Below are 72,089 nucleotides of genomic sequence, written 5' to 3'. Positions count from 1 at the left end.
ACACAGTCGTAGAGTTTCTATAACCAGAGCTATATTTTAACTATACTACATAATATTCGTGAAGTTCGTCATCCAATTTTTGTATATATAAAATAACAAACTTTAAGGATTAATTAACCTTCACTGTTATACTGCTACAGGCATACCCCGCATTAACGTACGCAAAGGGACAGGAGCATGTATGTAAAGCGGAAATGTACTTAAAGTAAAGAACGACCTTTTTTCCACTTATTGATGCATGTACTGTAATCGTCATATACTGTACGTGCATAACTGATGTAAATAACGCATTTGTAATAGGCTCTATGGTCTCCCCTCTTGCGCACAGCTTCAGTACAGGTAGGGAGCCGGTATTGCTGTTCAGGACGTGGTGAAAGGTGCTTGCACGAGCTGCCGTTTGCCTTTTGGGCCATATGTCCTTACTCACGAGTGTACTTAAAGTGAGTGTCCTTAAACCGGGGTATGCCTGTAGCTTCTTTAATTTTTTTAATTTGGACTATATAAAACGAATATACTGGAGTCAACACGCCAGAGGACATCTTCTCTTCTCATACACCATAATATATAGGCTCAATGTACAATAACAAAAATTAACATTATTTTGACTGTATTTTGTTACATTAGAAATAATTATTATTTTAGCAATGTTTGAATTGAATAATTAGTTCTTACACACGGACCAATATATAATGTAAATATAAATACAATTTTTCTGTGACCATTTGATACTCACTGATTTCACTGCCACCTCTCTGTTACATCCAAGATGTTGCTTAAGATGATCTAAAACATCCGGCACGGTTGCTGTAGGAAAATTTAATATATTTGATATTCCCTTACAATAAAATACGATATTCCCTTACAATAAGCATATAAATAAACTGTACAAGCAGTGACATTTCGTCAAATGGAAGTGACCCTGGGCCTAAATTGTGCCGTGTACTGTTGCACATGCGCGATCTGAGCTTTCCATTTGTGCATGCACAGTTAGTTGGTCAAGCAGCTCAGGCCTGCGCGCTCGCCAATGTCGGAGACACAAATGCGAGACAGCGCCCGTCCAATAGCACGGACTCCCGAAAATACCGGCATGTAGCGATGCCACTGTAGTAAATGTATTCAAGTTGTGAGAGTTATAGTGGTCAAACAATACCTGTGACTGTCTGTGCCTGTGTTCATGAGCATATCAGAAATTGAGTTGCATTTCCTTCGCGGTCAACAAGAAGACCTGCATTTGTTATTGGCAATGAAATAAAAAAATATTAATTTACAGTAATTGATACTGTATACTAAATCGACCTACACATAAAACAAAACATTTTTTATGGAAAGAGTGAGTAAAAAGTAGTACTAAGATGGTACAATAGTTTTATGTACTTGACTTGTGTAATATTATGCAGCTGTCATCTATATCACATACATTTCATGCATACACAACAAAACTACATGAATGTCCCTTTTAACATGCACAACATTGACCACTCATGCACACATGATTTATTTTTATGGCATGGTTATAACAAAGGTGTTTGAACTTCACATACCATAGACAGGTGGCCACGTACACACAGCATAGGTTGTATACCCAATATGTGTACAGGCTGCATTTTCCTATGATGAGAAAATATTATTACATTGAAATCAAATAAACAGGAAGTGCAGTATACATTTATTAAACAAATTATAAAACATTAATTGCAGCTTACCTGAGAAATAGTGGGAATGACATTCCGCTGTGTCACCACCCCACTGGCTGTCTGCTCCATATCCCCTGCAGCACGGACATAAGTGTCCTCCTCGAGACCCTCCTATATGTTGCCTGGAAGATTGTGACAGTGCAATATTGTGCAAAATGCAGCAACACATTACTATGTCACAAACCTTTTGAAGCTTGAACTGTAGTGCACCACCAGATCTATCCAGACATCTGAACCAACTTTTCAACAGTCCAAACGTTCGCTCAATAACCGCTTAAGTGGATATGTGTGCCGCATTATAACGCTCCTCTGCAGGGGTTTGAGGGTTAGCCAGTGGCTTAGGAGCAACAGTCGGATCCCATATCCTGAATCACCTATAATACTGTACATCGAGAGAAAATATTTATTCACATTTTGCAATGTAGTTATGTACAGAAATATGTATTGTTATTGGCCTCCAACATTCAATAGTTTAACAAGAACAATGTAGTATCAGATTTGACGTGTTTTGAAATATATGAGAGGTTCATCCAACATGCATGTTTGATTCAATAATTCTGAATGTAAGTGTGGCAAATTACATAGCAATAGTATAGGAATTAATAATGGGCAAGATTTAATGTTATCTATGGTGAATCCAACTATGCATAATATTCTGTACGATTACAGCTGCATTCTGTAATAAAGGTGTGTGTGTGTGTGTGTGTGTGTGTGTGTGTGTGTGTGTGTGTGTGTGTGTGTGTGTGTGTGTGTGTGTGTGTGTGTGTGTGTGTGTGTGTGTGTGTGTGTGTCTCTGTATATGTGATAAACTGTATTGACATGAACATTTGTATGAGAAATACAATTTTAAACATGAGAACATGTAGCTTATCCGATGTGTAACAATAGATCTGAGAGCAATCGGTATATATTTCCAAGTTATATTACTATAATGTATAAAAGCCATATACTGTAGTGCCGACGATTATTCTAAAACAAATCAGGGGCAATCACCAAAAAGACCCAGGTACATGCTGGGTACATGTTGGGTATATGTTGAGTACATGCTGCAACATTTCACACATTTCTGCAGACAGACTAATGGTCCATCGGATTAACAGAGGGGGTCCCTGGCAGTCCCATTGAAATTGAATGGGACTGCCAGGAACCCCTGCTGTGTTATTCCGACGGGCCATTAGTCTCTGCAGAAATGTGTGAAATGTTGCAGCATGTACCCAGCATGTTCCTGGGTCTTGTTGGTGATAAACCAACATTTTCCAAGACAAGTTTAAGGCAAGTGTTAGAATACTCGTTGCCGCACCTGTACATCAAACAAACGTGATATTCCCGATTATATGTAATCCCTCACCAGCCAACCATGTCCAAAATAACCCGCCACAAATGCATGGAGCACTGATGATTTTCTCAGGATAGAGGAATCGTGGTTGGAACCCGAGAATTTGGCTACCACATTCAGAATTTTCATGTTGGCATCGCAAACGACCTGCACATTGATGGAGTGAAAGTGTTTCCTGTTATGATACACATGCTCCTTTTCACTAGGTGGGGTCAGCGCAACATGTGTGCAATCTATTGCATGCATGGTTGCCGGCTATGTTATAAAAGCCATTCCTGAGTTCCAACCACTCTATCTCTCTCTAGGAAAAGATATATAATTCCTAGCACGTCTAGTCAGTGCACATACAAACTGGCTAAGGGCTCACGAGAATGCCGACTGTGAGACCCCACCTACTATGCCAACATTGCCTGAAAAGAGACAGAAGCAAGAAAATGTAATGAGCTCAGCATTTTAACTAGGCGAGGGACTGCATGAACTCTGCTTGTTACGCAATCTGAATCTTCTCTTAACTCTCCATTAAGAGCAAAGATTGCTGCTGAACTTAAGCGACATTGGATGATTATTTTGTCCTCAGTCAGCCCCTCCAAATGTGTTCGTTTACGGTATAAGCGTGGGTGGGTAACCACCTCTGTCCTCTGTCCTCGCCTCTCCCTCTTTTCCCAACTCTCTCCCCTTTCCCCTCCTCTCCATCTCCTCTCCCCTCCTCTCCCCACTGTCTCTCTTTCAAAGCCAGGATTCTCCTCATCAAGACTCTCAACACTCTCTCCACCTCTGCATCCGCCATCACTACCATGAAGTAAGTGTAAGCTGCTTGGTTTAAGTAGGTATGTAATGAAGCCACCTGACTTTAAATAATGACAGCTGTTAATAAAAATAATTAGAAACAATATCCTCCATGTGTGTTTTGAACCAATGAATATCAGTCATGTAGGATGCCCTAATCGTTATAGCGTGATATTTATTGAAGATTTGATGTACCTATTCATAAACCTTGGTTAGACAATGAAAAACAGATGTTTCTAATGCCATGATTTGTCACATACCCAACAGTAAACAATGTGTGTGGCAATTAACGGTTACTGATAATTGTTAGTAAATCTTCAAAGCATGTTGACATAAAATTCTCCCCCCCCCCAAAAAAAATACACTTAACATGTAAAAGGATTAACAAAGAGTGAAGGATTAATTGAAAGGGCAAGCCAGTCATTGTATTGACCATAGGAATACTGCAATTGTTGATCGATGACAGAATAAAACAGGTATTGAATAGGTTACCCATGATTGTAAAATATTTAAACGTATGTCACCAATGAGGCCATATGTCACCACTATCACAACGATTAGCTTTATATGTTAAAGCTGCAGTTCAAGCTGTCATTTTTATTTTAAGAAAAGTATTTTTTTTCATTGAATATGTGCATCAATACAATCTACACACTGACAAGTTATAAGGTAAACTGCAGATCTATCCGCTGTCCTGTAATCGATCACTTTGGTCGGGGTTATTTAATTAAAGATACAGTTCAAGCAATATCCTATACAGTATGTGCGTTATTTTTAATAAATCCGTTTGGTACAATGAGAAAATACTTGTAGCATTAAAATCAATAATTAAACTTTTTAAAGCCATTTTTAATGTTTTTATTGTACATAGCATTTTTTCTCTATAGAAACCATTAAGAAAGTTCTAACCCCTTACCCTTCTGATAGCGTCTGGTTCTTGAGCCCCGCCCTCTCTCTAGCAGTACTAGACCAGGCAGTTTCTAGATATCATATAATTGGTGCACTGCTAGAGGGCAGGCCTCAAGAACCAGAGCCTGTGAGAAGGGGAAGGGTGAGGGACTTTACAATTTTTTTTATCTACAAACAAAAATGCATGTTAAATGAGAATAAATAATTAATGTACTTTAATATATTTTTTTAGTAATAATTTTATTGTTAAATACTACAAGTATTTTGTCATAGTACAGAACTGATTACTTTGAAAAAACAAACACACACATGTAGGCTATTGTTTGAACTGTGCCTCTAAGACCTCCAGATAGGACTATCCAATGACCCTTCTGAACGGAAACCTTCATGTACCCCCTATAAAACCCTAAAATCGACAAGTGATATTTAACACCTTCATAACGTAATCAGTGACACAATAAGGTCTGAAAGATGAACACATATTTATTAGAACTTCTACCTTCACGCCACCTTTTTCTGGTGGGAGGATTTTGAGAGGAAATTCCCATTCAGAGCCTCGATTAGCCCAGATAACCTACTCGAGGCTACTAGAATTGCACAAATGTGAAAAACTGCAATAAATGGCTTATCGTCGCTCGTTTGGCGATTTTTTTTCTCACCAACAAAAAATGCTGAAAAGTACTTTATCGGTGAATTATCGGGGATTACTGAATATCTGTAGCCATTTTTGGTGAAAATGCCTCGATAAGAGGCTTATCTGCGCTTATAGTATATTCCCCTGTGTATTACATATTGCCCCTTGTTAGATGAATACATGAACCAGTGGATTTTTCTTATGTTCTTTTAAACTTACAGTACAGTATGTCAATATACAATTCTTATATCCGGGATTCGGTGTTACACTTTTTATGGCAGATTTTTTATATATTCAGAATATATATATATATATATATATATATATATATGTGTGTGTAATTTTGTAATTTTGAAAAAGGAGAATAAACCATTTTATCTTTAGCTGCAGGCATATTCAGACTCCAAAATATTCACCAGTTTAGTTGCCTACAGTATGTTTCAGCTAAGATCCAGGAAATCCGGATGGCGTCCAAGTCCCATGGATACAGCGTGCCAATAGGAAGCCTCAACGTCAGCGGGGGCCATTTTTGAAAATCCAGGAAGGTACACTGGCAACTAAACCAGTAGTATCAATGGATCCTGGAGGAGAGGGGCCCAGCATGAAAAAGAACTGTTCCACTCCGGACCATCCCCCATATGAATTTAGTAAAAAAAAAAATAGGTAAGGTGGCAGGGATTGCTGTTTAAAAAAGGTACGTTTGTGTTATCACTTCTATAGTCGTGCTTGTGCTCACGTTTGACGTCTGCTGTGTATTGTTATTGAGTTAGCCCCACAATATACTTGCACATTGTACTGTTTTATTTGAAAGTGGCTGTATTTTGTATACATTCCAGATCATTGTCATGTACAGTACTGTAAATGCCACAACATTTTCATGGTATGCAAACTGTGCCAAAAACAATTAAAATTATTTCATTCTATCGCAAAACAGGATTTGGCTGTTCTGATGTTTGCAGATTCCAAAGATATCTTGATACTCTGTCATGCCCTGAAGCGGAGGTAGAGCTCTGAATATTCTATGAACTCTATATTAGCCAGTTAATTGATGTATCATAAGACTTTTTATTATATATAAACTCACATAATTCAGTGTACTGGATTAGGAAAATCCACGAGGAGAATAGAATCTCCCTTGTGAAAATAGGTCATTTGGTCTGTGTGGTGTTGGCATAAGAATGAACCCATGGGAAACGCACCAACATTCTGCCGCTTCCCCCAGTAAACCCATTGCCACCTACTGGGCAGGCAACACTAAGTCTGGCAGTCCAGAGGGTGCTCCCTCCCCCAAAGCAGGTCTCTGTTCTCTGAACTCAGTACTCCGCCCTGCCCCGGCCACTTAGCACCCCGACACCTCTCAACATCCCGTCTCTTCTTTGAACTATGCAGATATGCAGGCACCTTAAGCAGATAATAATAATAATAATAATTTGTTCTTGTATAGCACTGCTAGTTTTACGTAGCACTTTTAAAAAGACATTTTACAGACAGGAATTGTAAACCTCCCATTATGTGCCTTTAGGAATACACTGGATAGTATTGGAGTAAACTACTGTAACTTCACACATGTACATAGACATTCAGAGATGCACAGTGAAAATACCGCTGCACCAAGTTTACTCTAGAATTGTCGTTCGGCTTCCTCTCCTATATTCTTAGCTAAACGAACCTGCGGGCAGTTGGGCACCAAAATATAATTCCACTTAGTGCATCCAAAAATGAAGCATCGTCGTGGCTTGTACTTATTCCATATAGATTCATTCAATAAGGAGGTATATGTCAGAGTTACGCTAGTATTCCATTATATCACGCGTTAGCTTGCCAAATTAGTATAAGAATTTACAACCTAATTTGAAAGTTTCTATTTAACTGTACCAAAATGTAAACACTCTTACTTAAATCTTGGCATGCCTTCATACATGATAATTACTGCTGTTGGTGCACAGATTATGATTTAATTGGTTGTGTGTAAGCCAATAATTAAGCATCACCATCATTTAGCGTACAGGTTCCCTGTAGAAATCAACTCTGCTTTGCTTTAAATGCATTTCCAAGCTTTTGCATATACAGTATAAGTATACTGTTTGTTTGTGTGTGTGTATGTGTGTGCGTGGGTGGTATGTATGTATATATGTATCGTATATATATATATATATATATATATATATATATATTACCCTCAAGAGTTAATTCATTAGACCCCCTTTTTCTTTTTGGTGTTCTTATATTGTGTTTTGGGTCGTCAGCGCCGCCAGAGGGTAATTTTAACCCTTATATCGGGCTTAGTGATTTACTTGACTTATTGGGAGTGAATTTGATTGCGGCATCATTTTCGTGTGTTTATATATATATATATATATATATATATACCACTGTCATTAAGTTTATGGTGGGTAAAAAAAGTGACAAAAACCCTCCACAGGTCTGCAACCCTATCTTTGGGTGACAATGGGGAAAGACAGGGTTGCAGACCTGTCTAAGACATGCAAATGAGCATACAGTAATATTTACAGTTGCTATACATATATATATACATCTCAAGCCTGTTATAACGCGATTGGTTACAACGCGAATCCGCTGATAACGCGATGTAAGCGTGGATCCCAATTTTCCTATTTATGAATACTTAGTTTACAACACGGTTATTGGTATCTTAAATACTTTATTGTACAATGCATACAATTGTACATTATTTCTAACGCGATCCGCTTATAACGCGATGTGATTCTTTGGACCCCAAGCACAGCGTTATAAGGGGTTGAGCTGTACAGATGCAGCAGCCATTATTCGAACATATCACTTCGCCGTTTTCTTGTGCACTGCTGTACTCTACGCGGCCAATCACGCGGCTGATTTGTTTGAATTTCATGGATTCCGATTTCTTCGGGTGTAATTTCTTTGCGTTTCCGTGGCAGAAATTAATGAATTGTAATGTGTACAGTACTGTGTCAATTTGCAGATGTTAAAAAACCAGAAACTAAAATGCCATTTTCTGCACTCGATAAAACACGAGTCAACACGCGGTAATGATGCGCCATAACATGGGTTTTCCGAGGTATACAACAGGCGGTAATGACATGACATGGGTATTCCGAGGTATACAACACGCGGTAATGATGCGCCATAACATGGGTATTCCGAGGTATACAACACGCGGTAATGATGCACTCTGACATGGGTATTCCGAGGTATACAACACGCGGTAATGATGCGCTCTGACATGGGTATTCCGAGGTATACAACACGCGGTAATGACGCGCCCTGACATCGGTATTCCGAGGTATACAACACGCGGTAATGATGCGCTCTGACATGGGTATTCCGAGGTATACAACACGCGGTAATGACGCGCCCTGACATGGGTATTCCGAGGTATACAACATGCAGTAATGACGCGCCCTGACATGGGTATCCTGAGGTACACAACACGCGGTAATGACGCGCCCTGACATGGGTATTCCGAGGTATACAACATGCAGTAATGACGCGCCCTAACATGGGTATCCTGAGGTACACAACACGCGGTAATGACGCGCCATGACATGGGTTTTCCGAGGTATACAACGTGTGATATGCTTGAATAACGGCCGCTGCATCTGTGTATATAACAAAGTAGGGAAAGGCCACACTCATACATGTAGTTCATGTAAAAGGATTCCGTGAACATTAAATTTAGTCTTAAATAATGTGTTCTAAAATCTCTTTAGAAGTCCTGATACAAGCTGTGGACACTGAAATAAGTGAAGTCATTGTTTAATATTCCATAATATGTACAGTAATATTAACGTGTCATTTTTTCACTATTTAATTGTTCATTGCTGGTATCATGACTTCTAAGGAGATTAGTATATATATTTAAAATATATATAAATATATGTAAGGGGGTCACTCCCGGTTCCCCTGATTTTCCTTTGCCCCCTGCCTTACCCCTGTGACAGTGGGGGAAGGGGACGGCAACTTCTCCCGGTGGGCACCGCCATCTGGGCCGGCGCCATCGTGGTCCTGATGCTCACGCATGCACGAAGGTTTGCAAATACGCAGATAGCCGTGGCGGCCATGTTGTGGGTGGTGCAAGGTTCGCGCAATGCGCAGAGGTTGGCAAGGGTAGCAGCGGCCATTGCAGTTTCGCACAGGCGCAGGAGAGATCGTGCACGCGGCCCCCATAGGAAAGAGGTCCTGCGTGGACTACATCTCCCAGCAGCCTCTGGGGAATGCCCTATGATCCCTGTCACCTGCAGCCAGCCAGCCAGCCACTGAGACTTGCAGATACTGCAGCAGGGGATTTGATACAATGTTGTGTGCAGAGTCAGGAAGCAGACTGTGAAGCACATGAGCAGTCAGGCTTAGGATACAGAGGGGGAAAGAAGGGGGGCAGAGAGCTGCAAGCTTCTGCCCTAGGCCAGGAATCCCCAGGCTAGAATTGCGGCCCTGACTTCCCACTAGTGAGGATGGGTGGTCACAGGGACAGGCCCTAGGATAGGGACCTGTCACATTAGAGAAGGAGAAGGAGCTCTGCGTGTGGGGAGGCAAGTAGCCCCTACAATAGGCCCTATACCCCAGGCCCATTTAGGCCCTGAGTCATTGAAAGGTTGGAGCTGCTACAGGGACATGCCCTAGATAGGGAACGGATCCCCTCAGCAGTCAGGTGTGTTATAAAATAGTCAGGGGCACAGCTGTGTGCACGTGGCCTGGCAAGTTTGGTCTGGGAACAAACCTCTTCGGGAAAGAGACAGTCTTCACGGTGGGAGCGTCTGGCGGGATATCACCCCACGCGGAGGCAGGTTTCATCGCAGGATCAGAGGATCCTTTGTGAAGATTCCTCATACCAAGTGTGGACACACTCGGCAGGTACAGTCACCAAGTGCACCACCATTACCGGTACCACACAGGCACTGATCACGCCTAAGGGGTGGGTTGCATAACTCTTGGGACACTTAGGACTCAGGGAATAAGGTGTGGGGTACAAGGCCCTGCGAGGAGTGTGGCTAGTTGTGTCTTCAGTGGGTGGAGTGATAAGATATTATCATAGAGTTATAAGTCAGTACATTAGAGCGTTAAGAGATATGTTATGTTCAGTAAAGCCCTTTGCTATTTCACATCCAATGTATGTGTTCATTTGTATGTGTTCTGCGAGGAACAACTCCCGCTCTGCTGGGAGCCATCGCAGGTGGAGGCGCTGCACCATATAGTAGGAGTAAGAGTAATTCACCCCAGGCTTCCAGCTGCGAAGGCTTAGGCTCCTGCGAGCCAAACAGGTAAAGGGGCAGCACTGGTAGCTATTTACAGTCACCCCCCCATATCTCACTTAGGGGTGGGGGAAACAGGGCTACATATATATATGTGTGTATATATATATATATATATATATATATATATATATATATAGCTGTATGCTCATCTGCATGTCTTAGGCAGGTCTGCAACCCCGCCTTTCCCCATTATCACCCAGCATACAGCACTTCCACTGCAGCAAGGGATTCTGGGAAATGACATGCAAATGAGCACACAGTGTCACTTTTTGCCTCAATAACCATTTTTAACATGGTTCCCTATAGGCTTAAGCTTGCTATATATATATATATATATATATATATATATATATATATATATATATATATATATATATATATATATACAGAAGAGTGACCTAGGCGCAAATCAAACAGGGAAAGAAGAAACACAAAAAGGAATCATAGGGCAGTATATCAAGTATTACACAGACTATATGATGGTAAGAGATGCGCTTACACAGGTAAGTTGGTTTAAAGCCTGTAATCCTCTATGGGACTCACGAACACAGCTACTGCAGCTCTTCTTCTTGGCCTCTGGATCTCAGGAAATTCTTCCACAGGAACTCAGCAGCTGGCTACAGTAGTCACAAGTGGTCTCTGGAAGCAGCTCGTCTCTATGGATGGATCTCACAAGGGGTTTAGGTAATAAAGGGAGGGACAGTATATGTGTAAAACCTTTTAATCTAAAAAAAACACTGTAAAAACAAGTAATCAACTCACATTTGGTGAGTAGATATCAGGCAGTAGAGAGTGATTAGCGAGTCTCTCACACTCGTGTACAGAGGCGCCAGTTACCAGTCCTCTTCACGTTCACGATCACTTCCGTGTCACGTGATGTGACGCGGTATGACACGGCTCGGCTCTCGCGGGAGTTCGTATCCTTCAATGCAGGGAATCACCGCCGCAGCTCCTTGAGAATCCCTCTCTGCTTGGAGGCTCGGCGTGTCTCTCTTACTGCTGTAAAAAACGCTGGCCCTACGCGTTTCTCCACTCAGGGCTTCGTCAGGGGCTGCTAATGGTTAACGAATCCCTACCAGGGTATTTATATGTACCTCACCAGAGTGATTGGCTAAAGCATAATTGAATAACTACACTGCTCTAAAACTAAATAAAGCGTGTTCTGGACATTATACATGTAGTAGACATAAAAGAGAAATCATACAAATATATTATTCCATTAGGAAAGCTAACTGACTTCTCAGCTCCAACGCTTACTAACCCGGCTGCCAGCTAAGCCAGTTGTCAGCCCAAAACATGCCCTAGCATAAGCAAGAAGGTAACAGCAGCCTTTGTAAACAATAGAAAGGGTTGTGCTTATCTGTAAGTCCAGCCGGCGATGTCACTGCTTCAGCACAGCTCTCTCAGCAGTGTCTCTCAGACTTCTTTAGCCAGCTCCTGGTAGCTGATGAGCTCCTCTGTCTCTCCCCCTTCTCTGGGGAAAACTGTCTCTCTGTGCCTTGCAGCTTCCAGCCTTTTAAAGCACTTCCTGACTATTCAGAACAGGTTGATTAGCTTCATTAGTTTATTTATTTATTTATAAAATATTTTACAAGGAAGTAATACATTGAGAGTTACCTCTCGTTTTCAAGTATGTCCTGGGCACAGAGTAAAACATAATAATACATGGTTACAAATACAGTTACATAAATGAACAAGGTATACATTATATACAAGACATTGCATGCACAGTTAAAGAAAATATATATTATGAGCGTATGAAACAGTTACAGACCAGATTAAAGTGTGAGACAGTTATCACCTGAATAGCCTTTCCATGGAGGATTAAATTAACTTTGTGGTGAAAAAGTCCAATAGCTGCCCCATTCAGCCCCTAGAAGACAGTGATGGCACCACAATATATATATATATCTATATATATATATATATATATATATATAGATATATATATATATATATATATATATATATATATATATATATATATATATATATATATATATATATATATATATATATATATATATATATATATATATATATATATATATATATATATATATATATATATATATATATCTATATATATATATATATATATATATATCCTCCAGCACAGTGGGGACTCAGGATGCTCAGATGCAAAGAAAGATTGTGGTGGTAGGGGACTCCATTATTAGGAAGGTAGATAGGGCAATCTGTTGCCAGGACAGCATGAACCGAACAGTTTGTTGTCTCCCGGGTGCTCGTGTTTGGCACATTGCGGATCGGGTGGACAGATTGTTGGGGGGGGCTGGGATTGACCCGGCTGTCTTGGTACATGTTGGCACCAATGACAAAGTTAGAGAAAGATGGAGGGTCCTAAAAATGATTACAGGGATCCAGGCCAAAAGCTTAAGGCAAGGACCTCTAAGGTAGTATTTTCTGAAATATTACCAGTGCCATGCGCTACCGCAGGGAGACAGTCAGAGATCAGGGAGGTTAATGCATGGCTAAGAAAGTGGTGTAGGAAGGAGGGGTTTGGGTTTTTAGAGCACTGCGACTCCTTTTCTGAGAGGTGCCATCTATATTCTAGGGACGGATTGCACCTCAATGAAGAGGGATCTTCTGTGCTAGGGGGAAGAATGCTAAAAAGGTTGGAGGAGATTTTAAACTAGGATGGAGAGGGGAGGGGGATAAAACAGATAATGAACTAAATGGAAGAGATGAGGATACAAGGTGGTATGGAGGTAGAATGGGGGCAAGTGTAAGTTTGACAAGCAGTGAGATACTCATAGTAAATAGAGATAATACTAGAAAACTTCTAAAGACTAAACCAAGTGGGAGCAGAAAGGAAGGAGCAGATAAAATAATAGTACAGGCTGAAAAAAAAATTAAATGCATGCTTGCTAATGCAAGAAGCCTGACAGATAAAATGGGGGAGCTTGAATTAATAGCTACAAGGGAGCAGTATGATATCATAGGCATTACTGAAACATGGTGGGATGAAACTCATGACTGGACAGTTAATTTAAAGGGGTATTCTCTTTTTCGGAAGGATCGAACAAATAGAAGGGGAGGTGGAGTATGTCTATATGTTAAACCAGATCTAAAACCTATTATAAGGGATTATGTCTATGAAGGGAATGATGAAAATGTAGAGACCTTGTGGATAGAAATTAGCAGTGGAGCTAAAAGTATAAAGAAAATGTTTGTGGGAATATGCTATAAACCACCAAATATCTGTGAGATTGAGGAAGCTAAAATACATTTGCAAATGGAGAAGGCATCAAAACTGGGTCATGTTTGCATAATGGGGGATTTTAATTATCCAGACATAGACTGGGGCAATGAGATTAGCGTTACAACAAAAGGAAAAAGGTTTTTGAGGGTGCTTAAAGATAATTATATGACCCAAATTATTGAGGAACCAACCGGGAGAGGGGCAATTCTGGATTTGGTCATATCAAACAATGTAGAAGTAATAACAAATATTCAAGTCCTGGAACATTTGGGTAACAGTGATCATAACATGGTCTCATTTGAAATAAATGATCAAAAAACAGATTACTTGTTTTCAACAAAGACTTTAAACTTTAGAAAGGCAGATTTGAATAAACTGAGGTTTAATCTAGTAGTAATACAATGGGATGATGTTTTTGCAGGGAAAAATGTTGAAGATAAATGGGCAGTCTTTAAAACATTGTTTGAAAAGCACACTTATCAGTGTATACCCTTGGGTAATAAGTATAAAAGAAATAAGTCAAAACCAATGTGGCTAAATAAACAGGTAGGGGAGGAAATGGACAAGAAGAGGAAGGCGTTTAGATTCTTTAAGTCAGAAGGGACAGAGACATTGTATCAGAATTATAAGGAATGTAACAAAAATTGCAAAAGGGTAATTAAATTAGCAAAGATGGATAATGAAAAAAGGATTGCAATAGAAAGTTAGGTCAACCCTAAAAAGTTCTTTAAGTACCTTAATAACAAAAAAATGAGAAAAGAAAATATAGGACCATTTCAGTGTGAGAAGGGTAGGCAGATTATTGGAGATAAGGAAAAAGCAGAGGTATTAAACAAATTCTTTGCCTATGTGTTTACCAGGGAAGAATCAAGTTCAATAGTAGTGCCACAGGAGGAAGCCACAACCTCCATATTAATGACCAATTGGTTAACTGAGGAAGAAGTTCATAAGCGACTTGAAAAAATTAAAGTAAATAAGGCACCTGGCCCCGATGGCATACATCCAAGAGTTCTCAAGGAGTTAAGCTCAGTAATAGCAAAACCATTATATTTAATATTCAAGGACTCCATTTCCACAGGCTAAGTACCACACGATTGGCGTAAAGCAGATGTGGTGCCTATATTTAAAAAGGGAGCTAGATCACAACCGGGGAATTACAGACCTGTAAGCCTGACTTCAATAGTAGGGAAACTACTTGAAGGTTTAATACGGGATAATATTCAGGAATACCTAATGGAAAACAAAATTATTAGTAATAGTCAGCATGGATTTATGAAGGATAGATCTTGCCAAACTAACCTTATTTGTTTCTTTGAGGAGGTAAGTAGGAATTTAGACCAGGGTAATGCAGTTGATGTGGTCTACTTAGATTTTGCAAAGGCTTTTGATACGGTTTCACCGAAGAGGTTGGTGTACAAAATAAAGAAAATTGGACTCAGTAATAATATATGCACCTGGATTGAAAACTGGTTAAAGGACAGACAACAGAGGGTTGTCATAAATGGAACTTTTTCAGGTTGGGCTACAGTCGTGAGTGGAGTACCTCAAGGATCGGTACTGGGACCCCTGCTTTTTAACTTGTCTATTAATGACCTTGAGGCTGGGACCGAGAGCAAAGTCTCCATCTTTGCTGATGATACTAAATTGTGTAAGGTAATAGAATCAGAGCAGGATGTAATTTCTCTTCAGAAGGACTTGGAGAGACTGGAAACGTGGGCAGGTAAATGGCAAATGAGGTTTAATACAGATAAATTCAAGGTTATGCATTTGGGATGCAAGAATAAAAAGGCGACTTACAAATTAAATGGAGATATATTGCGAGAATCCTTGATGGAGAAGGATTTAGGAGTGCTTGTAGACAGCAGGCTTAGCAATAGTGCCCAATGTCATGCAGTAGCGGCAAAGGCAAACAAGATCTTACCTTGCATCAAACGGTCAATGGATTGAAGGGAAGTAAACATAATTATGCCCCTTTACAAAGCATTAGTAAGACCACACCTTGAATATGGAGTACAATTTTGGGCACCAATCCTAAGAAAAGACATTATGGAAATAGAGAGAGTGCAGAGAAGAGCCACCAAATTAATAAAGGGGATGGACATTCTAACTTATGAGAGGCTAGCTAAATTAGATTTATTTACATTAGAAAAGAGGCGTCTAAGAGGGGATATGATAACTATATACAAATATATTCATGGACAATACAAGGAGCTTTCAAAAGAACTATTCATCCCACGGGCAGTACAAAGGACTCGGGGCCTGGTTGGAGGAATGGAAATTTCACCAGCAACAAAGGATAGGGTTATTTACAGTAAGGGCAGTTAAAATGTGGAATTCATTACCCATGGTGACTGTGATGGCAGATACAATAGATTTGTTCAAAAAAAGGTTGGACATATTTTTAGATGGGAAAGGTATACAGGGATATACCAAATAAGCAGTGTTCGACAAACCTATACATTTGCTCGCCCCGGGCGAGTGGATTTAACATCGTGGCGAGCTCCTATTGGCCCAAGCAGCACACGTTTGGTACTAGGTGGCGAGTAGATTTTTTTGTGTGGCGAGTAGATTTTTTGGTGATTTGTCGACCACTGCAAATAAGTATACATGGGAAGGTTGTTGATCCAGGGATTAATCCGATTGCCAATTCTTGGAGTCAGGAAGGAATTAATGTTTCCCCTTAATGGGGTTTTTTGTTTGCCTTCCTCTGGATCAATAAGTAAGTATAGATATAGAATAAAGTATCTGTTGTCTAAATTTAGCATAGGTTGAACTTGATGGACGTACGTCTTTTTTCAACCTCATCTACTATGTAACTATGTAAGTGGAACACCTTGCTGGTAGATTGCCGATGAGATCTAGTAGTCCTCGAACCCGCCGTCCCTCAATACCTGCAGCTTCCCAACTCCCCGCCCGGTGGAAGACCCTTTGTCTACCCACTCCGAGATGACCCCCCTTTGGAGGGACTGGGTGACGACTGCCCTACCCTCACTTCCGCTCCCTACCCAGCTAGTGAAGCGGGCAGCTGTCAGTCCGGATTTAGCTATCCAGGGTCTGGCGTGTCAGAAGCAGCGGGTTTGCATAGTGACATGTTGCAGAAACTCATCAATAAAGTAGGCCAGCTAACCACCCCACCCAGTCTACCTCCGCTAGTAGAAGCTCTCACTCTGGCCACGAATTCCCAGAATTACCGTAAACTGAAGGCTTTCTCTGGGACTCTGCCCGTACCCACGGGGGAAGATGGGATAGACCCCTGGAAGGAGCACACTCGGGGGGTGATGGCCGAATGGTCATGTACGGACGTCGTGAAACGTCAACGCCTCATGGAGTGCTTGAGACCCCCGGCGTCCACCCTAATCAGTATTCACCGAGAGCAGTATCCCGATCTAACCTCTCGGATGATGATCAAGTTCCTAGTCGAGGCCTACAGCGCCACCGAGGATGATGGGGCCTTGTGGGCCAAATACTATGCCATCAACCAAAAAGATGGAGAAGACTTATCTGCCTACATCTACCGCATGCAAATCTCATTAGGTCCCTTGCTACACCATAAGTAAGTAACAGCCTCACAGATGAACGAATACCTCCGCAAACAATATCTACGGGGATCCAGTCCTAGTCACTCTATCGCGAACATGATCCGCGATAACCTCACTCGAGGCCCTTTGCCCTTATTTATCAAACAATTACAGCAAGTCAAAGAACACGAAACGCACCTAATGCTCCACTCCCCTCAGAAAGCTAAAGCCACCAGCAGCTCCAAACTCAAAGGGGGTACTGAGAAAAAGGAAGATCCCCCGGATAAACCCAGCCCCGAGAGGCCGAAGTACGCTGGGCGAACCTCACCTCTGTATAATCGCCGCACTCCACCAAGGGATATGTCCTGTTTCAAGTGCGGGAAGAAGGGGCATATCGCCTATGCTTGCCGAGTGGGGGAGTTCCGCCATCGGAGCCCTTCACCCAAGAAGTTCACGCCTAATACCATGGTGTGCAGTGTCTACGCGGCCAGCGGAGAAAACCCCGTCCCCAACCAAAGTGGCGAAGGATCCGGGGACGAGAATAACCGCGTGGGACCGGTAGCTCTCATACAGGTGATAGTAGACGGTATCTATTCCTCCATGCTACTGGACACCGAATCTCAAGTGACCATCATATATCAAGGGTTCTATGATCGACACCTCCAGAAGCGGCCACTGAGGTCGGCCGAACATATCAAAGTAAGAGGGCTAAGCAATGAAGACTACCCCATCGAAGGCATAGTGACTGTGGCCCTGGAAATACAGCAGCTCAATACCGGAAAATCTCACCCCATGAATGTGGACGCTCTGCTGTGTCCGGAACCCAAAGACCCACCTAAGTACCCAATCATCCTAGGCACTAATGCAGACATTGTACAAGCCGTCATCCGGGCCTACCTACAAGAAACCAATGAGTTGCCATTCCAGTCTCCAACTGCAGCTTGTTCAGACGAATCCGGACCGCTCTCCGACAACCTCGGAGGACTATGGACTGCTGTTCAGCGGGTGAGCCGGTCTGACCAGACTCCTGCCAGGGGAGATACAGAGGATGCCCGCCTGGTGCGCCTATGCTGAACGAGCGGTTGCGGAGCAGCTCTTCTCCCTAGAAAGCACGCCAGAAGAAGACGTCAGCCGAGGATACCGGCTGGTACCTGAATTCCGGGATTGGCCGGCCGCCATTCCCCGTCAGATTTATGTGATGGTCCAGAATCTGTCTCCCTTCCCCATGGCCATTGACGCGGGACAAAAGATAGGGAGAATTTATCCCGTCAGCTCAGTAGACGAGGCCGTGCAAGGTAATGCTGCTCGAGTGGAATGCCCCGGCACGAAGCTGGACTTCAACTTCGGCTCATCCGGATTACCAGCGACATGGAAGGAGAGACTGCGAGTTCAGCTGGAAGAGAGATGAGAAGTATTCTCTACCGGAGAGAAGGATGTGGGATGCAGCCGCAGTGCCCAACACACTTTTCGGATGAGTGATACAAAACCGTTCAGGGAACGTTCCCGCCGGCTCGCTCCTAGAGACGTAGATGATGTGCGGACCGTCCTTCAAGATATGGAGGAAGCCGGAATCATCACGGAGCCCTTACGCTTCCCCCATAGTAGTGGTGAGAAAGAAGAATGGAACCGTGAGGCTATGTGTAGATTACTGGACACTGAACAATCGGACGGTGCCGGACCAGTATAATCTTCCCCGCATAGAGGAAATCCTGAACGCCCTCCCTGGGAGTAAATGGTTCAGTGTCCTGGACCTCGGGTCTGGCTACTACCCATGCTACTGGCTACTACCCATGAGCCCCGAAGACCAAGAGAAAGCGGCGTTCATTTGTCCACTGGGGTTCTACCAATTCACCCGCATGCCCCAATGTATATGTGGTGCTCCGCCTCCTTCCAGCGGCTAATAGAGAAGACCTTAGGTGGTTTGAACCCTCGAGAGTGCTTAGTATATTTGGAAGACATCATAGTCTTCGGGCAAACCCTAGAGGAACACAAAGCCCAGCTCCTGAAGGTGCTAGACCGATTAGCTCAAGAAGGACTCAAGCTCTCTCTGGATTAGTGCCGATTCTGTAGGACATCTGTAACTTACGTGGGACACATAGTGTCCGCGGAAGGGATTGCCACTGATCCCGCCAAAATAGAAGCCGTCGTCAATTGGCCCCGACCTGACAATGTGGTGGAGTTGCGTTCATTCCCTGGATTCTGCGGGTACTACCGCCGGTTTGTGGAGGGGTATTCCCGACGGGCCAAAGCCCTCAACGGTCTTCTCAAGATATACCCTGAAGACACAGGCCGGAAGGCCACGCCGGCCCGACAACCCTTCGGGGACAAATGGACGGCAGAGTGCGAGCAAGCCTTTGTGGAACTGAAGCAGAGTTTGACCGCGGCCCCCATGTTAGCCAATGCCGACCCCGAACAGCTGTATATATTACTTGTGGATGCTAGCCTAGGCGGATTAGGGGCGGTGTTACATCAAAAGTATCCAGAAGGGTTACGACCCGTGGCCTATATCAGTCGCAGCCTTACAATCAGTGAGCAGAATTACCCAGTTCAAAGGAATCGTCCAAGTGGGGACGTTGGAATCCACAGGTGGGAGGATGTAGCCAGCTCCCCTCACCCGCATTTGTTGTTGTCGGGTGGAAGGGTTGCAGCGGGGCAGGGAACGCTCCGGTATATTGGAGGTTCCGCGTTATCAGGGCGCCGCCATGTTGAGAGTTGGCGCAGGCGTAGTAGGTGTGGAGCAGGAGGTCACGCATGCGCGGGGATAGCAGCAAAGCCCGCGAAGGAGGAGTAGCTCCCATAGGGGGGAGCATAGAGACACCGAGTCCCAGCAGCCCCCGCGGGACCAGGTGACACCAGGGAACCAATCGGGTGGTTAGAAGGAAGGAAGGAGGATATAGGAGTCAGAGGGCGCGCACGTTGCGCAGTGCTAGCGGGAGGAGGAAGGAGACGGAGCTCCAGGTATAGGGAGGCACTCAGCCCCTACCTAGGCCTTATACCCCAGGCCCAGTTAGGCCCTGAGTCACTGTAGTGTGGAGCAGAGATAGGGACTGGCCCTAGACAGGTTCCAGTTCCCTTATTGTGCCGTTCAGTGATCGCTTAAAGAGACAGTGTGTATCTAGCAGGAGGTCTGGGATCAGACCCTGCTGCCGTGCTGCCGCACGTCTGGGTGGGATCGCCCCGGACATCTACTGCCGACGTCACCTCGGCCCCACTGATCCTTTGTGAAGACCCTTGCAGGCCCGGGTACTGGAGTGCCCGGCAGGTAAACCACAAGTGCACCAACGATATCACCTCTTATTCAGGACATAGTGGCTGCGCAGTCACATATATATATATATATATATATATATATATATATATATATATATATATATATATATATATATATACTCAGTATCTCACTTGAGGGTGGGGGTATATATATATATATATTGGACTGGGGGAAATTGGACACGGGGTGGGATCACCCGGTGAAGGAGGGAAGTTAATGTCCTGCGAGACGCCGTAGATAGTGCCCCTCTAGGGCGGGACACATGTTAATACGTGAGAGACACGCAAACCCTTTCGTGCTAGTAAAGTATTTGGTTGGTTATATCGCTGTGTGTGTGTTGATGTACATAAGTTGTCCTGCGAAGCACCACTCATCCTCTGGCGGGAGCTGTCGCAGGTGGAGGCGCTGCACCAAGTATCAGGTATTAGCTATTATATTGCATGCTCCAGGCTCTCCGTGGCGGAGGCTCAGGCCCTGTGAGCCTGCAGGTCATACAGCATATGGTAGCAGTCTGTGTTTACTTGGAAACAGGGCTACATATGTATGTATGTATGTATGTATGTATGTATGTATGTATGTTCAGTACAGTGAAAGAGTAATTCATGTTTATGCAAAGTATGGCTTTGTGCACAGTATAACCTATATCTGTATTTAAAGCATTAGACAAAGGTTTAAATTTGATATACATACAGTAAATAGTTTTTTCCCTTCAGCAAATATGATGCCATGTAAGAATCACACAGATTGCTCCAATACATAAAGATGCATTTTTCAGCATATATTTTCATTGTAGACTAAACTTTTAGTAAAAAATAGCATGTTATAACACAACATATACTGTACATCACAAAGCATCTTAAAATATATATTTTTTTAAATTGTTATTGCTTTAAACAACAAGCATTACAATTTAAGGAGAGGGGCATTACTGAATTTGGTCATTTCAACCAATGTACAAGGAATAGCAAATATTCAAGTCTGGGAACATTTGGGAAACAGTTGAAATAACATGGTCTCATTTGAAATAAATGATCAAATCCCATATTATATGGGTTCAACAAAGACCTTACATTTCATAAAGGCAGATTTAATAATACTGAGGAATAATCTACAAACACACACACAATCCCTGCAAGCTCAGGACACAAACACGCCATAATATATATATCAATATATAGGTTCCTTGGCAAATGTATTTTTTAAGCCTGTAAGGGAAGATATAACGTGGCATGGTTACAGACTTAAAAATACTTTGGCCAAACAATTTGACTAAATGACCCTTACTTACTGTATAAGTGTAGCACCCTGCTATATTTCCCTAGCCTGACAATGTCCTGGTAATAGCAGGCTGTTCTAGGGTTAATAAGTCACAAGCTTGTGAGATCACATCCCCTCATGTCTCCATATTGTAGCAACGTAAAGGCTCATGTCTGGGCCTGTAAGCTGCTGGGACCATATGACAGGATGAAGGCCTTGATTCTGCCCAGTTCCTTGGATAGAATAGCTTGACCCCTCCTCATGTATAAAGATGTGGGTTCCTCCAAATTTGTTCAGTTCTGCTGCTTAAGGAGTGTGAGTTCTGCCTCACCCCTTAGGGGTGAGTGAGTTGGGCTTGGGAACTTTTCGTGCCTTACCCCTTGGGTGAGGGGATTACCAGTCTTCCTCAATGGGGGAAGACACAGTATACAGTTCCAGACAGGGAGCTGATCAGACCAGGCTGGCTGAACAATGAACATCCCCCTGGCTTTGATAACAGACTGGAATCTCACTCTGAGATGTGGGGGCTAGGAACTAGAAACCACTAGAAGACCACTCTTGTGGGGGAGGTTGGTGTACCAGGCTTCCCTGTTCAATGCAAGGCTTGAGGTGGACTAGAGGCTAAAGCCTGCATGGATCTCCTTTCTGGAGGGGGAGAGGTTACTCTGGCGTAAGGCCCTGTTCACTTGAAAGCCTGTCCTGATGATGGAAAGATGGGGTACCTCAATAAAGTATCCTGTTTGAAAAGTTCCTGGCACCCTATCTACTTTATTACTCCTCACACAGCTTTGGCCTGAATCCACATGTAAAGAGACCCTGAGAAGATAAAGGTAAAATCCACTGAGCTACAGTAATTCTCTGTGAGCAGGTCTAAACCCTGCCAGGGATAGTATATAGGGATTGCATAAAGACTATTAGAGACTGTTACTCCTACCCCCAACCCAAATTACCCCAGTAACACCCTAAGGCTACGGCCCCACTGCCTGCGAGGCTGGCGGCGTGTGCAGCCAAATTCCACAGTCTGCAGTGTGCTGCAGGAGGGGGGAGGGCGTGACAGGGGCGCGGCAGTGACATCACCCGGCAGGTTCGCCCTCATTGGCTGAACTGCAGGGAGCATGCCTATGGCCTAGTGCCCCGTTGTGACTCATGATCTCAATTCTCTTGAAAGTAGGAGATTCTGTCGGCGCAGCACGGCGGCCCCCCACACAGCGGACCCGGCCCCATTGTGAGGCGGCTCTTATCCCTGCAGCGTCCGCCACAGTGGGTGATGCAGTAGCCAGCGGGGACCTGGCCTAACTCCTGCCGCCGATGGGATAGGGTTGTTATATAAGAAAGACAGAAAAGTATTTAACTATATAATTTGTCATATTGGAAGTACTGTAGTATGGGGGATTTTTTATTTTTCATGAATAATCTACAAGGAATACATTGGAATTACATTTTTGCAGGAAAAATGTGGAAGATAAATGGGCAGTCTTTAAAACATTGTTAGAAAAGCACACTCATCAGTGTATACCCTTGGGTAATAAATAGAAAAGAAACACGTCTAACCAATGTGGCTAAATAAACAGTAGGGGAGGAAATGGTAAAGAAGAGGCAGGCGTTTAGATTCTTAAAGTTAGTAGGGACGGAGGCATCATATCAGAATTATAAGGAATGTAGCAAAAGTTGCAAAAAAGAAATCAAATTAGCAAAAATGGATAATGAAAAAAGGATCTCAATAGAAAGTAAGATCAAACATCAAAAGTTATTTAAGTACCATAACAAAAATAATAGAAAAGAGAATATAGGACCTTTTCAGTGTGAGATGGGCAGGCAAATTATTGGAGATCAGGGAAAGGCAGGGATATTAAATAAATGATGTGCCTCTGTATTTAAGAGGAAGCAGTCAATTATAAAAAAATATTGCAACATGAGGAAGTCACAATCTTTATATTAACAAATAATTGGTTAACAGAGAAAGAAGTGCACAGGCGGCTTGATAAAATTAAAGTAAATAAAGCACCTGGCCCCGATGGCATGCACCCAAGGGTTCTTAAGGAGCTAATTTCAGTAATAACCAAACCATTACATTTAATATTGAAGGACTCCATTTCCACAGGCTCAGAACCACAAGATTGACGTAAAGCAGACGTGGTGCCTATATTTAAGAAGGGAGCTATATCACTCCGGGGTTTTACAGACCTGAAAGTCTTACATCAATAGTGGGGAAGCTGCTTGAAGAGTTAGTACGGGATAATATTCAGGAATATCTAATAAATAACAAAATTATTAGTAATTGTCAGCATGGCTTTGGAAAGCATAGGTCATGCCAAACTAACCTTATTAGTTTCTTTAAGAATGTAAGTAGTAATTTAGACCAGAGAGTTGTCATAAATGAAACTTTTCAGGTTGGACCAAAGTTATAAGTTTAATACTTCAAGAATTGGTTCTGAAACCCCTGCTTTTAAACTTGTTTGTTAATGACCTTGAGGTTGGCATAGAGAGCAAGGTCTCCATAATTGCTAATTACACTAAATTGTGTAAGGTACTAAAATCAGAGCAGGATATAATTTCTCTCCCGATGGACTTGGAGAGACTGGAAACTTGGGCAGGTGAATGGCAGATGTGGTTTAATACAGATTAGATATTAACAGTAAGGTTATTGCTATTGGAAACAAGAATAAACAGGACACTTACAAATGAAATGGGGCAACAATTAGGTCAGTCATTGATGGAGATGGATTTAGGAGTGGTTGTAAACAGCATACTTATTGAAAAAAAAACACAAAATGTGCAAATACTACAACACAATAATATATTAATGCAGTGATCTATAATAAACAGTCTATAAAAGAGAATTGCAGCTCACTAAACACAGGTTCCCAATCTGTATAATGAGTCCCAAATTAACCCACATAAGTGATTATTGGTAGGCTGCGAGTATGATGATGGACCAGTAGAATCCTCTGTCCTCCTCCAGTAGGGAAAAACAGATCTCCTCTAGTTAACACTAGCAGATAAGAAAGAAAGAGAAGTGGCAAAACATAGTGTAAAACTTTATCTAAGCAAATACACGCAGACAGTCATAGATTGCACTTACAAGATATCCAAAAACACACTCACAGCCTACCAGTAATCCCTTTGATTGTTTGTTTTTTTGCACTCCTTTGTTTAGTTTCATTTCAGACAGCAGGCTTAGCAATTGTGCCCAATATCAGGCAGTAGCGGCAAAGGCAAATAAGATCTTATCTTGTATAACACAGGATATGGATAGAAGGGAAGTAAGCATAATTATGCCATTGCATTAAGCATTAGTAAAAACGCACCATGAATATGGAACACTGTGACGGCGAGGGGGTAACCCAAGTGATCTGTTTTTGATCATTTATTTCAAATGAGACCATGTTATGATCACTGTTACCCAAATGTTCCAGGACTTGAATATTTGTTATTACTTCTACATTGTTTGATATGACCAAATCCAGAACTGCCCCTCTCCTGGGTGGTTCCTCAATAATTTGGGTCATATAATTATCTTTAAGCACCCCCATAAACCTGTTTCCTTTTGTTGTAACGCTAATCTCATTGCCCCAGTCTATGTCTGGATAATTAAAATCCCCCATTATGCAAACATGACCCAGTTTTGATGCCTTCTCCATTTGCAAATGTATTTTAGCTTCCTCAATCTCACAGATATTTGGTGGTTTATAGCATATTCCCACAAACATTTTCTTTATACTTTTAGCTCCACTGCTAATTTCTATCCACAAGGTCTCTACATTTTCATCATTCCCTTCATAGACATAATCCCTTATAATAGGTTTTAGATCTGGTGTAACATATAGACATACTCCACCTCCCCTTCTATTTGTTCGATCCTTCCGAAAAAGAGAATACCCCTTTAAATTAACTGTCCAGTCATGAGTTTCATCCCACCATGTTTCAGTAATGCCTATGATATCATACTGCTCCCTTGTAGCTATTAATTCAAGCTCCCCCATTTTATCTGTCAGGCTTCTTCCATTAGCAAGCATGCATTTAATTTTTTTTTCAGCCTGTACTATTATTTTATCTGCTCCTTCCTTTCTGCTCCCACTTGGTTTAGTCTTTAGAAGTTTTCTAGTATTATCTCTATTTACTATGGGTATCTCACTGCTTGTCAAACTTGCACTTGCCCCCATTCTACCTCCATACCACCTTGTATCCTCATCTATTCCATTTAGTTCATTATCTGTTTCATTCCCCTCCCCCCTCCATCCTAGTTTAAAATCTCCTCCAACCTTTTTAGCATTCTCCCCCCTAGCACAGAAGATCCCTCTTCATTGAGGTGCAATCCGTCCCTAGAATATAGATGGCACCTCTCATAAAAGGAGTCCCAGTGCTATAAAAACCCAAACCCCTCCTTCCTACACCACTTTCTTAGCCATGCATTAACCTCCCTGATCTCTGACTGTCTCCCTGCGGTAGCGCATGTCACTGGTAGTATTTCAGAAAATACTACCTTGGAGGTCCTTGCCTTAAGCTTTTGGCCTAGATCCCTGTAATCATTTTTTAGGACCGTCCATCTTTCTCTAACTTTGTCATTGGTGCCAACATGTACCAAGACAGCCGGGTCAATCCCAGCCCCCCTTCCCCCAACAATCTGTCTACCCGATCCGCAATGTGCCGAACCCGAGCACCCGGGAGACAACAAAGGTATATATACAGTATATACCTTTTAATATATATTTCCTTAAAAATAATAGTTACTGTAGAAATATAGAATATGGAACTACAACAATATGTCTTCACATTTTCTCAGCAAAATATTTACATTTGTTTCTTAGATTTCATGTTTTGGGAATATTTTGCTCAGAATTGTACTAATGTTGACAGTTCTGCCATACTTTTGCTAGGATTTTGCCATTTTCACCATCAATTTGCAAAAAAGGCAATATATTACGGGTCATGTGATGTAATACGTTGACTTTTAATGCTGGCCAAACTTTGTTTTGCAGAGCTTCCTAATTTTCACAACATTTATATCAGTAGATACATAAGGAAATCTCACCTGGTAGAGGAACTTCAGTGAAAATGTCACACATCTCCTGTGTATTGTACTGTAAGATTGAATATACTGTAATGGTGCTGGTTTACAACAACCCAATGTTGATTACTCAGTAATATATAAAAAATATGAGTGCTGCAAAAACAAATAGCTATTCAATTATCTTCCACTTTTCATTCAACAAAAACTAATTATCTAAGAGCCTTGGAGAAACATTAATTTGAGCTCAGATGTGTGCAGCTGCTCTGAAATAGATAAAGAACATAACACTAAGGGGTCATTGACCGAGGGCCTGGGGGTAAAGCCAATACAAACTATCCACACATTGCAATATTTGTGTTTTCATTAAATATAGGTAAATACAATATCAATTAAAAAAACTATGGTATAAACAAAATGCAAGTAAGTCATTTACTAAATAAGTACTGAACCTTAAAGGATTATTGTATAACGCTAAATACTATAGTGTATCTACATGTATGCAATGTGTTTCATGAATGACATTTGTTCTTGTTAATTCCTTTAGTGCCCTTTGGACAACAGTGCATGATATGTGTGCCGGCCCTTATGACATATCCTGTTTGTCATGGCACAATGCTCGTTTTGTTTTGTTTTGTTAGACATTTGGACAATGAAGCGCTGACCATGTATGCGGTGGTGCCTCCTCTAACATCAACATCGTGAGATTGCTCAGGAGTGGCACAGTGGCGGCCGCCTTTAACCTAATGCGGCTTTCTCCGCGGGAATTTTTAAACCGCGTGCAGACGCAGGCTTTTTTTTTTAACTTTCGGCGCTATTTTTGTTCAGCGCACCTGCTCCATTGTTCAGCGTGCCTGCTTCATTGTTCAGCGGCATTCGCGCTGAACGGGAGATGTGCTGGCGAGCGGCCGAGATGCGGCTGGCGCGCGCCAACTTCGGCCGCAAAAGAAAACAGCCCCGAACAATCCTGGGTAAGTGGTAGATTAAACGTGGCCGACAGTACATGATCAGAGAACACTAAAGGGGCTGTGGCCATAGAGGTGGCAGAACCCTCCAGCACTAAAGAGAGATCCCATTAGGGTATAAACTTTGTCAGAATGTTCTTAATTATAATTCTGTTGTGTAGTGAAATGGGTCCGGAGGAAGATTTAGTTCCATTTATCTGAACGCCGCTTAAAATGTCCAAATCACAGCATATTGAAAAGGTGATATGGACTGAAACAATAATATGTATCAACCTACAGTATACCTGAAATGTTATAGTCAGAACTTAATTATGTTTCTACAGTTTTTCAAGGAATTGAGTTTTCAGTAGAGTTATTGCATCACACTACAGGCTATGCAAGGACCCACTCTATTCACTAAACAGCAGTAATGCAGGATAGATAATAAATTATACTAAAACAAATGAAGGAAAAGTAGTTCAATAAAAGGTGCAAAGTTAATTTTATTAATCCATGTGACACATACAAGATATTTACAATACAAAATATATACATATATATACATGAGATTATCTCTAAAAAAATGTATGTTCTGTACTCCTCTTAAAGTCTAAATAATACATATACCAAATACCCCAAAATGGAACACAAGTATTGCACAATATTAATAATGTAGCAGTCATACAAAAATCGGCACACAATTTATAAATCAACAAAATTAAGTATTCCAAAAAAGTTCATAGTGCTAAAAAAGACTATTCATGGTCCCAAGGCTCAACAAAGTATCCAGACGTTCCTCCTTCTCCTTCCGTGCACCCCAAAACTGGAACAACCTACCAGAGACTCTCATATCCACCACCAGCTTAAGTTCTTTCAAATCTAATGCTGTCTCACACTTTAATCTGGTCTGTAACTGTTTCATACGCCCATAATATAAATGATCTCTAACTGTGCATGCAATGTCTTGTATATAATGTATACCCTGCTCATTTATGTAACTGTACTTGTAACCATGTATTATCTGTTTTACTCTGTGCCCAGGACATACTTGAAAACGAGAGGTAACTATCAATGTATTACTTCCCGGTAAAATATTTTATAAATAAATAAATAAATAAAGTGATACAAATTGTTTAAAAACAGAATTATTCCAGGCACACTAAATATAAAATTCTTCAAAAAATAGATCTTGGTTTGTTTCAATTAGGCTGTCAATGAGGTGCCATCAAGGTTGGGCTGCTGATATTTCAAATAAAAGGCAGAAGCAGCACAAAAGTATCTGTATATGCCAACTACTGCTCAGAAAGATCAATTAAGAAGGTTCATATCCACAAAGAATCAGTTTGGAATTCTATAGTCAGGTATTTCATGTCTACTGTAACTTTCCAGAATAGTGTATCAAAACTTACTTACTACACCAATCCACAACTCACTGAGGAACACAAAGTCCTAAAATAAAATTGGAGATAGCTACATTCTACTCCAGGCCCCTATGTGTAAGGATTCGGGAGTCACGCCGCCTTCGGCGCGCTCCCGCCCTACCTTCTTTCATTCGCGGGGCTCCTTCTAAGGGAACATCATCCGCAGGCAGCCCAGCACGCATGCGCGCTTCGGTGACATCACCAGGTACTGCGGGTGAAGGCCCAATCTCCAGATTGCGCCGTGCATCAGCGGCGCGCGGCGGGTGCATGTGACGCGTGTGCAACGTGCCCAAGCTCCGTGGCAACAGAGCTAATCAGCTCCAGCACATTCACCTATCTCCTGCACATAGCCCAATCCTTGCTTCCGCTGAGGCCACGCCTCTGCTCCGCCTCTCTATAGGATTGGTCAGTCCTGACTATTTATGCTCAGCTGTGACACTGACACTTTGGCTGAGCATAGATTCATGTTCCGTTTTGCTTACCTGTTCTTTGCCTCCACAGTCTTGCCTTGCCGGACCTTGCTCTGTGTACCGACCTGGCTTCGCTCTAGGACTCCGCACCTCTGGAATACTGACCCCACCTACCTCTGACCCTCCGCATCTCTCCAACCCTGACCTCGGCACTCGGAACAACAGCTACTATCCATTCTCAACCCCAACTACGGCTAATAGTACCTTCAACGATCCGGACCTCTCCTATTCTGACCAAATTGGTCTGGGTGCCCATACTGTATCTGCTCCTGAATTTACAATATTACTGGTTGAAAAATAGGCAGCAGAGTGTTGTTATTACATGGAACATATTCAACTTGGGCTAGAGTTTAAGCTGGAGTGCTTCAAGTTCCAGTACTGGTGGACACTGATTTTCTAAACATGTTTATTTTATCATGATAGGCATGGAGAGAAAAGCTGAATGCACTTAATTATGTACAGTAAGGTAGTGAAATCAGAGTGGGATGTCATTTCTGTGCAGATCGAATAAACTATAGATATAGCAAATAAATGGCAGAGGAGGTTTAATACAAATAAATGCATCAATAAACCTTGGCAAATTAAAGTGCAGTGCAAGTGAAAATGTGGAACTCACTACAGTACCCATGGAGACTGTGATTGCAGGTTAGACATCTTTCTAGAAAGGAAAGGTATGACGGCATGTGTAAAATAAGTTAAAATATAGTAAGAGCATTGATCCAGAGAGAAATGTGCTGGTCATTACAAGAGTTAGGAAGGATTTTCTTCCCTTCTGAGACAGACAGTAACTGGCAAGTACAATTTGAATAGGGGAGGGAGCAGTCCAGTGGACATGTACTTAATTAAAATAATGCATTAATCGTAATCTACAAAACGATCCGTTATGTATTTCAAAGTTTTGAACATGCGCCCTCCCTTCCCACCTCCCTTCTGTTCTCTTTGGTGTATGAGTAGCATATACAACATTATCTTCCTGTCCTTCAAGGCTCTGCACTAGAAATGGGCGAATTATTCACCGACATTCAAATTCGCTGCAAATATGGCATTTTTTTCACACGTGCGAATATTCAGAGATTGATAACAAAATAATTTGATTTGCCTATCTTAAAAAGCCTTTAAACATTCTTGCGAATGTATACAATTCTGTGAGTGTTCAACTATTCTCAAATGTGCTCTAAACATTCACCCAGACACCAAAATATGGGTTTTGCTGGAGAGAAAGAGATGTGCTCAAGAAATGGGTACCACTGTGATACCAGGGAAATATGCTAATACGAGTTATTTGCATATCCTATTATATTATTTCCCAGGTATCTATGCGGAGCCCATTTCTTGAGTTGTGCACAGGCGTCTCCTCACATTGTAGCTTTATATAAATAAAATGAGACATATAGATAGATAGATTATCCCAAAAGAGACCAAGACACACAAAAATAAAGGGAAAAGAGGTGAAAGAAAAAAAATGTTGTATTATGTTGAGAGCAGGAGGTAAAAAATACACACAGGTAAGTAATGCACTCACACACATATCCCTTAGTAAAGGGCGTTTGTAAACAGTCTAGTAGATGTTCGATCCTGGATAGTTTTTCTCTTAGATCTCCCCTTGAAATACCTCAAAGATAGTAAATACTGGACATGGTATAGATCTTTTCATAAAGTATTTATTCGTCTAAAAATGTTTTACATAAAAAGGCACATCAGTGTATATCTGGCCAGTAAGCTGCAGGAAAGAAGGTGGCTAGAATGACCCGCAGGAGTGATGGGCTTCCCTTCGTTGCATCTCCTCCTTTCACAGCTGGTCATCCGGCTGTCAGTTTGCACACTGGCAGATAATCCTACGCATTTCGCTCGTTGAGCTTCTTCAGGGGTGAACCTTTGCGTCACTGTCCCTGGCATTTTTATCTACAGGCTATTAACCATTCCTGTGTCAGTTCAATTATGTTACAAAACTCCTGATCATAATCAAATATAAAATTACAGAAAATAATACAATAATTTAACTATACTAAACTCAATCTAAGCATATATACAAACACAGAGTGATTGTGATGTGAAACTAATAAAATAACCTCTAATAATGATATAGCAGCAAACATTTTACAATATATACCTAATGTATCATTTATGAACCCTTGCAATAACAGCATCAAATCTAAACTGTTGACATAAAAATCACTGACCAGATTCCCTTAGACCAACAATAATATATCAATATGTCAATAAGCATTCATTAATCAGATAAATATATCTATACAAAGAATTTACAATAATACTCTACTATGTAACTTGAAATATCATAATGTAAATATACTATCATATGACATTTAAACAAACAGCAACTAATATACATCCTAAAAACTAAAGTAATACTAAAACATTTTATCACAACTACTAATTTTGTCAATTGTAATGTTACACTGTACATACAGAAAATACAAAAGACAAGTTGAGCACTACACACAGAAAATTAATTTATTCTTTTAAGAATGGCCGCAATGTCTATGTTCAGACCATCCAGTGTCAATGTCTTTAATTTGTGAATCTAAGTGATCTGCTGTTTTTAATAACCTTATCTTTACCTATCAACCGCAATTCCAGTTTTTCTATTCCTAACCAAATGATACCTCGTGGATCCTACCCATGAACTTCCTTAAGGTGCCCAGATAAGCTGTGTTGTGAAATCCAATTTTAATATTTTTTATACGTATGCTCTGCAAATCTCAATTTGAATTTCTTTTGGGTTCTACCAATATATTGTCTCTGACATGGACATTGCAAAAGGTACACAACATGGTCTTAATCACAATTTATACAATCTTTGCTAGTGAATACTTCATGGGTTTACAAGAAAAGACAAAAATACTCAATTCTACATCCAATGTGACAAAATACATAGTTAAATAGTTCAATGTTAGTATTTTCCTGAGTAAGGGTAATTTAGTTAAACCCTTTGGCCAAAGCGATATAAGCCTACAGCCACTTCACAGCATGACCAGTATGCAGGTCCTAACACTACCTGTGGAAATTCTCATTTACCTCTGCAGTTTAGAGAGAATGGCCACAATGGACTTGTCCTGCACAGGACCATGGAAAAACCTGCTACTGGGATAGTCTCGCGTTTTCTTCTGATGCCTGAAGAGTTCTTATGGCCTAATTCTGCTTAGTAAACATGGCTATTGATACAGTATATATTGGGAGATATGAAAGGTTATCCATTTCCCACCGTGTAATTCCAGCCATGTGTCTGGCAGTGAGGAAATGACCCACAGGGATGGCTTGCTTCTTGGCGGTCTTCCTCACCAAGGTAAATTACCACACTCGCTGTGCTACCAACACAGCCCATATTTTTGCTTATTCAGTGGGTGAGATATTGGACATCATTTTTCCAAGTAATTTTACAACATGGCTCATACGGTTAAAGGTCCTGCTACAGTAGGTAAATAAATGAATATTTGCCTAGTGATAGGTGTTTTGTATTGGAATGGCACTCGCTCACATTTCTCTACTTATTTTGTGACTGAGGTCATAATACTGTAAGTTGTCTGACTACACTCCTATCCTCAGGGGATATGAGGAAGAAGCAAATATTGGAAAATATTAATAAAAAGTTATGAAGTGGGGTATACAATTATGTAGCGGTCATGTACTACTTCTCCTCACACTACTTAATTGTATATATTTTTATTTAAAAATACTGTAAAGTAAGAGTTCTGGATCCAAAAAATATCAACAGAAAAAGAGCATATTGTATTGAAAAAATATTATTAACCAAAGCAAGGAGCTAATGGACAATATAAACATACAAAAAATATTATAATCAATATATTTACTTATAATGAAAAAATCACAAACATAACCTGAGCGATTTAACGTTGGTTATTCATGACTGGAAAAAAAAAACCATTTAAAGCTGCAGTTCAGTTTTTTTTTAAATTTATTTTTTTACTTCAATAGTTTCATGTGTGCAATCTCTAATTACCTAAAGAACTGTATAGCTGCAGGTCAATTCGTTCTCCATGTATTGATCGGCAAAATTTGGTGACATAATTAGTGAAGGGATCTGTTTTTCTTTTGCTTCTGTCTCTCAGTGGAAGCTCATGAATATTCATGAGCACTCCTGCACTGACATGTGCCAGAGCTTGTGACAGGACATGAAGGTGCAGTGCCTTAGCAAATGGTTGTTAAAATAGAATACAAAAAAAATGGTCTTTCAAAGTTGTTTTTTTAAAAACAGAAAATGCTAAAAGTATTTTTTCTTACTACAGAATTAATTTATTAAAAAAAACACACATGCAGGATATTGACTGAACTGCAGCTTTAAGCAAAGACATGATTAAAACACTGTACAATAATGACACTGGATTTGTTTGAATTTAACTTCTAGTTTGGTAATGGGAGATGGTAATAAATGAGCTTACAGGCCTGGGCGCAGGTCCAGATATACAATAGCAGTCCAAAATGAAAAAACAGTCCTGTGGAGACGATGTGGTGGTGGGGGGGGGATGGGGATGGTGACCCCTTGGAATCACAGATGAGATAATGTTCAATCCTCCATATCGATCCAAACTAGATTAAGAAGAGGGAAAAATACACACCATTGCACAGCACAATAAATGGTCTTCGAGCACCCTCTCCCGTTGCTGGCTACTTACAATATAGAGGTAGTTAGCATGCGTTGAAAGGTATCTTTACACAGGATGGCCCCTCCTCGTGTGATGGCTGTCTCTCCACTTACTACACCTCTGCCGATCTTTTTCTGTCCTTAGGCTGCCATCTTTTCATCTCTGATATTTGTATGAGGGAGAGATTCACTGTGATTAACTAGTCATATTTTGGTTCTAGATGTCAATTTAGATAGGATTTATTAGCACTGGTGTTATAGCACATTTGCTTCTCAGCCTCACTATAGATATAGTTTAGTCACAATTTTGTTTTAATAGTTAAGCGCTCATCCGTGTGTATATTTCACTTAGTTCATGGTAATGGGAGATGCATGGGAAATTAATTGTTACAGCTGCAACTCCATCAAGGTCAAGGTCATTTAATCATGGTATTGTGGCTGTTCCAAATAATGCATTTTAAGTATATTGTTAAACACAATAACCCATCCTACAGTACAGACACAATATATTTTCTTGCGCATACGGTACCCTTGGCATGTTTCCAATAGAATATATATTATAGAATGTTTCTGTATTCATTTAGCAATGTAATTAATATTGCTTTTGGAGGATTTACAAGCTTGGCTTTATTAGACAAGAGAGGGAAAATATATATGTTTTGTGACTTTAAAATTGTGGTTAACATAATTAAAAAAAATAAAAATAAAGATAAAGAGTAAAGGTAATTAAAGTGCTCTCACAGAAAAAATATACTGCTCCTCAGTCTCAGTATCTAAACCCCTCCCTTTGTAAAGGAAATATTAAATAACTTCCTCAGACACTTAGAGAATTCTTTACACTACACTATAGATCTGTGCTCGGATTAACTATACACCACTAAATAACATCAATTGTAAATCTGACTCACACATTCACCTCTTAAAGATTTCAAAAGATTTAAATGACAGCATCGAAGCAATAATGCCTCTTCTAATCATTGTGACTTTACTGCCAGCAAGAGCTGCTGTGTTCCACAATACACGAAATATACAGTAAATGGTTCCTTGTATTTACTGCAACCAAACTAGAATTGGAATATAGACCCTTGAAAATAAGGCTGCATGTTGGAGTAAAAATCACTTTAATGAGGTTATTAGGAAATCATTTTTACTGTAGTTTCAGATAACAAATTACCCAGTCCTAACTATTAGCAGATTATGGCACAGATATTTAGCTTGAGGCAATGGATCCTTGTGCAATAATCTATCAAGCAATGTACAGTGTACAGTGTCAATAAAGCAGTTTGATAATACCCGTGTACATTACTCTCACAATAACATTTAAACATAACAAACAATTAGTCTTGAGAATTATTTTGGCTCATGCAACGCTATCTGACATTAAATATGATATTACTTAGACGTTTATATAGGAGAGTTATTTTTCATTTGAATATTCAACAAGAAGCTTTAATGTAATTCTGACAGAAAAAAGTGCACGAGACACAGCAAACGGGAGAAAATTGAATTGCAATTAGAATTAATCAAAACTCTTCACATTGGGCACTGTATTCAGTACATTGTAGGATAAAAAAAAATAAACAGCCTTTTGTGTTCACATACATATTGTAATTTTCCAGAGATAGTAAATTCCAGTGTATTTATATGCTGGGATTTTTTATTTGGAAAATATGTTTGTTCTTTTTGTGATATAGCGGTGGCTGGTCCAGCTATCTCTCTACCTTCCCCTGTCATGTAAGTTCTAATAAGATGTAGACAGTGACAGGCTATCCTATGGGGTTTTCCCCCTCCTCATGCTGAATTCCTGAGTGACAGAAGTGGAGTAGACACAGGGATTTGTGATAGACAATGGTGGAACAGATACTGGGCCCTCCCTCTTTGACCTGCAGAAAGGAAGTGCTTAAATAATAGCTTGAAGTTCAGCCCCTTAGGGGTGAGACCTTCAGTTAGTATTTGGAGTTGGTTCCAGCCTGCCCATGCATGGGGTAGGAGCTTAACAGTGTCTCCTCCCGGTCAGGAGTGAGACATGTGCACAGCCCCTCATGGGCAAATCTAATCCAGCCAGGCCTCATCATTACCCGAAGGCCAGTACCATCCAGAAGACAGGGATCCACCCTATCCAATTGAAGCATACACTGCCATAACACCAGCAGTGGCTGCTGAAATAAAGAACATCCTCATTTGTACTTCTGGCTCCGCTGCAACCTGTATGGAGGGAGGTAAATGAGAGTAAGGATTGTCATAGCGGGGACCCCTTTCAGTTATGCTGAAGCCCCCTTTGTCTTGAGGCGCTGACCCCGAGAAGAACAGAACCAGAGGGATCCCTAAAAGTCTGTACTGTACCCCCACACCATCTCGGGACACTCATCTCTCCTGTACCACGAAGGTAACCAGCACTACACCAAGCAGTTGCATATACATAATCTCCCGGGGGGGGGGGGGAGGCAATGGGGGGACATGTGCTACAGTAATAAAAACATTTATTTTTGCCAAATTTTCCAGTATTCGCCCCAATTTTTGTAAAAAATGAATTCTCTTAGTCAATTTGCAAATACAGTATTCCTCCATTTCGAATCTTCATTTTATTAATGTGTAGAAATTAGCTACAGTAATTTTTAAATTTGTGTGTATTCAAATAAAAAAAATTCAAAACCTAGTGGCAACATTTTTCTGAACTCTGACAAACTGGCGAATATATTTAAAAATGCAAAATGCAATTTTTGTGGCGAATATACGATATGGCGAAAAAAAATCCACTGACCACTACGAGACAACCCCACTGTTCCCCACAGTTCACCATTCAGTGTTAGCATTGTCTCTGCCTGCAGGAGGGGACAGAACCAAGCCCAGGCTCCTTTTAAAAGAAAATAGTTTAAACATTGAAACATTGCTATTAGTCCATACAAAAGAAGTAGCGAGATATAATACTGTAGGTTGTAATGTAACAGGTTCTCCATTCCATATTTTACAACTTCCTATTGTACTATAGATAACCACTAATCCATTATTTTAGGGGAAGGTGGTTTAGGAGAGGTTATCATCACCTACTCAGATCGAAGAGGAACAGTCAGATATTTGACTCTCTGATATCTAATTTTCCTTTGGTGCTATACCCACCTTCCACAGCCTTCTTCTGACTTCACTCCATGCTACACCCTTCCCCAGCCACATCTATTTATATCAATTATTTTCTTTTAAACATACTCCTTTGTGGCATGGCAACAGCCAATTCAGACCCAAAGTCATGGTACCATTGCCCTAATGCCTCAAGGGCTTCCTTTCTGATTGTCAATTAAAGCAAACTGAGATTGTTGTTTACAAGCAATAAGAACTTTGACTTACTACAGTACATGGGTGTAATTCGGGTGTAACTATTACAACAATGTTAAAGGATCACTGAATTATTGTAATACCAATAACCCTGAGGAAGAGATATTGTTAAACACAGCAGCTCTGCTCTGAACAAACTTGTTCTAGGTTTTCCATGGCTTCCCTCCTCCGTATAGTCAGGCAAGTTTTCTACAGTAGCTAAGACCTATTACTTGAGTCAGAGTCTCTGAACATTTATTTCATATACAGTAGATACCAAAAGGAGCCATAGATGATAAGAATGAAGGAGAGGCTCAAGGAACTACTTCTATCGCTGAAGCAAAAAACCCCGGCACCATCATACACTGGCGACACACTTTATTCGAGCTCGGCTAGTCCCACGAATTCGGGTATACCCGGGTGTATTGAGGTTTGTGACTGTTTTCTGCCTGAGTGCATTGAGTTATTTTCCAGGCAGGGATTGAAGCATTTTATTCCCGCTGGCTGCAATACTGCACAGTACATATATATACACTGCATTACAATTCATGAATTTATGCCATCTGGTAGACACGCGAAGCATTGCAGCCTATTAAATCCTAATCATTATCATTTAACAGATCAGCCGCCCATCAGCCAGGCATGAACCCAGGCTGGGAAGGCAAATGCAACGGGGCTTGTCAGAGGTGAGGAGTGGCGCATTCCAGGTATCTGCCAGGTACATACCGGGTATTTGCTCGAATAAAGTGTGTCGGTGCAGTATGTAGGGAGTTTTTGTAAGGGTTCCAGCCCAGGCTTTGGCTGGAACTCGCCCTTCCCTTGCTGCTGTGGACATTTTGGTTACTGGCCGCCTGCTATATGGCTGCACCTGTTCAAGGGCTTAATTAGCAGCCAATGACCTCCAGCCCTGGCCTCAACATTTTATATGTTTCCTTTTGTTCCTGGCCACCCTAGGCTCTAATTCCTGAGCCTTCCCCATCCCTGAGCCTTCCGTGTGGCTTGCCAGTCACCGTGACTTGCCTATCCTTGTGGATTCCCTGTTCATTTGGAATTCCTGTTGCTGACCCCAGACCGTGACACTGGACCGTGACCACGACCTCGCTGCCTTCCGCCTGCCCTGGACTTTTGCCTGTTGCCTGCATTCTGCACCACTGCCGCCTGCCCTGACTCTTTGCCTGCTTACCGACCAGGGATACTCTAACAGGACTCTGTCTCTGGGCACTGGTAGGTTAATTGTAATCCCTACCTCTGGCCTGCGGGTCCACTTTCTGATTGGAGATGAGCACCAACACAGTATTGTACCTGCAGACGAGTTATGGTGGCATATTCTGTGATATTCCTCATTATCATTGCCATTGAATGCAAATGAAACTCTGCAATATTCTAGATTATAATGCCCCATTCTGCATTATGAGTGGGTGCAATAACCTTGGCTACATCTGCATGCACTTCATGCTTCTGGTGCATTCTGAGGGACCTGGCTTCTGCATATACTGTACAGTAGTCGTTTTCAATATCATGGCATCTGTTAATATTTGGACCAATTTTTTTCCAAATTGGTTATTCAAACCTAATTGACAAAGTTTTGGATCTCCAGGTTGAAAGATCTTCATAAACCAGAAGATCTAGGTTCTTCTCTACCTGTTTTCCCCCAAGAGGCATGTAAAAAAATAAGAGACTGTTCATCTTGTGTTCTTTCTGAAATAACATACATAGTTACATAATAGATGAGGTTGAAAAAAGACTTCCGGCCATCAAGTTCAACCTATGCTAAATTTAGACAACAGATACTTTATCCTATATCTATATTTATTGATCCAGAGGAAGGCAAACAAAAAACCCCATTAAGGGGAAAAATTAATTCCTTCCTGACTCCAAGAATTGGCAATCGGATTAATCCCTGGATCAACATCCTTCCCATGTATACTTATTTGGCATATCCCTGTATACCTTTCCCATCTAAAAAGATGTCCAACCTTTTTTTTAACAAATCTATTGTATCTGTCATCACAGTCTCCATGGGTAATGAATTCCACATTTTAACTGCCCTTACTGTAAAGAACCCTTTCCTTTGTTGCTGGTGAAATTTCCTTTCCTCCAACCTTAAGGGGTGGCCCCGAGTCCTTTGTACTGCCCATGGGATGAATAGTTCTTTTGAAAGCTCCTTGTATTGTTCCTGAATATATTTATATAGTTTTCATATCCTCTCTTAGATGCCACTTTTCTAATGTAAATAAATCTAATTTAGCTAGCCTCTCCTCATAAGTTAGAATGTCCATCCCCTTTATTAATTTGGTGGCTCTTCTCTGCACTCTCTCTAGTTCCATAATGTATTTTCTTAGGATTGGTGCACAAAATTGTACTCCATATTCAAGTGTGGTCTTACTAATGCTTTGTAAAGGGGCATAATTATGTTTACTTCCCTTCCATCCATTGCCCGTTTGATGCAAGATAAGATCTTTTTTGCCTTTGCAGCTACTGCATGACATTGGGCTCTATTGCTAAGCCTGCTGTCTACAAGCACTCCTAAATCCTTCTCCATCAAGTATTCCCCCAAGATATCTCCATTTAATTTGAAAGTCGCCTTTTTATTCTTGTATCCCAAATGTATAAACTTATAATTTTATTTTCCATTAGGGATTCCTGAATATTATCCCGTATTAAACCTTCAAGTAGTTTCCCTACTATTGAAGTCAGGCTTACAGGTCTGTAATTTCTCGGTTGTGATCTAGCTCCCTTTTTAAATATAGGCACCATATCTGCTTTACACCAATCTTGTGGTACTGAGCCTGTGGAAATGGAGTCCTTGAATATTAAATATAATGGTTTTGCTATTACTAAGCTTAACTCCTTGAGAACTCTTGGATGTATGCCATCGGGGCCAGGTGCCAAATTAACTTTAATTTTTTCAAGTCGCTTATGAACTTCTTCCTCAGTTAACCAATTGTTCATTAATATGGAGGTTGTGGCTTCCTCCTGCGGCACTACTTTTGAACTTGATTCTTCCCTGGTAAACACAGAGGCAAAGAATTTGTTTAATACCTCTGCTTTTTCCTTATCTCCAATAATCTGCCTACCCATCTCACACTGAAAGGGTCATATATTTTCTTTTCTCATTTTTTTGTTATTAAGGTACTTAAAGAACTTTTTAGGGTTGACCTTACTTTCTATTGCAATCTTTGTTTCATTATCCATTTTTGCTCATTTAATTGCCCTTTTGCAATTTTTGTTACATTCCTTATAATTCTGATACGATGTCTCTGTCCCTTCTGACTTAAAGAATCTATACGCCTTCCTCTTCTTGTCCATTTCCTCCCCTACCTGTTTATTTAGCCACATTGGTTTTGACTTATTTCTTTTATACTTATTACCCAAGGGTATACACTGATAAGTGTGCTTTTCTAACAATGTTTTAAAGACTGCCTTTTTATCTTCTACATTTTTCCCGGAAAAACATCATCCCATTGTATTACTACTAGATTAGACCTCAGTTTATTAAAATCTGCCTTTCCAAAGTTGAAGGTCTTTGTTGAACCCAAGTAATCTGTTTTTTGATAATTTATTTCAAATGAGACCATGTTATGATCACTGTTACCCAAATGTTCCAGGACTTGAATATTTGTTATTACTTCTACATTGTTTGATATGACCAAATCCAGTATTGCCCCTCTCCTGGTTGGTTCCTCAATAATTTGGGTCATATAATTGTCTTTAAGCACCCCCAAAAACCTGTTCCCTTTTGTTGTAACGCTAATCTCATTGCCCCAGTCTATGTCTGGATAATTAAAATCCCCCATTATGCAAACATGACCCAGTTTTGATGCCTTCTCCATTTGCAAAAGTATTTTAGCTTCTTCAATCTCACAGATATTTGGTGGTTTATAGCATATTCCCACAAACATTTTCTTTATACTTTTACCTCAACTGCTAATTTCTATCCACAAAGTGTCTACATTTTCATCATTCCCTTCATAGACATCATCCCTTATAATAGGTTTTAGATCCGGTTAAACATATAAACATACTCCACCTCCCCTTCTATTTGTTCGATCCTTCCGAAAAAGAGAATAACCCTCGAAATTAACTGTCCAGTCATGAGTTTCATCCAACCATGTTTCAGTAATGCCTATGATATCATACTGCTCCCTTGCAGCTATTAATTCAAGCTCCCCCATTTTATCTGTCAAGCTTCTTGCATTAGCAAGCATGCATTTCAGTTTTTTTTCAGCCTGTACTATTATCTTATCTGCTCCTTCCTTTCTGCGCCCACTTTGTTTAGTCTTTAGAAGTTTTCTAGTATTATCTGTATTTACTATGGGTGTATCACTGCTTGTCAAACGTGCACTTGCCCCCATTCTACCTCCATACCACCATGTATCCTCATCTCTTCCATTTAGTTCATTATCTGTTTCATTCCCCTCCCCCCTCCATCCTAGTTTAAAATCTCCTCCAACCTTTTTAGCATTCTCCCCCCTTCTTTGGCTTGAGTTGATGACATTCTTCTTTGATACCTATTTTGTAAAAGATACTGGCCTTTTCTTAATTAGTTTGTCTCATTTTTCTCTGAATAGATAATCTCGTTCTGAGGGTAGCGAGCAAAATGTAGTTTGGAAAATATTTCGGCCGACGAACAAAAAAAAAGATTTTCTTGCTGCCACTGCTGAAACCATGGTTCTGGAACAGAGCCTAACTGAATCATTAGATGCTTGGTAGAATAAATCAATAGTTAATAAATAGCTTATTATTCTTTGATCTTGAACAGGGATGATCTCTGCACCCCTTACAATCTCTTCTAACAGATTTTCTGCTCATACTCTTTGAGCCTGTGCTACTGATGCTACTACAATCAGCTTGTTGGTTGCTAAACATTTATTCTATTCAATATGATTTCCATGTACACGTCCTTTAAATACCTGAAAGGTGTACGCTCCTCCAGTGGCAGGGTAACATGACTTGACCAATGGGCGCATCCAGTTTTAGAGCTTAATTCCGCATGAGTTCAAATTGTCTGGGAAATAGGTGTTATACAAATGCAGCCAATGTTATTGCAACCCATGGTGCTTTCCCCCAGGTGAAATGGCGCGATTGCCCTGCCACTGTTAAATACAAAATCTTCCACATCTTGAATCCCCTTCAAAGATCTTACAGATTGTATACGTTTGCCCACTTTATCCACATTAAAGGCTCATTCTTTGTTTTTGAGATCCAGCTTTCCGGAATCAGGCCTCACAAAGTATTCTTGAACAGAAAACATGTGGATTCTTATTTACAGGACCTCATAGAAACATCTTCCAGGACTAAATTGGGCGTAGGATCATTTGAGCCTTCATCATGATTAGAGATGGGCGAATCTGTCAAAATTCAGGCCCCAAATAATTTGCAGTTTTTTTTAATGTTATTTGATTTGCCGACAAATATTCACGTGAAGTCGTTGTTAGAAAAAATGTGCAAATGTGTGCAATTCTACCGGTGGCAACTAGTCACACATTATATTCACATAGAATACTGTAGAGGAGCAAGATAGATACTATACTTAGAGTGCCAAGTTCTATATACAGTATATCCCCTCAAACACACCTTCATACAACACGTAGAGAGTCACCTGTGTGCAAACTAATGGCAAAACTGAGATACCTGGGGAAAATGCTAATAAAAGTCATTGTTCGGCATATCCGATTAGCATATTTTTCACATTCTCTCTCCCTTTCTCTTCTTTTCCCCAGCAGAAGCCATGCAGTATTTTAGGTTCTAATTGAATGTGCGTATAGTCGCCATCGGCGGAATTGCACACATCCACACAAACGTTTAAAGGCATTTTGAAGTAAAAGATCACCATTTGTTTTATGGAAAAAAAACACTTGTGTGATGCTCAAAAAAACATGTGGCAAATCTTGCTCAACTAGCATAGATATAAATAAAATCTTCAATGCTGTACCCTTCCAGTAACCAAATATTAAGCACTTGAGTCTTAAATATTAGATGTACTAACTGGAACAAATCCCACTCTGCGCTGCGGTGAAGATTCAACACACTCTGGTGCCCGGACAGTTATGTACATCAGCAATGGAAAGATGAAAGACTCACATGTGGTTGCGCTTTTCTGGAAGTCAGATTCCACTTGTCCTCTGGTACCGGCGTGCGTCCGCTTGTGGTTGAAAACAGGTGAAGCGAAGAAAAAGGCGGAGCAGTACATCTCCATTGAAAAATAATTATGCAGAGAAAACGTTTGCCAAAGTAATGGGTTTTTTTTTTTGCCTGAAACGCGTAGGTGCTGTGTTTAGAGGCCTACATGTCTGTGTCTGTATCTTTGATTTAATACATTTTTTTTCATTACTTTGGGAAACGTTCTCTCTGTATAATTATTTTTCAATGGAGATGTAGTGCTCTGCCTTTTTCCCTACTACACCATTTGTTTTCAATGGATCCATGAAAAAAACGCCACATTTGGTGCGAATTTGAATATTGACGAATAATCTTTTGATCTCATCTTTAGTGACAAAACTATTTGCAAAGGCATACCAACAAATAATGTTGTTGTTTTTTTTAACAAATATACAATCTAAGTAAAGTTTCTTGTTACATTAATCAGGTTGCGTCTCATCACAAGCTTCACAAGACTGTAACAATGGTATTTGGGACCAAGACTAAATTCTTAAAGCTTCCAGCGACTGAGCTCCATATTAGAACCAACGCTAACACCACCCTAATCCCAGTCACTAGTTTTAAATACCTGGGCTTATGGTTTGACTCCCACTTAACATTCGGAATGCACATTGATACCCTGACAACCAAGACCTATGCCAAACTAGGGGTACTTTACAGGAACAAATCCTCCCTAAGTCTCCTGGTCAGAAAGCGTATCGCACAGCAGATGCTAATGCCAATTATTGACTATGGAGACATAGTATATGGCACGGCACCTCAAACCCACCTTAGCAAACTTGACACCCTTTACAATTCAATTTGTCGTTTTGTTCTCCAATGCAACTACAACACACATCACTGTGAAATGCTCAAAGAACTAGATTGGTCATCACTAGAGTCTAGGCGCAAAGTTCACCTTTCCTGTCTTGCCTTTAAATTCTTTATGGGCAAGCTACCCAGCTATCTGAACAAGCTCCTCACCCCTACCACATGCAGCACTTATCACCTGAGATCAGACTCCAAAAGACTGTTCATGGTCCCAAGGTTCAACAAAGTATCCGGCCGTTCCTCCTTCTCTTACCGTGCACCCCAAAACTGGAACAACCTACCAGAGACTCTCACATCCACCACCAGTTTAAGTTCTTTCAAATCTAAGGCTGTCTCACATTTTAATCTGGTCTGTAACTGTTTCATTCGCCCATAACATATATCTTCTTTAACTGTACATGCAATGTCTTGTATATAATTTATAACCTGTTCATTTATGTAACTGTATTTGTAACCATGTATTATTTGTCTTAACTCTGTGCCCAGGACATACTTGAAAACGAGAGATAACTCTCAATGTATTACTTCCTGGTAAAATATTTTATAAATAAATAAATAAATAAAACATACTAAAGTATTTTTTATTCTTTTAGAGCCTTCTTAAAATCCTCTCCTTTCTGCCGAATGGTACTAGCTGTTTTCTGCCATTCTCTGATGTTCCTGATGCTACTGCTAGCCTGATATTTGACTTCCTAAAATTATTTAGATGTATAACTAACCATTTCCACCTTCATACTTACTGCAAGGGTGCGCAAACTTTTTAGTCTGTGCCCCCTGCCTGCTCCTCCCCCTGCTCGTGCTCCCTCCCCCATCCCCCTTACCTGATGGCTGGCATTTTCTGCCATGGGAACACAATGTCATGTGACCCCCCTGGTATTATTTGACGCCTCGTTGCCATGGTGACAGGTCATCAGAAGCCACTGGAGACCAGATAAGTGTGTTACAGAGGGCTCGCATGCGCTCCCCTGGCATATAATTTAAATGATTTGGGCAAGAACGCAGGACCTCTGTAACCGCCGTATCCCCCCCCCCAGAAAATCTTGCGCCCCCATTGTAGGACACCCAGTTTCCGCACCCCTCCATTACTATACCTTGCTCTCTCTCTGCTATATCTCAACTTCCTCACAATCCCCTTTATTTCTTCCCCAAACTCAGACTCCTTCAAGTAACATGCAGCTCTCAGGAACACACCAACCTTCTTCCCCCCTTCTACCTTTAGTTCCACTCTCCATTCCTTATAAATGGTAAACTCCTTGGAGCAGGGATATCTTCACCTATTGTGCCAGTGCATGGTAATGTCAATATGTTAATATTATCTGACCCCATTGACCTGTGCTGCAGAATATGTTGATGCGTTATCAATAAATGATGATAATAATATTTTGTGTGACCAGGAGGATCCCCCACAGAAGCTGGAAAGTAGGTAAAAACCACCACCACCACAACAAAAAACAAGAAATGCAACAAGAAATAAAAAGAAAAGCACAAAAAAATAACGAGCACGCAAGAAAACACTAAACAGACAATGTGGGCTTACCTGCTAAAACTGAGGCTGGAGAAGAAATGCGTCCAACAGTCTTCTCTATGGTTACTGAGGGAAATCTCAACCATCGTCAAAAATGCTAAAAATAGAGAGATATTTAAAGACTTTTGGGAAACTTAAACACAAGATTAAAGCACAGAATGGATCCAGCATACCAAGTTTATTTCAATATATAAAACCAATATGAGGCAATAAAGGTAACAGTAAGTAGAAAACGTCACATTATTAGGTGCCATCAGCTGACAACATCCAGTTTGTATCCCCATGAGCACCTGGAGTCCTTACGTGTTACATAAGAAACTTCACTTTATCAGGGAAAAGCTGTGCAGATTCAAGGTAAAAACACCGGAAGATTTCAAAACATTTGGAAGTGTTCCTCTCAGATTTTTCTTGAGTTTTTGGATTGACATGAACTTAATGACTTTTCAGTTAGTTCATGTCAAATATTTTATTATAACTGTGAAGCTTTTTTTTAAAATGTAATTTCTTTAGAGTGACTTAAATAACCACAAAGTGTGTGTATGCGGGGGGGGGGATGTAATCCACCTTGTAAATGGGACATACAGTACTTCAACCAGAGGCTATTTTTCACATGTGACAAGTCACTCGTTTTAAACCGATATTTGACCACTGTGTTGAGAATCAGGGAGTCTACAGAGGGTGGAATGAAAAGCTGTGAAACTAAAGTGTCTTATCACTTTAAACATAAATCTGATTATTTACCCTTAATAACACAAAGGGAGCTAATAAAAACATTAAATGAAATAAACAAGAGTAACTTCTCCTGGAGTACTAACAATACTGGCCAGTGTTTATGTGCTGCAGTCCCTATGCATTTCACTACAGAAATCTGGCCCTGGAAACACAAATTAACAATATAGGCTTTTATCCAAGTCACCAGGACACGCCATTAGGGGAACAGTTCTTGCTGTGATATTCTCAGAATTTCAGCTCTCAAATGTGCATATCTATGGTACTGTAACACAAAAAAGACAAAAGCGCAAACGCACATAGTGAAGTTTGTAAAAATGGGTGAATATAATTTTAGGGTATAAAATCTGCGTACATCAGGTTAGTGGGTATAAAGCATTTCATGTGCAATACATGAGTTTACCAACGCTGCACTGCCGCCTCCAGACTTTGGGAACTCTCTCTCACAGCATCCAGGACACACTGTCTCGATTGTAGTTGGAAACCTCCACTGTGGTGCTGTGTCTTGGTCAGTCTCCTTCCCCGATCGCTGCCGTTATAGCTGCTCCTTCTCGGGTCTGTTTTCCAGCTGCCACTGTGTCTCAGCTCACTTCGGCAGTAGGTCACGTGTCCCGCGGGGTTTGCGACCGGCCGCAAAGGGAGGTGGTGCCGTAAAGCACGATCTTAGCTTTACTGCAATTTGCCGAATGCAGTTTTTTTGTGAGAAGTCAGTCCAATGCAGGAAAAATCACACAGAGTGTGGGGATAGAGTCCTAGGACTTATTAAAATCTTTATCCGACGCGTTTCGAAGCATAGGCATTCCCTGAAGAAGAAGCCTATGCTTCGAAACGCGTCGGATAAAGATTTTAATAAGTCCTAGGACTCTATCCCCACACTCTGTGTGATTTTTCCTGCATTGCACTGACTTCTCACAAAAAAACTGCATTCGGCAAATTGCAGTAAAGCTAAGATCGTGCTTTACGGCACCACCTCCCTTTGCGGCCGGTCGCAAACCCCGCGGGACACGTGACCTACTGCCGAAGTGAGCTGAGACACAGTGGCAGCTGGAAAACAGACCCGAGAAGGAGCAGCTATAACGGCAGCGATCGGGGAAGGAGACTGACCAAGACACAGCACCGCAGTGGAGGTTTCCAACTACAATCGAGACAGTGTGTCCTGGATGCTGTGAGAGAGAGTTCCCAAAGTCTGGAGGCGGCAGTGCAGCGTTGGTAAACTCATGTATTGCACATGAAATGCTTTATACCCACTAACCTGATGTACGCAGATTTTATACCCTAAAATTATATTCACCCATTTTTACAAACTTCACTATGTGCGTTTGCGCTTTTGTCTTTTTTGTGTTTCAGTTGCCTAGGGGTTTACCCCTGTTCATATAGCTGCAGGTCACCCATCGATTTAGAGGTTGTATTTTGTTATATAAATAATACACGGAGGTGAAGGGGTTAATCAATAGATTTAATAATTTGCGCACTCTATCTGTTTTTTGTTCTATGGTACTGTACCTCTTTAATTGTACCAGAGACAAAGCCTACCAACCAACTCCTACAGTGGTCACCTGTGTGATAGATATCTGTTATACTAAAGTAACCAGCAGAACAGCATATGAGAAAACTAAACCAGGCCTGGATTACTACCACACGGGTAATGTCACTACCACACGGGTAATGTCTGCAGACACATGAGACTGCTTCTGAAAGGTTTAATTAGTCTCTCTGCATTGCAGTAAATCGGAAGTACTTGCTGTCCATTTACTCCTACAGTATCTGCCTATGGCTCTTGTGTCACATGATACAAAAAGTGGACAAGAAGATAAGCAAGAAGCAAGAAAAACTCTTGAACAACCGGCATTATTCCCTATAGGCATTCCCTATTAATTATATCCTATTGCAAATGTATTATGATGAAGTTACTGGCAAAAATATGCAATGTTTAATGATGTTAAAAAGCAAGAAATCCCATTGTAGTGTCAAACACTAATTTGATGTACCCCAATTACATTTGTTACTAGAATATTTAATGGTTGGGTACTCCATGGGTGCAGTGAATCTGAGGTCCTTCGTTTAAAACGTATGGCATTACAAAAAAAAAATCAGAATATTTGCCTCTGTATTTGATTCCATGTGGCAGCCACTCATCAACTAAACTACTTTACTAATTAAATATCGCAATAATCATCCATACAGTAGAAATAAAAAAGTAAATTAAAAATGTATTAAATGAATACTATAATTTATACTATTCAGACTGATTTCTAAGATCAACTTGAGAGCTCTTCGTTTATATAAACATGAATTGGATGTTAAGACTTCACAAGTCAGAAGATTATAAACAAGAACAAAAAAAATGATATACATTATTATAATATTTATCATCTGTTGGACAATTTAAAGATATTGGAATACTAGGTATAGATGATGCGCTCAGTATTCATCAAAAATCTTAGCTATTTAAAATGAAGCTAAAACAATACATTTGTATACTGTCACCTGTATACAGTTAGTAGATTAAAATGTATTGGTGATGGGTACACCAAATAGTTTACATTGTCCAAACATCCCTATGATATACAGGGACACATTTACTAATGGTGATATACTGTATTATGATTTACTATTCAATAAATATGGTATATAGTTTAATGTCTTCAGAGAAGCTTCCTCTTTATCTACATTTTGAATCATTTTAAAGATTAAATATTCTTGATAAATAAGTTAGGAACTTTTGCTGTGCTCCAGAAGCTCTAAGAAATGTATCCAATGTTCGGGGGCTGTGGCTCTCCCCATAGAGTCCCTGGAAATGAGTAATGGTGAATAGTGGTTGTTGCCCAATCAACATCAGTGCTGAGACGTTCTTAGATATTCACTTTTACAATGCCAGATTTCCAGCTGCACCCGAATACCACCAAACTACTGTGACCACAACCATGGGATCGCTTTGGTAAGGATCACATGGTTTCGTCCATCCTGCTGATAATTCACATCCCGAAGGTGGAAAGGGAGTAAAGATCCTTGTCATATTCATGGAATGACATAAGGTTACTAGGTAAGGGTGCCCAGCTGCCAGATAATATTATCCGTTTTTATGCAGATACAACGAGTTCCTGCTAGAGATGTGTAGAACTTTTGCAGCCCTTTGCAAAATTGGCTAATTGTGCACATTTCTGGTAAGGAAAGTACCTTCTTCAGAAAACTTGCTTAAAGCTTTTTTCTGCAAATACCCAGACATACAGAAACACATAATTATGCTATTGGAGTCTGAACTGATAGTGACTAGTGGTGAGTAGAACTGTGGACTGTGCAGTTGTTTCTATGGATGGGAATTTGAGTCTAGAATTGGGATGCCTGTGGCAGACTAACTTTATTTTTATTTTTTAAACTAAGCCTATCACTGATATGTAAAAGCTTTTCCAAGAAATTATGAGGTTGGTGTTTTTATTGTTGAAAAAAACAGACTGGTTGTTTTTTTTAGCACCAAGTTGTAAAAAAGCGTAATGTTGCAATAAAATAATAGCTGAACAGACTTCCTAAGCACACCTCAAAATCGTGTCTAATTCTAAGGAACTACCATCTATACGCTATATTGGCCCCAAAAATAAGTACAGTATCATCCTATAGTGTATGATTTTGATGGAAAGCATTACCTAGGGATATTTGTCGCAGGGCAGAAATGTGCAATTGTCTGATAGAACAGAACTGCAGAGCTGTAGATGGTATCATTACTTGTAGTTACTGTAACTTACTGCAATTAAACAAAATTATCCATTGCATAACTGTAGCATAAAACCACACAGCAAAATCTCCTAACCATTCCCATTTTCATTGTTGGTACTATATAGTTACATATTTGTGCATCAAATGGATTTTATCCCCTTTTTAAACAATGCCAGTCATAACAGAATGTAATTATGTCTATAAAAATTAAGTTCAGGAAAAGGAGACACTTTGAAACATGCAAATGAGTTTTCAAAGTGGAAACTTACTGGAAGTGGCTAATAGGAAAATGATTTCAACTTGAGTCAGAAGGAATATCTTGAAAAAAAAATAGCTTCAGATACAGTGTGTTATTGTAAAAAAAAAAAAGCACTGAAGATTTAGTGTGAAAATGAGTTGAACTCAGAGCGAAGGCAAAAGAAAATCAGAAAAAATAAGGAGGGAAATTCTAATGAGTTCTGAGGCTGAAAAAGCAATGCCTAAATTGTATCATCATTAGCATATTTTACAAGTTAACTAGTCCCTGTTTAGTAATAAACAAGAACAATCTAATGGAACTTCGAATTGTTCTCATATTTAATTTCATGATCATTGTTCCTGAAATAAACAATGTAATATTGTAGACAATAGATTTTTTCATTGAAAGAAATCCAGATTATATTGGAAAGATTGTTGTTCAACATTTTTTTTAATATTCAGTATGGTTTTTCATCTCAGTGGGATGCTTCCAGTCCTCATTTTAAAGACAATTAAATATTTAGTATTAGTACAGGAAAAGTACCCATAGTTTTATGAGTTTCTGGAGGAAATGCCTCTTATCACTTTGATTGTAAGCTCCTCGGGGAAGAGATTTCCTTTCCTATTGCCTGACTTATTGTATTATATAATTCCCTGTACTGCATTGTCTCTTTTGTAAAGCACTTAGTACACTGTGGGCGCTATATAAATAAAGACATACATCACTAGCAAGTTCCATCTGATTCCAGTGGACAATGACAGTTCAGGTATTCTCAGTAGTATAATCTAGTTTAAAAACATCATCTGCTTTGTTCTCACAGGTCATTCTTCATTGAAAGGCTACAGTATGGGTTGTGACAATAATGTTGTCAGGCCGGATTAAGTTTAGTCTTTAAATAGGCATTTGGATTTTTGTATTATTTTAGTAAAATGATCGTTTATGTTTTTCTTGCTCTGCTCATTAACTAGAGTGAATTGGGACTAACACTCCATCCCATTCTGTCTTAACACTTTTCATGCCCAGGCAGGCCCTCCAACTAACACTTCCGGGGCCTGGACAGAGATCTGGATGCCAGGGGGCCAGGTTGTTGGGTGAGGTAGGTGGGTGGATGAGGGCGGGGGGGGGGTTGCTGAGACCCTGTTAGCATGTTAAAGTAAGGGTCCAATCTCGGAAGTTGCATCTGAAACCCAGTTAAGTCTAAATTCTGTGTTTAGCCGGACCGGCCAACCTAGACCGAGGACAGTTGCTCGGGCAAATCCCCACTGCCCCCAATTGGTGACCCAGTAACTATTAAACCTTTTTAGCCTATTCATTAAATGTCGATATTGCCTATGAAAGAACCCCTGAAAATAACATGCAATTTGACAGAATATCTGGTGTTTTTGCTATATTCACAAGAATTATTTATACATAAAAGTCTCGGGGTTTGACATTACATGTCTTGTCATATGGAAAGAAGAGAAAGAGAAGAGAAAAAATGAAAAATAAATAGTATATTTAGGATATAGTTCCCACCATTTGATTGGCTGAAATACCATGTGATGCCGGACATCTTGGATTTTGTGACGTCATCTTAAAGGGAAATTAAGCACAGCCATTGTGATTGGCTGGCTTCATTCCCTTTAAATGATGTCATAGAAAAAACCATGTGCCCCCCTTTTTTTTAACAGCCAATCAGATGGCTGTTAAACCATTTCCCTCCAAAATGTGACGTCACATGCCATATTTAAGGCCGTGACGCCTCATTTGAGCCCAAGAGGCCGACGAGGAAACATTGTGTTGTGGATCTACCATTGGGTTTTTGGATTAACAGATGAAGAAAGAAGATTAAGAAAATAAAGAAATAATTACAGAAGAAGATAGAAGAAGCGGATTGAAGATAAAAGAATGAAGAATTGGGATACCTGATCCGGATCTCCATGGCAGATGGCATCGGATGGAGTTTGAGGCCTTGGCAGTACGAGAGCTTCCTGTTTTCCCGGGAGTCGGAGGGCCAACGCTTCTAAACGTAAGTAAAATATTGAATGCATGTAAATTATTTTTTTTTACAGGTTTTTCGATTGGATATGTATTTTTTTTATGTTTTTCCTTGCCCATTGGCTGATAATGTTTTCATCTGTACCCCTTTAGGGTACAGATGAATACATTGTTAGCCAATGTTTTTTTTAGGTAATTGTTTGCTTTGTATTGAGTGTTATTTTTTCTATTTCTGTTTATTATGTGGATGTAATTTTTTGGCATTTTGCTGCATTATTTTTAATATTTTGTGCGATTGATTTTCTATTTGAATTTATGATGTCTTGTATTGGTTCCTGGTTTTAATAGTTGTGTTGCCTACTTGTTTTATTAATTAATAGCTTTGTTGGTTAATGGGTAAATTAATTCATTGTTGTGTTGGTTAGTGCTTTTATTAATTGCATTTGTTGGCTAGTGTTTTTATTTATTGAATTGAGGTGCTTTTGTATGTTTTATTATTGTGTCTTTTGGGCATTCATGTATTTTGATTATGTGCCAATTGAGTGCTATAGTGACTTATCATGCACATATTATATGGGTATGATATACCACTATGCACTCAATGGGTACAGGGTAGGTATAGTGGGTCCAGGATGGGTGGTTAGGCCTCCCGGGTGGGTAACAGGGAAGGGTGAGTTAGCCCCTTAATTACTATAGCAGTTATTAACCCCTAAGGTGATTAAGGGTTTAGGGGCCAATATAATGTATTTTGCTATGTATTCTTTCAGGCAACGGAGGACTTGGACCTGCAATAGGCTGACGAGGACACCTTTTACATTGGCAGGGGTAAGTAGAATGGTTTTTGTTTACTTTATTTATGCTGCATGGCTAATGTTGTGTTTAATGATGTGCAAATAATCTATTATCCCTATCTGGATAATAGTTATTTTGTCCATTACTGTACTGTATGTATTTGGTGGGGAGGGGGGTTATTGATTTATTGAAATGTAGGCCATGTTTTTGTTCTTTTACATACAGGAATGGCAACGTAGGCCAGCAGGGACCCATGGGGACCACCCAAGGACCCCCGGATGCCCACAGGGACCACCTGAGGGCCCCCAGAGACCTGTTGAAATAACCCGAGGGCACCCAGACCCACGTGGGAACCACCTGAGGGCCCCCAGACACCTTTGGGGATGACCCATGGACCCCATTGGGTCCCGCGGGGACCACATGGAGGCCCATTGAGCCTAGAGGGGACCACCCAATGGCCCCTAGACACCCGTGGGTACCCCCGGGGTGCACTGTGGTGCCTGCGGACACCAGTGGGGACCAAATAGGGACCCCTGCTGGCATGTGGTATTAATTCTGTGTGTAAAATAATAAAGAATAGTTTTATGGGTGGGTTGTGTCTTGGTGTTTATTAGCTATTGTAATATTTATTGGTGGCCTAGGAGGTGGGTAGTGGGCCTGTTGTGAGTATTTTCTTTTATTGTGGGTAGCGGTGGTGGGTGAAGGGGGTATTAGCCCCAAGGATGGGTGTTTAGGCCTACCGGGTGGGTAGCGAGAGGGGTTAACCCCTTCATTAACTAATCACTAAGATTAACTGCTAAGGTAATGAAGGGGTTAACCCCACCTGCAAACCCCCCTGCAAGGCCTAAACACCCACCAAGGGCCAAATGCCACCTTCACCCACCCCCCTACCCACAATAAGAAAGGCACTAGTGGTTAACCCCTTCATTGCTTTAGTGGTTAGACAATAAGATAATGAAGTTGCCTGTAATTGCATTTTTCATGCATCGGATTCATGCCGGAAGTCGCCGGTGCTGATATTAATGGGTATCTGGGGATAGCAGACTTATCAGGGACAAAAATCAAATTTAGAAAAATGGGTATTTGTAAATCTTGTGCAAATGGAGCAAAAAAAGTATTATCTGTGCAGCTATAAAGCTTCATACAGATGTACCAGGACTTATTGTTTCTGGCACCGGGGCAAGACGTATGTTGGTGACCAAGGCTTCCCGGGCACCAGATGATTGGGTGCAATCAGGTCCAATCCGGAAGCATGGACCCTCCGCAGCGCAACAGCAGCAAACAATATCTCCAGGGCCGCGGCTCTTTGCCTTTTCAGCTAAAGCTCTTGGAAAAGTGAGTCTTACAACATCTGTAGATAATCCTTTTTTTCCCCGATGTACATGGAAACCTTTTTACCCTTTTAGTATTCTACTGCCTTTGTTACATATGGTGTAGTATTGAATAATTGGGTTTAAAATCTGTTTTCTTATGTAGCACTTACAATGTTGTGCATGCTGTACATAGTCTGTTACAGGTAGGTACAATGAGTCCCTGCCCTGAAGATGTTGATGCCCGTGGCATAGGGTGATAAAGTAACATATCCCCCTGTACAGTACGTATGTTTTCAAGGAGAGATGACACTGGGATTCAAACCAGATACACCTGTTTTAAAGGCAGTGTTTTTACTTCTAGCTACTGCATTACATGAGCATAACTAAGGAACACTAAATGCCTGGAAATGTATATCTTTATTGATATAGTGCTATCCCTGTCCATAGCACTTCACAACAATAATAAACATGACATAATAATATAACATATAATGGGAAGAAGATCTTTTAGACAGAAAAGTAAAGTTAGGAAAAGGAGTCCCTGTCCCAAAGAGCTTACAATCTAAGTGGTAAGTAGGGAGAACTTACATAGACAGTATGAGGGTGTTCTGGCAAGGTGTGTCTGCTAGGGGCCAAGGTCGGTGCATATGAGATGTACAGTATAGTAAATTTGCCAAAATAATGTAGAAATCATTCAAATAATTCACTCAGAAACGGAAGAGCCAAGTCTCCTAGCTGACAACGTAAAAATATATTTTCCATTTTAAGTAGACGTACTAGAAAATAAAAACGAGGTATTCAAATTACAATGAAGGGCAACGTTAAAATAAATGTTATAGAACAAGAACACAACATTATCTCTCACGTACTTAGTTAATACTTTCTCTCGTGCTTCAAAATATTTATAGCGCTATAAGAGATGTGTGCAGAGGTATGAAAATGGAGACTCTTTTAGGGTGAAATTATATCTTGGCTTTATTGAGCCTGTTCCTTTATCCAGGCAAACCATACAAAAACAACAAAATAACATACTCCTATCCCTTTGTAAGGGCTAAGGTACTTCCTGAGACCCTATCTGCAGGACTGGAGGGATATTCCCATTACCAGCTTATCACCCAAAAGTCTCAGGAAGTACCTTAAGCAGATGGCCCTCCATGTCAGCCTCTGGCAGGTTCCTGGGTCCTCTGTCCAGGAAAGATAGGTCACTGGGTGTCTTGATCTAAGCACAGCCTTTATGCTCAAGACAGTGTCTGTGTGCAGGCTTCTCTGCTCTCCTTCTGACAGCCCAAATGTGAGGTAAGGAATCTCTCCTGTTTCTCACATCAGGCTTTTTCTAAGAGTCCTAATCAGCCAGGAGGAGTCTGGTTGATTGCCTGTGTGCAACTAACCTGCACACTGCTTGATTTAGAGGCAGTTTCTATCAAACAGTGATAGGTCCCTGTTACAAGCACAAATTGGATTAAAAGAGGAATGTACTAAAAGGAGCATTAGTAGTACAAAAACAGTATTTAGAAAGTAGAGGCTAGAAACATTTATTTGCACATGTATTATAATAAAATCATAATATCTGATCATAGGAGCAGTGGAGGTGCAGTAGGATAAGACAGATGTGAAAAAAAAAAAAAAGTGCGCTATTAGTGATATTATAATATCCTGTCACCACACTATTGTGACAAGAGACAGATTGTGAAAAAAACATAAACACCAAAAATAAAATGTGTATGCATATGTGAATACAGGATCTTAATAGGAGTGAAGGAGCGTCTGCAGCTGTATGAATTGGGTGGCTCAGCACCCACACACTACAAGAAAAAGACAGCGCACAACGCTCATAGTGCATTAAATTTATATAAAAAATTACTAAAAAGGTAACTATTGTGCGTACATCAATGAAAAACGAAACAAGCATATCATATGACAATGCACATGTTACCACATCACGACCAGGTCTGGCTGCAAATTTGAATCTCCCACGTCAACACATCAGGTGTAGTTCACGATGTCCTCAATTCTCAGGTAAGTAACACCACCAGAGTGTACTGGACAATCCTCCCAAGTACCCTGACGGTAGGGACTGGGCAGTCTCGAAAAAATGTAATATAACCAGTCCCAAAGACCTGTGAACAAGTCCTGTTCGCGGCATAGCCAGTAAAGGTAGCGTGGGGCGTAGTGCATGTAGCAGTATCTCACTACCAGCGTGAGACTGCAGGTAGATCGAAAGAGCAGCATGAATGGCAGTGGGGGAGAGGACGCCAAACGTACAGTGTCTAGCAATGATGCTGGCGCCGGGTGAGTTGCTCCCAGATGACGTCACCGAGATTGTAAAGACACAAAACCGCTACCAGTGGAAAACAGGCTTGGCAATCTAATGCGTTTCGTAGCATAGCACAGCTACTGTAAGGAATCCGCTCCACTGTTTGTTGTTTGCCTTACCTTGCAGACTTGTGCAGTTCTGGAACACTTCCCCTGATATTTACTGCAGCCTGGATTCACTCACCAAAGCAATACTGCCACACACTCCCTCTGGTATCTACTGCAGCTGTGCAGCCTATCACTGCAACCTAGCCTTTCATTCACTCATTGGAGCAGTACCTTCACACCCCCCTCCGGGGATTGGCCCGCTGGCCTTTAAGTACTGCTTTCCCACAATGCTACCCTTCCTTCCGGATGTCACTAACTGTTCTGCCACAAGCAGAACACAAGCTTGTTCTCCTGTGCTGAAGTGGAGGTTTCCCCTGCGTCCTTCAGCTTCCTGTTCTCCTGTGCTGAAGCGGAGGTTTCCCCTGCGTCCTTCAGCTTCCTGTTCTCCTGTGCTGAAGCGGAGGTTTCCCCGGCGTCTTCAGTCTCCTGGTTTCCTGTACTGAAGCGGAGGTTTAACCTGCGTCCTTCAGCTTCCTGTTCTCCTGTGCTGAAGCGGAGGTTTCCCCTGCGTCCTTCAGCTTCCTGTTCTCCTGTGCTGAAGCGGAGGTTTCCCCGGCGTCTTCAGTCTCCTGGTTTCCTGCACTGAAGCGGAGGTTTCCCTGTATATCTTCAGGTTCCTGGGGCCTACTGCTCTTTCCCTAATCTAGAGAGGCCGTGTCCTGGTTCCTGCGCTGAAACGGAGGATTCCCCAAGCCGCTCAGGACTCTTACGCTGTAGCACTGGTTTACCCGTGCACCTAGGCGGTGTGCTACTCTGGTCTGCCTACCACCTCCTGAGACCAGTACCATGGTCATGGTCGCTGCATGCGCAGAGGCCAACCCCGCGCTCCTAAGCTGAAGCGGGGCTCTCCTGACTACCTGTTGCCTAACTCCTGCTTGAACAACGTTTACCCTGATGTCTCCTGTCCTGATCTTGGCTTGTACAACGACGATGCTGTCTTGTCCTATCCTGATCCTGCTACGTATGACTACGAACTGCGCAATCCGGATCAGCCTGCGCGGTCTAAGGTCGGTGCTTTTACAACCCTACCTCAGCCACGCGGTCTGACCCAGGTTTGTGGCGAGCACAACCGTGACAGCTACTTAATCAGATATAGCCAATCAAAGTACTCTTTTCTTTTTTACTGGAGAAATAAAGAGTACTTTGATTTTCCCTGGGAAAATTTCTAGTTGATCTGACGGAGTGACGAGAGCAGCGTGGCAGACGTGAGTCAGAGACGGAAGAAGTATCCAACCCTCAGGCCGCCCTTCAGTGACAGAGTATCCGCCCTTGAGACACAGGGAGCCCTAGGTGTGTATCCAGGAAACGCTCCGCTGTGTGATCGGAGGGAAAAACACTTCATTTCACTACTGACTTCCACTGCCTGCTTACATCTATAATTCTGTGAGTAGGGTCCTGGTTTTAGACCTTCCGGACCAGCGGTCTCTCAATCATCCGCATATTCACTATTTTAAGGTTTTTTATCTCTTATTAAATTAGCTTTTATTAATTTCAGCCTTGCCATTGTTTGTCTTAACTGTTGGGCAGTGTCTTGTCTTGTATTGTTTGTCTTCATTGTTGTATCAGTGTACTGTTTGTACTATATGTATGTCAGTTTTTGTTGACATATTGCACGATTATTTTGTTTTTGTTTTTTTCACATATCACAAACTCCACGGTGGAAGCTACATTAGACCATCTGGCATTTGAGGATCAGAAGGGTCTATTATATTTGGCCATTTTTCCCTCATTATTGGTGTGAGGACTCGGGGGTCACGTCGGTCGCAGCGTGACCTCCCCTCACCTCTGTCCGCTCCCGCGGCTGTGTGGCTCCCTCCTCGCCCGGCCTCCCTGCTGAGGGGACTTCCCCGTCCTCCCCGTCGGGCTGCTGCTGCCCCGCGTGGGGCTGGTGCTCGGCTGCCTGCCGTTGCTTCGCGCGCGCATCCCCTGCTGTTACGGAACACATTTCAGCACCAGCTAATTTATTCACTGCTCTTGCAGTGAAGCCACACCACCCTCCCACACGCTGGTTACTAGTTAACCCTAAACCTTATTACCTGGCAGCGTATTATGGAAACCAATCCTGGACTGCTCCTAGGGCTCCTCCATGCCTGCCTCCGTTAACCATTGGTCAGCCACAGAACTTAATGCCTATTCTGCCTCTCTCACATCGTTCGACATAGTCTCTGCTACAGACGTCTATTCTGGCTCTCCCTTTGTCTTCGTGCATTCAGTTTATGACCCGGCATGGTGGACGTGCTTACCTGTCTCTGGATCCCGGCTCCCTCTTGACCCTGCAGCTTCTTCCATCCCTCGACCTCAGCTTGGACCTCGACCTTCCGGATCTCTCTCTCCCCGACCTTTGGCTAACGGCAACCACTTCACTCCTTCAGTATTGGTACCTGTTCACACCTGGCCTGGCAACATCAAAACACCAAAACACCAACACAAAAACACCACACTCCGGACACGCTCCTTCTGCTGTGGGTGCATGCACTTATACGTCCCCACCTCAGTATAAGGGACGAGTCTGGTCTGCGGGCAGCACCGGCGTAACAATTGGACTTCCAATTCACGTTTGGACTTATAAGGCACCATTCCCTTATTAAGTTATAATCCACCACTTCTTCTGTGAAGTAACTATACTTCCTCACATTCCCCCTGTACTTCCTACTCTCAAGAATCAGAACAGGACCCGTTTCTTCCTTTGAATTATGTTTTCCACCTTTTTAATTCCCTCAATCTATTTAGGCGTTTCTTTCATTTCCTTCTCAGTCTTTGATATTCCCAGTTGTAAAGTACTGTACAGGCTGAGGTCCGTTAATCATTTCAACAATATTTCCATTCATTTTCCCACTACTGTGAGCTTTACTGGCCAGTTGTTACCAGCCTATTCTCTACATTTTGTGAAGGTATGATTTGCCCTTTACCAGTCTTCTGAGACTACATCTGTTAATACTGTAGTGACTGGTTGAATACGTTTGTTAGTGGTATTAAAAAGTTAAAAAGTTCCATTAGGACTGGTGTCCCCCTCCTTCCCATTTATTTTATTGATCCAGAACCAAGTCTATGAACCTCACCTTAACCTTCTGAAGACAAAATATAATAATATATAGGTAGGATGTATGCTTAATATTTATTCGTCTTCATTTCCCTCAACTGGCCCCTCTTTTCTGTCCATAATATTACTATTTCTATTTTGGTTCTTATCCATTTTGTGATATAACTAAAACATGTTTTGTCCCCCATCATTACCAATTGGGCTATTTTCTCTCCCACTTGTGTCTTTACACACCAGATTACTTGCTTACGTAACCTTTATTTGCCGTACCTGATATAATTATCTATCCTTCAGTGTTGTCATATATTTCCTATTGGCTGTCTGGTTTGTCTTCACTATGGCCGCCACCTTTGAGATCTATATCAGCTTTGTCTTCTTTGTTCTTTTGCCTACTTTCCTCCAACAAATGTTTTTCTTAGTATGTACAGTACAGTAATCTCCATTTTTCCACTTTTGCATCCAATATAATGCCCCCAGCCTGCCAAAAAAATCCCTTATGTACCTTCTCTACAAATGCAGTCTTCCTAAAATGTAAGGCCCAGATTTAAAAAAGATTCTAAACTTTTGCACGCTTTACATTTCATTCATATAATCGAGATTTAAGACATGCTAAGGCTTAGTACCTTAAGTAATAAGGACCTTAAACCTAATTGTATGTGTTATGATAACTCTATAACTCTCTGTCTTCATACTAAACTACAGTGACTGTGAGGCACTGGAATGTACGTTTAGCCAATTGCTTGAGTGATTCCCAATATTACTCTGATAATCTTAACCAGAATACATCAAATCCAGCAAATTTCTGGAAGTATATCAACAATACATTCCAGCCTTCTAGCCATCAATAACCATCTAATATCAAAATGGATGATATTACTATGACAAATCCCACTGACATTGCAAACGCATTCATTGAATACTTTGTGGGGTGTGCTACTTCCCTATTATCAAAGCGCAACCCCAACGCCAAACATGAAACTCAAACTGGGAGGGGAGAGGAAGGGGTTATAGCCCCACCTTCTCCCAACACTGAGCACAATTTTCAATTTGTCCAGTATCTGAAGGGGAGATTACAAATATGCTCCACAAATTAAACCAAAGCAGCCAATGTGAACCTGACCTACTGCAATCAAAGTTCCTACGGCTTGGTGCCCCAGCCATTGCCAAACCGCTTACTTCCCTTATCAGCTCAATTTTATCTACAGCCAATATCCATAAGACCTGGAAAACTGCCAGAGTATTCCCAATCTTCAAAAGTGGGGACAAAAACACTGTCTCAAACTACAGGCCATTCTCTCTTCTCCCAATACAACCAAAGTCATGGAAAAATGCATCCACACTCAATTAAGTGATTAATATACAGTACTAGACAAATTCCCTTAGCCAACTCTAATCTGGCTTGTGTCCAAAACACTCCATGGTAACTACCCTCTAAGAGTTTACAATGAGATTTAGGGTGGAATGGAACTGGTACAACTTACTGGTGCAATATTTCTAGATTTTGCAAAGGCTTTTGATACTGTTGATCATGTTATCCTGCTAAACAAGCTTTTGTGCTCTGGAATAGGGGAATACTCTTTGAACTGATTTCCTAGATCTCACATGTGTATCTCGGGCTCTAACTCCAACCCCTTAGACATCACCTGTGCTGTACCACATGACTCTGTTCTGGGGTCCCTACTCTTTTTAGTCATCATTAATGATCTAGCTACAGCTTGTAAGGGAACTTCAATGCACATGTACAGTATGCGGATGACACAATATTAAATGCACACAGCTCTAGCCTCTCTGAGCTTGGACACGTACTTCAATCTGATTTTTCAAGACTTGAACACTGGATTTCCCAAAAAAAACTGTTTTTAACACTGTGCAAATGAAGAGACTACTTGCAGCTACAATGGGGTATCAAGGAAACCTCACACAGTTCCGTACTGTATATGGTATCAATGTTATAATAACTCTGGATAAACAGCTGCAGTTTTGTAGCAGGCATAAGAACAAATGAAGCACTGGATCCACGTGGAATGAAGAGATATAGGCAGACAGGATACGGAAGAGCGGACAATATAATGAGAACTGGTAGGGATATGCACTACAGGGAAAAAGCAGTTTACCTCTGTATCCCCGATCCACAGGGATATTCTCTGTCCGTCATGTCCGTGTCCCGTTGTTGCCTAAGGCAAATAGAGAAAGTGCCGTGTTCTTCTTTTGTGGAGCTATGGAGCTCCCGAGTGCCGAGGCTGGAAAAATATACCCACAAGCTCCGGTCCGTGCGGGAACGCTGCTTCTAACGCTCTGGTCACTTGGTTCCCCGTGGAGACATCTGTAGTATGTTGGCATTCTCCCAAGGTGCTATGCGGGGATCCAGTAAAGCAAACCTGCACTACAAATGAGCGTCACTCCAATCGGCGAAAGAACATGAGCAGAAAAAAGATTAGTTGAACAGCCAAATCCAGTACAAAGCACCGATCAACTCACCGGGTGGATAAAAAAAAAACCTTTTATTTTGTTACATATTTAAAAAACAAAAAAAACACAGTATGGACAGAACAGGAAAATTCTCCCACGGGTTTCTCCTTGAGAAAGAGCTGTATAGCTTGAAACGCGTGGGAGAATTTTCCTGTTCTGTCCTTAGTGTGTGTTTTTTTTTTTTTTTAATATATAACACAATAAAAGTTTTTATTTTTATATCCACCCAGTGAGTTGATTGGTGCTTTGTACTGGATTTGGCTGTTCAACCAATCTTTTAGCTGCTCATTTTTTTAACACTGATAAGACTGTAACAATGGTATTTGGGACCAAGGCTATATTTCGAAAGCTACCCATGACAGAGCTACAGATCAGAACCAACTCTAATACCATTATATACCATCACTAGTTTTAAATATCTGGGCATATGGTTTGACTCCCATTTAAACCCTACACAAAACTCGGTGTAATTTATATGAACAAATCCTCCCTAAGCCACCTGGTCAGAAAGCGCATCACGCAGCAGATGCTAATGCTAATTATAGACTATAGGTACATAGTATATTATGGTACAGCATCCCAAACTCACCTTGGAAATCTAGACACACTCTACAACTCAATATAGCACTTTGTCCTCCAATGCAACTACAACACACAACACTGCAAAATGCTCAAAGAACTAGATTTGTCATCACTTGAGTCTAGGCGCAAAGTTCATCTTTCCTGTCTTGACTTCAAATACATTCTGGGCAAGCTCCACGCCTATCTGTATAAACTCCTCACCCCTACCACATGCAGCACTTATCATCTGAGATCTTACTACAAAAGACTGTTCACGGTCCCACGGTCCAACAAAGTATCCGGCCGCTCCTCCTTCTCTTACCATGCACCCCACAACTGGAACAATCTATTTGAGACTCTCAAAGCCGCCACCAATCTCAGTTCTTTCAAAACGTAATGTCTCACATTTTAATCTGGTCTGTAACTGTTACATACACCTATAATATATATTATTTTTAACTGTTCATGCAATGTCTTTAAATATAATGTATAACCCTGTTAATTTAATGTAAACATGTATTGTTATAACTCTGTGCCCAGGACATACTTGAAAACGAGAGGTATCTCTCAATGTATTACTTCCTGGTAAAACATTTTATACATAAATGTAAATAATACAGGATATCCCTGATTCTGGCTGAATCTACATACTCCAGTCACATCTGGCAGATTATTTAACATCTGCTGAAGCAGTCATTTGGGCAGTTTTCAGCCCAAAATCCTCTATTTAAGTTTATAGGGATTTTTTGGCAGATGTAGAATTTCCCCCTTAGTCTCCCTCAATTACAGCAATACATCTCTGAAATTGCCAAATCATTGCAGTCATCAATTACAACACTGACATCCTCTCCCTGTCCTGGAGGTCTGTGTATAACCTTCATACAAAAGAGGGAACTGTTTCTCGCCCAGTTACTTGTATTACAGGTTGTTGTATACAGAAAGGAAAACAACTGCCTCCTTCTCTCCTACTCTGTACTAATAAAGAGTATTTTAACAAGGCTAGAGTATATCCTACAAAAAAAAACCATAATGGATCAGCACTCAAACAGTAAATAAAAGAAAATGACAACCTCACTTTTTCCTTTTGATCTCACCAAGTTTTGTCTTCAATTGTAAGGAATCCACTACTGGCTTTGACTATTGCCTTGCAGACCTACGCAGTTGCAGGCTTCCTCTGGCAATCTATGGCACAGGTGCTGCCTCTCATTGCAGCTTCTGCCCTGTGCTACTTCATTGGAGGAATTCTCACACACCCTCCTCCTGTGATTGGATCTCCGCCCTTTATATTCTAGGCGTTGGCTCTGAACCAGCGCCGAGCATAACTATTCCTACCTCTATGTTACTGTCTCTGCCACAAACCACCCCAGGCCTCTCTCCTAGCGTTCTTACCTTCCAAGTTCCTGAGTATCCAGAGGCCTGGTCCTGGACGTCTGTGCTGAAGCGTTGTTGCCAGCACTGGCCTGCTGCTATCTCCTTGCAGTGGCCTACCCCGGATGTCTGTGCTGAAACGTTGATGCCAGCACTGGTAACTGCTGCATTCCCTCCTAGCAGTGGCTACTCTTCCTGTCCTGTGGCCTGCCGCTATTCTCCTGTAGTGGCCTATCCTGGACGCCTGTGCTGAAGTGTTGATGCCAGCACTGGTAACTGCTGCATTCCCTCCTAGCAGTGGCTACCCTTCCTTTCCTGCGGCCTGCTGCGATCCTCTTGCAGTGGCCTGCCTTGGACTTCTGCGCTGAAGCGTTGGTTCTTCCCGACGCTGCCCTGCGGTGAACTTCGGCCAGCCTGCTGTCTCCTCCTGCTGAGATCGGCGTCATGGGCCGAGGCCGCTCCTCGCGCAGAAGCCACCCCCGCGCTCACGCTCCTAAGCTGAAGCGGGGCACTCCTGATTTCCTGTTGCCGAACTCCTGCTTCATTAACGACGATGCTGCCTTCTCCAATCCTGACCCTGCGATGTACGACTACGAACTGCGCACTCCGGATCAGTCTGCGTGGACTAAGGTCGGTGATTATATAACCCCACCTCAGCCCCGCGGTCCGGTCCCGGTTTGTGGCGAGCATCGGCGTAACAGTATGCTCGGCCCATTAAAACCGGACCGCGCCGTGGCGGGGGATGGCAATTTACCAACTGAAGTTATGTCCCGGCCTGCGTACCAGTCCCACTATGAAGGCCAGTATTTGTGTGAAGTAATACCCCTGATGGATGAAATGTTTACCTACTGTATGAAGGTTTAACCCCTTTGCAAAGACAATGCCGTTGTGATCTCTTTATTAAGGCTTACTGCGTCCTGAACTTAAAACAGTCTCTGGCCGCTTGTATTCGCTCTCCTGATTCCCCTATAACCTGGGATAACGTGTACCCTATGGAACTGGCCGACGCCCAAGAGGCACTCTACCTCCTGGCCTCATCACTGGACATTCCCCTAGTACAACAGGGCGCCCTCCTCATGTTGGCTCAGTCTCAAGATACACTCCATGTACTTTCCTCAACACTAGACATTCACATAATAGAACAGGATCCCCTCCTTGCCAGCTACGCTGCTGCTTGGCAGATTCTCTATGCTGCCAGTCCTGTTGCTAAACCTGTGGGGGTACCTCTCTCTCCTAAGAATGGTCAAACCATTTCTCTGTCGCTGCCCGCTAAGGAAGAAGCTGCCACACTCCCTAATCCTGAGTTAACCTCCCTAAGTTCTGTCCCTGAGGTTATTTCGGTCTTAACCCCTGCTAGTCAGGCTTATGCGTCCCCCACTGTAAATCCCTGCAGTCCCCAGGTCAGTGTGTCTTCCCTAGCACCAGAAAATGAATCCTGTTTGCCCTCTTTTCCTAAACCAAAAATTTTAAGCTCTGTTTTCCGAGGTTTGTTCTGTATTAACCCCTGCTAGTCTGCTCTGTGAGGTCCCTACTGCTAACCCTAGTATTCCGCAGTCTAATGATAGGTCCCTAGGGCAAGAGGCAGAACCCCCTATGACCCCACTCTCGGAGACTAGCTTCTATTTTTCTGATTCTCAGGTACAGAGTAATTTAAGCCTTGGGGTTTTTCCTATGTTAACCCCTGCAGGTCAGCCCTGTGAACCTTCCTTGGTAGATCCCTTTAGTTCGTCAGTCAGGGACACCTCCTTAGCCTCAGAGGATCAACCCCTTTTGTCCTCTGACTCGGCTAAAATTCTCGGGGCTATGCCCCCTGAACTTTCGGCAATAATACTGGCTCCAGTAAAAAGTATTCTGGAGCCGTTTGTTTCTCTAAACCTGTTCGCAGAATCCCTACTCCTAGGTATTTCACTCACCCCGTCTGCCACTCAGAGAGCTGAGACCCCTGCTTCTGAGCATAGACCCCTTTTCGTGGAATCTGTTGTCGTTTCTGATGTCCCAGACACTCTTTCCCAAATACCCACTTCAGAGGCCAGCAAAGTCGTGGTTGCCCCCCTTGCACTGTCTGAGTTCTCCTTTTCTCAAATCCTAGGGTTTAAAGTGAACAGTACATATTATGCTCCTTTCCAAGTGACCCCTACTGACATCAGCGTATCTGCTGTTGCTCCCTCAGTACCATTAAAGTTAGGGCCCTTCTTTTTGAAGGATCAGGCTTTCAAGTTTGAGACTCCCTTTATCCCTGACTTTGTAAATCTGCAGTCCCTTCTCACTGTAGTTAAAAGTTCTCCAGCAGCCGCTGAGTTAAACTTTGCCGCTGCCAAATCTTCTGTTATAGAAGCAACCTTGCCTAGCTTACTTCTGTCTGTCCTATCTGTGATGCCTATCACCTTTACTAAAATTTCTGCTTTGCAAGGCATTTCTCCTATTAAATCTGTGATACCTGCAATTCCTTTAATCAGTTCCAAAACCCCTGTCACTAAGTCTCCCATGGAGTCTGATGCCCTCACTAGGGATTCTCAGGGACCCAATTCTGTAACAAGCAAGATGTCCCTTGTGTCTGTTGGAGAGTTTATCCCAGTTTCTCTCACGGATCATGCCACAGCATCCGGGATGATTAAAAATGACTTTAAGTCTGGGATGCCCATTCCTGTAATAATACTGTTTCACGCTGATTCGCCCACAGTATTCGGGGTATCCACTACTGACTGTATGTCTACTACCACGAACTCAGGGGTATCGCATTTGGAACTTTCCCTTTTTTCAGAAGATCCCGTCTTTAAAATGGACTTATTTTTCTCTGTGTCTTCCACAATACTTGGGGTACTTGCTATTGACTGTCCTGTCCCAAAACTAGGGTTACCTCTCAAAAAGGTGCCTGGAGCTACCGATGTTAAAAACCCTATGTTTAAAACAGTAACAATTTGCATTGCTTCTCCCACAGTATCATGTGAGACCTGGGTACCTGGGACCTCCACTCCGAAGCCAAGCTCTAGTTCTCTGTCTTCTTTCTCTGTGTTGGAGGCACCCAGCTTTAACCCCAATACTTTTTTCCCTAAGGTTGATGCACCGCTTAACCGCCTGCCTTGTTTTTTGGATAAAATCTGTTTTCTCACCTTTCAAACAGACTCCTTACTCGCAGGTCTCTGTGCGGTGCCCAAAGTGCCCGTTCTGTATGGCAATTGGCCTCTCCCTAAGACGAAGACACCCTTACTGGACCTCGTCGCTTTACCTGAAGCGTCCATTCCTGTTCTCTATGGGTCCACTATGGGTATAGACATGCTTATTATGTCCTTCGCCAAGGCCACAATTTCGGATTTGATTCTCTCTAAAGATCACAAACCAAAGGAAGCGTATCCTTCTTCAACTGCCAGTACCATGAGTTGCATACACACTGCTACAGACTCTCGCAAATTGCTTGGGATAGCAACCCTGCTTGGTATCAAAAGTACCGCTGCAATAGTGTGTAGTGAACCCTCCCGCCCCATTCCCTTGCTAACCACCACCCGGAATTCCTTGGAAGCTAAAGACTCTCGCAACTTCCTCCGTGCTGATTTCACCAAAGACATAGCCTTCTCTGAAGGTCCCTCTGCCATTTTTGTCCGACAATCTGTGTCCTGTGTCCCGTACTCTTGGACTATTACTATGCACCGGACACCTGGCTACTGTCCTTCCGAGGTTCCCATTCCGGAGCCCTCAGGTCCCATTGTCCATGTACCAAGAACTGCAGTACCACCGCTGTCTTTCATGGCACTCGCCAATGTACATCTGGATTGTGGACCTAATTCTCGCCGGAGACACTTCAGGAACAACTCAATGTCTCCCAGACCTATGAATGGTCCTGTTCACCCAGGCTTCTCACCCAGTGGTGGGGGTACTGTAAGGAATCCCAACAAACTATGGGCTTTCAACGCCACCTCTCGCCTAAGGAGGTTTAGGAACAATTCCATGTCCCCCAAATCTGTGATGGATCTTGTTCGTCCGGAGGTCTCACCTGAAGGGGGGGGTACTGTAAGGAATCCACTACTGGCTTTGACTATTGCCTTGCAGACCTACGCAGTTGCAGGCTTCCTCTGGCAATCTATGGCACAGGTGCTGCCTCTCATTGCAGCTTCTGCCCTGTGCTACTTCATTGGAGGAATTCTCACACACCCTCCTCCTGTGATTGGATCTCCGCCCTTTATATTCTAGGCGTTGGCTCTGAACCAGCGCCGAGCATAACTATTCCTACCTCTATGTTACTGTCTCTGCCACAAACCACCCCAGGCCTCTCTCCTAGCGTTCTTACCTTCCAAGTTGCTGAGTATCCAGAGGCCTGGTCCTGGACGTCTGTGCTGAAGCGTTGTTGCCAGCACTGGCCTGCTGCTATCTCCTTGCAGTGGCCTACCCCGGACGTCTGTGCTGAAGCGTTGATGCCAGCACTGGTAACTGCTGCATTCCCTCCTAGCAGTGGCTACTCTTCCTGTCCTGTGGCCTGCCGCTATTCTCCTGTAGTGGCCTATCCTGGACGCCTGTGCTGAAGTGTTGATGCCAGCACTGGTAACTGCTGCATTCCCTCCTAGCAGTGGCTACCCTTCCTTTCCTGCGGCCTGCTGCGATCCTCTTGCAGTGGCCTGCCTTGGACTTCTGCGCTGAAGCGTTGGTTCTTCCCGACGCTGCCCTGCGGTGAACTTCGGCCAGCCTGCTGTCTCCTCCTGCTGAGATCGGCGTCATGGGCCGAGGCCGCTCCTCGCGCAGAAGCCACCCCCGCGCTCACGCTCCTAAGCTGAAGCGGGGCACTCCTGATTTCCTGTTGCCGAACTCCTGCTTCATTAACGACGATGCTGCCTTCTCCAATCCTGACCCTGCGATGTACGACTACGAACTGCGCACTCCGGATCAGTCTGCGTGGACTAAGGTCGGTGATTATATAACCCCACCTCAGCCCCGCGGTCCGGTCCCGGTTTGTGGCGAGCATCGGCGTAACATCAATGTATCAAAAAACAGAGACAACGCAAAAAATATCAGAACAGAGCAGGAAAGGAAAGTTAGCAGACACACACTGTTAAATGTGCAAACTAGAACAACGTTTCAAGGCCTCCTGGCCCCATCATATGGAGTCCTTAGAAACATTGCTCTAGTTTGCAAATGTAACAGTCTGTCTGCTGACTTACTTTTCCCTGTGTTCTGATATTCTTTGTATTGCTGTTGTTTTTTTGATACATTAAAGAAGAAACTTGGTGTGACCAAAAACAAAACGCAAGTATAATTTTCTCTTATTTATTGTTTGAGTGCTGTTCCTGTATGTTTGTTTGTTTTGTAGCTGTAGACATCCAGCGGTATAGATGCAGGATCCTAGCACTTCCATCTATATTATATAAGAAAGAGCAAGTTTGTTCTATTTGTTTACAGTATATACTAGTCCTGATTCTCATGTGCCATTAATAAGTCATAGCCACAACGTTCAAATCATCCCTTGCCATTATTGCAATGACAGATGTAGCCGTGCAGACTTTCTCCGTTGTACAGGAAATTGTAGGAACATGACAGCAGCATTCTAACAGCAGCCGGGGTTAATGCTGCAAGGGGAGATGGGAGATAGGGAAGAAGGGCTCGCCATGGCTGCGGCAAACTGTTGCTTTTGCTGTGGCTCCAAAGAATGTAATTTTGGCTAGTACATCTGTAGTTCTGGGAGTTTATTAGGTTTTGAGCACATAGCTGTATAACTTTTGTTACTTTTTATCCTATTTCCACCTATTTCCCTCTGTTCTACTCCCACCCACTCTTGGAGCTACTCCTATTTCTGCTGCTTTGCAGCCAATAATCAGAATTGTTGGTTAAGATTACTCCTTGAGAAAGGGCTGCTAGTGCCTGAAACGCGTAGGAGGTGTTTTTTTGTATTTGTTTGTCTCTTTTTTTCGTTTTTATGTAGTCAAATAAATAGTTTTTAAACTTCCACACCTGGTGAGCTGCGGTTGCTTTATTCTGGGACGCGGCAGTCTCATACCAATCATCATTCCCTGTATGCTGTTCTTCTGATTGGAGAGACGCACTGTGGCCTGGAGGACACGTCATATGGGATTTGTTGCTGCACGGAGATCACTCACGGCACTCACGGAGTGAGGGGAGCGTTCCCGGGCGGACCGGAAGTAGGTGTACATGCCACCGGCACTCGGGAGCTCCAGCAGCTTGAGAAGGAAGCAGACGGCAGCAGGTTGGAGATTTCGTGAGGTCTGTACCAGGACCGGATCAGACGGACTTGTGGAGGTAACGGAGGCTACACTGAGGGATCCTAAAGAGAGGTAACATATATTTCCTCCAACGGTGTATATATCACAAGTAGCGATTTCCAAAGGAACTTCCACTCCACATCCTCCTTTCTCTGGTCCTATCTCCAATCAACATAAACCGCATCCCACATCCTTTATTCTACATCATGACACAGACCACAGTTGTCCCATACATTATTGCTCACTATCTACTATTTTTATGCTCTCCGTTTAGAGCTTTGGGTAGCTTTTCTTTTGGTTGTTGGTTAAGATTGCTTGGAGGACATAGGGGATCATGCACTAAGCTCCGTTAAGTCGTTTTTAGAGCGCAAAGTGCTCTTAGAACGTCATATTGCGCTGAACACGAAGCACTCAGCCACAAAAACAAGCACTTTGCGCTCTAAAACTGACTTTTTTCAGGACATTTTTCTAAGTCCAACTTTGCTTGTTCGTTACCCTGTTTGCGTTAAAATCTGCCCTTAAGCGGGATGCACTAAGCAACGCAACCTTAGCATACGCAAAAGTTGCGTTGAACAGAACACGTCAGCTCAAGGTAGATGCAAAAAAAGGTGGACTTTCAAAAATTTCTTGCTTTACATTTTTGCATGCGCAACACCCATACAACAGGCCGGCGGGTATCCCCGGGCTGACCCCGCGGGGGTCCCCAAGGAAGGCCGGGGGTTGCGCGGGCCTGCGGTACCAATGTTGTACCTACAAAAATACTAAACATTATTTCTAACTAAATACACCCCCCTAACACATACAGTACAATAATGTGCAAAATATCTATTATCCAGATATGGATAATAGATTATTTGCCCATTATTAAACCCTGCATTAGCATACCTAAATAAAAACAGTAGCCAGCTAATCCAATGAATACAAGCAGTAACAACATCAACCATGAATTAATTAAACCATTAACCAATGAAACCAATTAATTCCTAAACCAACTCAAAATTAATAGTAACACTAAGCAATCAAACCAATGAATTACTACAATATTAATGAATGTAAACATTAAAAGACAAAGAAATACATTCAAACAATATCTGAAATAACCATAAAACACATTAGCTAA

The 72,089-nt window shown here is 41.8% G+C and overlaps 1 long non-coding RNA gene across 2 annotated transcripts; it reads right to left on the bottom strand.

The window, feature by feature from the left end:
- Nucleotides 1-34,020: 34,020 nt before the first annotated feature.
- Nucleotides 34,021-52,818, bottom strand: LOC142486723 (uncharacterized). 2 transcript variants are annotated; one of them, XR_012799067.1, is made up of 3 exons: nucleotides 52,730-52,818; nucleotides 46,160-46,244; nucleotides 34,021-34,504 (listed from the first exon to the last, which is right to left on the bottom strand). It is a non-coding gene; the product is annotated as an uncharacterized LOC142486723 (long non-coding RNA). The 2 variants fall into 2 exon arrangements; XR_012799051.1 differs by lacking the exons at nucleotides 46,160-46,244; nucleotides 52,730-52,818 and adding an exon at nucleotides 37,103-37,192.
- Between the last annotated feature and the right edge of the window lie 19,271 nt (nucleotides 52,819-72,089).

The sequence above is a fragment of the Ascaphus truei genome, chromosome 1, assembly GCF_040206685.1.
Source record: "Ascaphus truei isolate aAscTru1 chromosome 1, aAscTru1.hap1, whole genome shotgun sequence".
In the NCBI taxonomy this organism is placed as follows: Eukaryota; Metazoa; Chordata; class Amphibia; order Anura; family Ascaphidae; genus Ascaphus; species Ascaphus truei.
The sequence above is the reverse complement of the archived record's forward strand: the minus strand, read 5'-3'. Positions and strand labels throughout refer to the sequence as shown.